This window comes from Bidens hawaiensis, unplaced genomic scaffold (genome assembly GCF_021521415.1).
Source record: "Bidens hawaiensis isolate Kalapana, Puna unplaced genomic scaffold, B.hawaiensis_p1.1 tig00026608_1, whole genome shotgun sequence".
Taxonomy (NCBI): Eukaryota; Viridiplantae; Streptophyta; class Magnoliopsida; order Asterales; family Asteraceae; genus Bidens; species Bidens hawaiensis.
In genome coordinates, this window is record NW_027494276.1 from 164066 (window position 1) to 217787 (window position 53722).

At 35.4% G+C, this 53722-nt stretch overlaps 3 protein-coding genes and 2 pseudogenes across 5 annotated transcripts; 1 reads left to right on the top strand and 4 right to left on the bottom strand.

Moving 5' to 3' along the window:
* The first annotated feature begins 2281 nt into the window (after nucleotides 1-2281).
* LOC143573670 (casein kinase 1-like protein HD16) lies at nucleotides 2282-9595 on the top strand (annotated as a pseudogene). The gene is made up of 16 exons (XR_013142474.1): nucleotides 2282-2640; nucleotides 4530-4658; nucleotides 4750-4823; nucleotides 4925-4994; nucleotides 5066-5121; nucleotides 5206-5277; nucleotides 5351-5445; nucleotides 5539-5605; nucleotides 5666-5795; nucleotides 5875-6093; nucleotides 7546-7688; nucleotides 8087-8261; nucleotides 8818-8908; nucleotides 8991-9148; nucleotides 9218-9406; nucleotides 9494-9595. The product of XR_013142474.1 is annotated as a casein kinase 1-like protein HD16 (transcript).
* Nucleotides 9596-10746: 1151 nt separating this feature from the next.
* On the bottom strand, nucleotides 10747-14236 carry LOC143573665 (GTP-binding protein BRASSINAZOLE INSENSITIVE PALE GREEN 2, chloroplastic-like). Its single transcript, XM_077058480.1, has 3 exons — nucleotides 12983-14236; nucleotides 11968-12135; nucleotides 10747-11193 (listed from the first exon to the last, which is right to left on the bottom strand). Exons 1-3 carry the CDS (start codon nucleotides 13907-13909, stop codon nucleotides 10834-10836), a joined length of 1455 nt encoding a protein of 484 aa, XP_076914595.1. The 5' UTR covers nucleotides 13910-14236; the 3' UTR covers nucleotides 10747-10833.
* A 9050-nt stretch (nucleotides 14237-23286) lies between these two features.
* On the bottom strand, nucleotides 23287-26309 carry LOC143573667 (E3 ubiquitin-protein ligase SINAT2-like; annotated as a pseudogene). Its single transcript, XR_013142473.1, has 4 exons — nucleotides 26021-26309; nucleotides 25480-25729; nucleotides 25000-25386; nucleotides 23287-23835 (listed from the first exon to the last, which is right to left on the bottom strand). The product of XR_013142473.1 is annotated as an E3 ubiquitin-protein ligase SINAT2-like (transcript).
* Nucleotides 26310-27932: 1623 nt separating this feature from the next.
* Nucleotides 27933-30529, bottom strand: LOC143573666 (uncharacterized). The gene is made up of 6 exons (XM_077058482.1): nucleotides 30345-30529; nucleotides 29406-29602; nucleotides 29172-29252; nucleotides 28867-29085; nucleotides 28699-28776; nucleotides 27933-28621 (listed from the first exon to the last, which is right to left on the bottom strand). The coding sequence occupies exons 1-6, from the start codon at nucleotides 30457-30459 to the stop codon at nucleotides 28265-28267; spliced, it is 1047 nt and encodes a 348-aa protein (XP_076914597.1). The 5' UTR covers nucleotides 30460-30529; the 3' UTR covers nucleotides 27933-28264.
* A 3443-nt stretch (nucleotides 30530-33972) lies between these two features.
* On the bottom strand, nucleotides 33973-37237 carry LOC143573668 (callose synthase 9-like; the record flags this gene model as incomplete). The annotated part of the gene is made up of 14 exons (XM_077058483.1): nucleotides 33973-34379; nucleotides 34461-34643; nucleotides 34726-34776; nucleotides 34857-34976; nucleotides 35058-35160; nucleotides 35234-35392; nucleotides 35472-35560; nucleotides 35866-35979; nucleotides 36078-36236; nucleotides 36319-36366; nucleotides 36431-36660; nucleotides 36737-36849; nucleotides 36946-37029; nucleotides 37110-37237. Coding segments are annotated over 14 exons (1818 nt in total), but the record flags the coding sequence as incomplete, so codon positions are not given.
* Between the last annotated feature and the right edge of the window lie 16485 nt (nucleotides 37238-53722).

Genomic DNA, 53722 nt, shown 5'->3' on the forward strand with positions numbered 1-53722 from the left:
ATGTTTTGATGAGACCCAAGACCCGTTTATTTTTTTTTACTATGAAATTGGTTTTTTAATTATAAATAATATTTATGAAAGTTAATAATATACTTATGGTTTTATTAGACCCAAGACCCATTTATTTTTTTACTATCAAATTGGTTTTTTAATTTAAATAATATATATATCTTTTTAAAATAAATAAGATATTATTTTTATTATATCCTATTTTATAGGATTTTTACATAATAATTTGGTGAGAATAATTTTTAATTTAATGAGATGTTATAACCCGTTTAAGGAATATCTGGGTTTGGTAAGACCCAAACCCATGAATTCGGGTCAAATGTATGAGAAGTCTCCATTTAAAAATCAAGCAAATCTGATGACTCCAAAAAAAGGTTGAGCGACCACATCGCGACACGTAGGATTTTTATGTCTTCGTTTATATATATTATAGATTAGTTAGGCTTGATTGTAACTATTTTATTTTTAATTATTATAAGAAAAAAAGATTGTTTTGAGATTTAATTATCAGGTTTTATTTATAAACTTTCTGTATCTTCTTTTTCTATTAGTTGCTATTGTATCATCACAATTTTAGCTCTCGTGCCCCCACGGTGATAGAACTCGTTTGTAGCAATCAATGCCTTTGTCGCCAAATCTTTTTATTTGCCTTTTGCCGTCGTTATGACCTTAGATCCGCCGGTGCCATTTTTCGCAAAAGATTTTGCTTATAGTTTAAGTTCTTATAAGGTTTTTTCTTATATCTTTTAAAATTGTGCGCTCTTATCTTATCGTACCAAAATATTAATTGTTTTTTCCTCTGGTATAAACACATTATTTACTCCACTTTGATTGTGGATGGAGTATTCAAAATGTATATTCTTTAAGGTAAATTGTAATTATTTTTTATCATACTTATGTAAAATGATTTAATCAGATTTCTATTATGACTATTATAATTGTATCAATGTATATAGTTGATTAAAATGTATATTCGTTAAGTTTAATTGTAATTATTTTTTATCAAAATATATTCTCCTTCCATCCTTACAATTTAAGAAAATCACACAAAAACATCATTTTATCCTATTCCCCACTCCCATAACTTTAGAAAAAACTAAAGTGAATCCCAATATTAGGGATTAGCAATCCATCTCCCAAATTCAAGATATCTAGACTTTACACGAGTAAATGTGGTTGGTAAAAGGGTCTTCCCCATCCATAAATGTCTACACCATACGTCGACTGACACACGACACGACAACTGACTAAAACGGATGAATTCATACACATTAGTAAAATACGACCAAGTAGCGTCTACAATTTTTTTACATGCATATTATAATAGTTTGATATAAGAATGTCTTAAAAGCTTAACGAAAGTGGCATCTAACAATTACTAAAAAAGAAACTGGGAAGAATTGATTTTATGCATTGGACAATAAAAAAATCTGCCATGGTACATAAAAAGGGACAAGGGAAAATATTCTTGAAGTAACCAAGATCGTTCTACCATAATGGTTAAGGTGGTTACTTCACATGACCTTTGGACTTGGCATGTCTAATTTAAAATAACATAATCAAATATTGACATCAATGTCATAAATAAGTCATCAATTATTTAACTAATATTGTAGAATGTCTCTGATAAAAAAAAATCATCATATACATGTGAACCTCAAGTAATAATCATACCAAGTCAGCGTGGTTCAAGTATGTCACTTAAAAAACAACTCGCCGCACAATCCAATTTGGAGAGCCCCGTTGTCCCGCTCTGGCCAAACTATGTTGTCTTTATCGGGCCCATGCTGACTTCTAAGTTTGGCTCGCTTGAGTGTTCCCCCGGGGAAACCATGTCGTCGGGTGCCACTTAACAGTCGTTATGCCAACTCTCTTGCGTAACATACAGTGAGACTAAAACCCGGATGAACTCGAATCCGAACTGACAACCTTATACACTACCTAGCTCAAACCTTTAATTGATAATATCTATCTAAGTAACACAAGTGATGATAAAACTTTAGGTGAGGTGAGAGATAAGTTCAAGCTTTTACCAAGACAGTTGTATTTTTGAAATTTTTAATAAATAAATTTATTGTGACACAAAATAATTAAAAAATAATAATAATATTAAATTATAAAGGGTATATGAAGTGAGTTGAGTGAGTTAGTTATAATACCATTCTCCCATAAAAAACGCAACCTTAGGTTTTCATGATACATAATAATAATTAGCAGCATTTAGCAGCAGTTGTTTCTTTCTTTTTCTTTCTTATTATTATTATTATTATTAATAATATTATTATTGTTATGAATGGGTTATAAAGAAGAATGCCGGAACTGCGCAGTGGCGTCCGCCGTCGTCCTCCGGTAGTCAACAACAATAATCGATCGGATCATTTGGTCGGTGATTACGTCAAGACGCGTGCCGCAGCAAAAAAGGAGGCTGCTGCTGCTATTGCTATTGCTCAGGTCAATCTACAACAAAATAATAATAATAATAATAATAATAATAAGACGGTGATTCTGATATCTGAGTCTTTGACGGAGAAGAAAGAAGTAGTAGTTATGGCTAGCGGTGGATTGAGTGGTAATAGGATTGAAGATTATGATGACGAAGTTGAAGGAAATACGCCTCCATTTCTTGATAGGGTTTGTTTATTATTATTATTACTAATTATTATTATTATTATTATTATTATTATTATTACTATTTATTATACAAATTGTTGATTTGCATTTAATTGGTTCAATTTTATAGCAAGACATGTGATTTTGTTCAGTTTGAAAATAAATATTGTGAAATTTGTTGATAATTAAGTTCTTCAATTTTGCAGCACAGCATGCGATTTTGTTGAATTTTAAAATAAAATTGTGAAATTTGTTGATGATATTTGAGTTTAGGATGGTTAACTTGTTCAGTTTTAAAGCAAATTATGTGGTTTTGTTGAATTTCAATATATATATATATATATATATATTGTGAAATTTATTAATATTTGAGTTTAGGATGATTAGCTTGTTCAATTTTGCAGCATAAATATTGTGAATTTTGTTGATATATGAGTTTAGGATGATTAATTTGTTATATTTTAAAGCAAAGCATGTGATTTTGTTGAATTTCAGAAAAAATAAATAAATATTGTGAAATTTTTTATTATTTTGGGTTTAGGATGATTAGCTTGTTCATTTGGAAGCAAAACATGTGATTTTGTTGAATTTAAAATACAATAAAATAAAATATTGTGAAATTTGTTAATGTTTGAGTTTAGGATAATCAACTTGTTCAATGTGGCAGCAAAACATGTGATTTTGTTGAACTTTAAAATAAATATGTGGAAATTTGTTAATATATGAGTTTAGGATGATTAGCTTTTTCAATTTTGCAGCTAAACATGTGATTTGTTGAATTTAAAAAAAAAAATATTGTGAAATTTGTTGATAAGTGCGTTTAGGATGATTAACATGTGATTTTGTTGAACTTTATAATAAAATTGTGAAATTTGTTAATATATGAGTTTAGGATGATTAGCTTGTTCAATTTTGCAGCTAAACATGTGATTTTGTTGAATTTTTTAAAAAAATATTGTGAAATTTGTTAATATTTGAGTTTAGGATAGTTAACTTATTCAATTCTGCGGCAAAACATGTGATTTTGTTGAATTTCAAAAAAATATTGGGAAATTTGTTGATATTTGAGTTTAGGATAATTCACATGTTCAGTGTTGCAGCAAAACATGTGATTTTGCTGAATTTAAAAATAAAAAATATTGTGAAATTTGTTGATAATTGAATTTAGGATAATTAACATGTTCGGTTTTGCAGCAAAACATGTGATTTTGTTGAATTTTTAAAAAAAATTAAACATTGTGAAATATGTTAATATTTGAGTTTAGGATAAGTAACTTGTTTAATTCTGCAGCAAAACATGTGATTTTGTTGATTTTAAAAATAACATTGTGAGATTTGTTGATAAGTGAGTTTAGGATAATTGCTGTACATGATTGTGGTAATGATGGATGGTATTGTGCCAGTGATCCTTGCTATTGCTGTTCATTTTTTTTGTCATTTAGCTTTATGAATTAGGGATTTCACTTGTATTTCCACCATTTACAAATATAAAAGTTGGTTCAAGTGATCTGATTGTGATGTTTGTCTCTAATTTTTTGATCTTATATTTGGCAAAACATGAAAGTTTATATGTGGTTTAAAAGATCATTGTGAAATTTTGTGAAATTAGAATTGCAATCCTTGTTTTTATGTGAAATTTGATGGTTTCTTGTCAATAATTGAGTTTAGGATGATTATTACACTGAATGCGGTAATGATAGTTAGTGATTCATGCAATTGTTTTTCATGTATATTATTATTGTCACTAAGCTTTATGAATTAGGGATTTTACTTGTATTCCCACTATTTACATACATGAAAGTTGTTTCAAGTGATCTGATTGTGATGTTTGTCGCATACGTGTTTCATGAATCAACTATATTTTTGGAGTCTCAGACTTATTTTTTGATCTTTATTTGGTTTATTTTCAGGTTCAAGTAGGCGGATCACCTATATATAAGGTTGAGGGAAAGTTAGGGAAAGGTGGATTTGGTCAGGTATTTGTAGGCCGACGTGTTAATGGTGGAACTGAACGCATATCGGGTCCTGGTGCCACTGAGGTAATGTTATTGCACCAAGCAAATAAATTTGGATTTTATGCAAATTATTATGTTACATAAAGCTTATTTTCATTTGTTGTCGTTGTGACAGGTGGCTATTAAGTTTGAGCATAGAAACAGCAAAGGTTGCAGTTATGGTCCGCCATACGAGTGGTAAGTTTACAAGTACGTGTGCTTTTTTATTTATTTACAAGTAAACACATTTAGAGAGTTAACTTCTTTTTTTATAAAATTTAAAAAGTGTCATTTTGATTTTTGTTAAACAGTACTCTGGGAGGCTGTCATGGAGTGCCTAAAGTTCACTATAAAGGAAAACAAGGAGATTATTATGTGATGGTATGAAAAACGATAATATGTTGTTTCTTGTTCATCTAGATATAACGTGACATAACATAGTATTATTACAGGTCATGGACAAGCTGGGACCTAGTTTGTGGGATGTTTGGAATAATTCTGGTCAAACGTGAGTACATAAACTTGTGACAAGTTATTTTATCATGTTATATTCATTTACGTGCTGACTTTTTTGGGTCAAAATCATTGCTAGGATGTCATCAGAAATGGTTGCGTGTATAGCAGTGGAGTCTATATCGATTTTGGAAAAAATGCATTCAAGAGGGTATGTCATTCTATTCATTCTCTTATTATTATTTTTTACATATGACTGTATTAAATATTATTATTCAAATTAGTTACGTGCACGGAGATGTAAAGCCAGAAAACTTTCTTCTTGGTCAAAAGTCAACATCTCAAGAGAAGAAGCTATTTCTTGTTGACTTGGGGCTCGGTAAGACATTAGACATCTCATGATAGCTTTTTCATTTTTTTCTTTTCATTAAATAACAATTGTTAGATAAATACATTTGTATATGCAATGCAGCTACCCAGTGGCGAGATGGTCCTAGTGGTGAACATGTTGACTATGATCAGAGGCCGGACATGTTTAGGTAATATTCAATTTTAATAGCATTGTTTAGCTATATGTATAATGTTTGTTTGATCTACAGAGGAACAGTTAGATATGCAAGTGTGCATGCGCATTTGGGTAGGACGGCAAGTAGACGAGACGATCTTGAGTCTCTTGCTTATACGCTTGTGTTTCTTCACCGTGGTAGGCTACCTTGGCAAGGTTACCAGGTATTACTTGTTCATCATGTCTACTTTAACGTTTGTGATTAAATATAACAATACTAATTATTATTGCACCATTTGTTAGGGTGATAATAAATCATTTCTGGTTTGCAAGAAGAAGATGACAACGTCTACTGAAGTATTATGCGAATACTGTCCCGCTCCATTCAGGCAGTTTCTTGATATGGTTGTGAACATGAAGTTTGATGAAGAGCCCAATTATTCAAAGTTAATATCTTTGTTTGAAGGCCTGCTAAGCCCAAATCCTGTCATCAGGCCCATTAACACAGATGGTGCTCAAAAGGTGACCCGCATTATCAATTTGCGGTTTTTATGAAACAAGTGTTTTATTTCTTTCCAGGAGTGAAACAAGTGTCTGTGCGCCAGTGGATATGTATACCAGGAGTGAAACAAGGAGTGAAACAAGTGTCCGTGCGCCAGTGGGGGATACTGATTTCTTTCCTGTAGAGGTAGGTCTTCACCAGGGGTCAGCGTTGAGCCCGTTTCTTTTTGCAGTAGTCTTGGATGAGTTTTCAAAGTCGATTCAGGGGACTCTCCCGTGGTGCATGATGTTCGCAGACGATATTGTGTTACTTGCTGAGAAAAAACAAGATCTAAACATGAGGCTTGAGGAGTGGCGAACAACCTTAGAGACAAAAGGTTTAAAGATTAGCCGATCTAAGACGGAGTACCTCCACTGTGATTTTGGTGGGATAAACGACAATGAAGACACACAGATCACAATTGAAGGGCAGGTGGTCCCGCAGGTAACGAAGTTCAAGTATTTAGGATCTTTTGTACAGAGCGATGGGGAATTAGACAGTGATGTGACCCACCGAGTTCAGGTAGGATGGTGTAGATGGAAAGCAGCCACAGGTATATTGTGCGACAAGAGTTTCCCGACTAAACTAAAGGGAAAATTCTGTAGGGTGGCAGTTAGACCTGCAATGCTATATGGAACAGATTGTTGGGCCATCAAGAAGGCACAAGTGCGGAAGATAGAGGTAGCAGAAATGAGAATGCTACGTTGGATGTGTGGGCACACAAGGCTAGACCGAATAAGAAACGTTGTGTTTCGCGAGAGATTAGGGGTGGCGAACATAGCAGACAAGATAAGAGAGTGGAGATTGAGATGGTTTGGACATGTAAAGAGAAGACAGACGACGAATCCTGTTAGATCCGTAGAAAACATTACTATAGAGGGGAGGAGGGGTAGAGGACGACCGAAATTGACTTGGGATGAGAGGATTAGGCATGATTTGATAGACCTAAACCTCTCCGAGGACATGGTTGAGGATAGGAATTCGTGGAGAAGTAGAATTAAAGTTAAGGATTTTTAGAGAGAATTGAATACCTTAGGGCTTAGACTTAACTTATTTAGGCCACATACCATAATGGTATTTCCCTTACATATATTATTATTATTATAATAATTATTATTAGCTTTTATATAGCTGTTAAACTGTGATCTTATTATTAATATTATTATAATTAGTAGTAGTTTTTATATAACTGTTAAACTTTGATTTTCTTTATTTTCCTTTATTTTGCTTCCTACACATGTACTTAGAGCCGAGGGTCTCTCTGGAAGCCACCTCTTTATTCCTTTGGATAGAGGTACGGTGTGCCTACATCCCACCCTCCCCAGACCCTACTTATAGCTTTGCTGTCGGTGGGATTTTACTGGGCATGATTGATTGATTGATTGATATGAAACAAGTGTTTACTCTTTCTGACTTCTTTTTAAAAAATTTAGATTCTATACCAAGTCGGGCAAAAACGAGGCAGATTAATTCTTGAGGAGGAAGATGACGGGCAACCTAAAAAGAAGACCCGAATGGGCATTCCCGCAACACAATGGATTTCAGTTTACAATGCCCGACAACCTATGAAACAAAGGTATATGACGTTTTTGTCAAAAATAAGGATTTGTACCATAAATCAATATTCTTTCTTATTTTATGAAGAGGTCCCTCTGAATTTGTAAAATACAAGAAAAAGTCATTAAACTAGTTTTTGTATATTAAAGTTTCTAAATGTGTCTACTTTCAGAGTAACAATTCATAATTTTGAAAAAAAATAGAAGTACACGCATTTTAGAGAAATTTAGGGACTTCATTTATACGAAAGTTAGTTTAATGACTTTCGTGTTTTTGTCAGTTTGAGGGACTTTAAATTCACTAAAAATAGATTGAGGGACTTTATCATGAAAAAAAAACATATTGGTGTTTTTAATGACCCTAAAAAAGGAAAGATAAATATGTTTAATAAAGGCTGTACATTGTGCTTTATATTAGGTACCATTACAACGTTGCTGATGAAAGACTGGCACAGCACATTCAGAGGGGAATTGCTGATGGTTTACTCATTACTTCGGTTGCATCTTGTTCTAACTCGTGGGCCTTAATAATGGATGCTGGAACCGGTTTCTCTAGCCAAGTTTTCGAGCTGTCACCTATTTTCTTACACAAGGTATCTGTAAAATCGTTCATTTTAATGTGTTCTTTTAGAATAAACGTACTTAAGGTTGTAAACGGACCGAATGGAGCATGTTCGTGTCCGCCCGTTTAATTTTAACTGAACAAACGATCGAACACGAACGGGCGGGGTTTTCTTGTTTGTGTTTGTTCGTTAAGAAAATGAATATGTTCATGTACGTTTGTTAACAGTATAAATGAACGGTTCACAAACTTAACTGAACATAGATGAACGAGCATATCTGAGCTAAAATTAGTTAAAAGTAATGTGAGAACAATGTATTGGACCTAAAAAGTTGCTGAAACTAAAATGGCCCAAAATATTTTAAATGAAGATATAAAAAGAATTTAAATGAGCGAACGTAAATGGAAATAATTGAATGAATGAGGCATGTGTTTATGTTCACTCGTTTAACTAAATACACAAACATAAGCGAACTTTCGCCGAACAGTTCATGAACATTTCACTGAACGCTTGATTCGTCTACAGGAGTACAGGCCTAAACAACACCGTTATAATTTTTTTTTGTTTTTTTTTATTATGTTAATAGGAATGGATTATGGAACAATGGGAAGAGAATTATTACATAAGTGCCATTGCGGGTTCAAGTAATGGGAAGTCTCTTGTGGTGATGTCTAAAGGTTTGTAGACGTGTTAATCATTATAATAAATTACTAATAATTTTGTTAATGTGATGGTTAAATGACGAAGTTGCTCTTGTAGGGACGCACTACAGTCAACAGTCTTACAAAGTAAGCGATTCGTTCCCGTTCAAGTGGATTAGCAAGAAATGGAGGGAAGGGTTCCATGTGACCTCCATGGGTACCGCTGGTACACGATGGGGTGTGGTCATGTCCCGCAATTCTGGTTTCAGTGACCAGGTTAGGGTTTGAATTTACATATCTATTTTTAAAATTGCGAAATTGCCCTTGAACATTTTATATATGTAGGTGGTGGAGCTTGATTTTTTGTATCCGAGTGACGGTATACATAGACGGTGGAATAATGGTTACCGTATCACATCAACTGCTGCCACGAATGACCAGTCAGCACTCATATTAAGTAAGCCACGTCGCAAGCCAACCGATGAAACGCAGGAAACGTTACGTACGTCTCAGTTTCCGAGTACACATGTCAAGGTTAGTCAACTTTGGTCCAAAAACTATATTGGCACACTTATATCTTTTTCTAGCATTAAAATTTGATTTATGGTTTGAAATATTCAGGAAAAGTGGGTGAAGAACTTGTATCTCGCTTGCATTTGTTATGGAAGAACCGTGTCTTGATAAAAGGAAGCTTGTTAGATGATTTTTTTTCATGAAATCATGGAAGACGTTGGGAATTTTACAAGTAGAATGATGTCGGTCTTGTAAAATCAGCATCATATTGGATTTTTAACCTGTATAGTTTGCTGCCTCTTTATTGTTGCACAATTTACTCCTATATGCTTGTAGAACACCAGATGAACAATAAGTTTAATTCATGAGATACTGAATCAGGTGTGCAGTGATTCAATAACGGGCCAGAAATCGAACTGGCCCGTGTGGTGCTGGTAACGCACCACTTTTGAACTTGTTGGTCCCTGGAGTCTAGCTATCCAAGTTTAATTCTCAACATGAAATAAGATGTTAATAAATTTCTGACCAAGCCATATAAAGAATCCAATTCTAGGATTTAAACATGGGATGCTAAACAAACCAAACATAAAACAATACTAGATCGCTAAACACGTGTGGCCATAAACCTAGTCATGGGAGATCATTCGAGAGCACATCATCCTCACCTGACAATCTCGATCTCTCGTCTACCCTGTTTCGGTTCATATAGTAAAGGAGCGTACATGAGGTTTATCTTGGATGAATGCCAGTAGAGGCACAAATGAAGACTTCTGCCAATACTCAAAAGGTAGACTTATTTCAAACTGGAAGCCATTCATTTAGATATAGGGATCATGAGTATAGATGGAATTGAGTTTAGTGGGTTTGGGTCAGTTTTGAGTTAAGCATACAAACACATTTAGCTAAATAGGTCCTGTTCGGATGAGCCGACATGTTCACAGGTTCACCCGTCTAAACTGTTTTCTTATCTCTTAAAATTGTTTTTTATGTTCTAAACTTGAAACTAATTGACAAATTTGTATCAAAATTTAAAATTTTAATTGACATTAGATTGATAGTTTAAACATCGTTGTTTTATAGAAATTTGTATTTTTGGTTGTACATATCTACATTCTGAAGTATTACATATAAATAAAACAAAATTTATATTTTTTGCAGGTTAAAAATGTATGTCAACCTATAAACATACATGTAATGTTCAAGTTTGTGTGCCACATTTCAGGTTGACTTCATGTCCAATTTTTGACATAAGCCCATTTAACACCCCTAGAAACAACTAACTAAACACACTTCCAAAATAATCAATTTCAAAAAGATGCTAAAAGAGAGAAGGTTAAATGCAATGGATAATGAATCATATTAATTTATAACCAGAGCATGTATGTCAATACACCACTTCTTCCCAAAAAAAAATTAAATCTTTTAACCTATAAAAAAATAAAGTTAAATCACAATGCAGCAGAAGTATTTGTGGTTTCCATTTCTACATCAGCAGCCTTTCTCTTCTTCTCACTTTGTCTTTGCTTGTTCAAAGATTTATCAGCCTTTGACACAATTTTAGAAACAGTAAAACCAGTAACTTCAAAGTTGTGTGATCGGTGCGGGATCAACGCGTTGCGAAGAGTCAAATCAATACCCTCATATGTCCAGACACCAAGCAAAGCCTCTCCTTTTAATCCAATGGCAAACCAACCGAGACCGCCAGCTGCAACGTCAACACAGCTCGAGTCCCAACAGCTTCCATGCACACGGAATTCCTTTTTTAACCATCTTCCTAGCTCCTCAACTCTTTGCCTCCCTATTGGTGGCTGAAACAAAGTGGAAAAATGGTTAAATGAGCTACTAAAGATCGGCTTGCTAAAAGTTCGAATCGAGTTCGAGCCTAAAAAACTAGCTTGTTTAATAAATGAGTCCGAACCAGAACTTAAGCTGGCTTGCGGGCGTATTATTTATATAGGTTTAATTTAATATATTAAATATATATTTTTATAATAACTAGTATACATAAAAATATGAAGAAAAATTACATAATAATATATATTATGTTATATATAAATCTATAACTTAAACACACACATATACACAAGTATATAATTATAATTATAAATGCATATAAATTAACTAATAATTAATAAATGGGCTCGAGTTTAAAAAAGTGCTCACGAGCCAAGCTTCAGCAACTAAAACTCGAAATGAGTCAAGCTCAAGCTAGCTTGAGCGCCTATTATTTATATAAGGTTTATTTAATATATTACACATATATTTTTATAAATAATAATTATTTATATAAAATTACGATACAAAACACAATAATATATTAATATAAATTATGTTATTAATAAATCTTAATAAACAAGCCGAGCCCGAGCATGAATTTAAAAAACTACTCACAAGCCAAGCTCGAGCTTTAGATATAGAGCTTGAAATGAGGCGAGCTCAAGCTTGAGCTCTCGTAAGTTAAACGGGCCTAGTCAAGCTAGGGCTTGGCTTGCTTACATCCCTAATCATATGTCACACTCAAATCAAGATTAGAAGTTATCAAGAACATAAATATGTAATAATGTGAGCTAGTGTTATCTCACCTGTAATTGAAGACCAAAATGATCTTCCACCATTGTAGATGCTTTTTCGGTTTTCCCCATATGAAGTGGGAGATTGGAGGATGCCCATACGGTCACGTATATGGAATCGACTGACGTTTCTTCTATGTCAAGTCTCATGAGACCCGCAATATGAATCGAGTGGCCTGCCTGATTGATAAGATAGGTCATATAATATAAGTTGACAAAAGTCAAAAGCTTTGACTAAATATTGATTTTCTTGAATTTTTTTAAATCTGAACAGAGAATTGCAGCCAAATAGTACAAACAAAAACATGAATATTCCACGCAAAACGGGTTGTGTTTGGTAGAGGTGTACACAAAAGCGAAATAACTGAACAGTAACTGGAATAACCGAACCAAATAAAAACTGGTATTTGGTTATATGTTAAAAAAAACAGATTTTTCGGTTCGGTTTCGGCTTTGCTATGAACCAAATATTAAAAGAACTAAACCAAATCGAAAAAATCAATCCTAAGTAATTTATTAAAAACTAATAAACAGTGTTGCCCAAAAACTTAAAAACCAAATGTGTAATAATAAGTTAATCATTAACTAAAAAAGGGCCCAGATGACTATTGTTGGCCGACTTTTTTTCAGCCTTAAATGTAAAAATCCGAACAAATCGAACCCTTTCCACAGCTAAAACCCGAAAAGATAATGGCTTCAAAAAACCCAAAAACTGTACTGAACTTTCGGTTTGAGCCCAAAATCGATCCATGCACACCCCTAATGTTTGGATGTGCTTATGTTGCTTAAAGTTGTGATAATCAGACAGTTAGTTTTTTTGGCCTACTTTATATGTAAAATTCCCCTAAAAATTCACATAATCAAAATTTGCAATTATTGCTAAACAGATTAACAAAAACACCTAAACAAATAGTCAGTCAGAATCAATTTTACTATACCCAAAATCCCAAACACTACAAAATAATTATCTGCAACTTAGAAACACAATAAAGATATAATAACTTTACTTTTAAACAGAATTACTCACTTTGATCCTATAAGTTCTCGGTCTCAACTCTTTAGTAATATGAACCAACTTCTGTTCTTCACGAGTCAACCGTGTAGTAATCTGATGCGGATGCAACAACCCCGGTGTATCAAACAGCTTGGCCTGCCCAGGAAGCACACCCTCGACCCGAACAATCCCCAACGTGGTCCCGGGAACCGGAGCCTCGGTCAACACACTCAGTTGACCACCAACACACTTCCCCATTGCATTAATCAAAGTAGACTTTCCAGCATTTTGTGCACCAATCACCCAAACCCGACCCCTCGGCCCGGCTAACGACACCATATCATCAGCAAGATTCTTTAATCCCCAATTCTTAACCGCGCTAACCAAATGAACTTTGGTCAACTTGTTGGCCCCACCTTCCCGAGCCCGCGTTCTAACCCAATGTTCAAAACCCGTCGGTGATATAGACGTCGGCAACAAATCAATCTTCGTAACAACCAACACAACTCTAGGCAAATTACCCGACCTCCCCTCTTTCCAAGCTCGGGAATTGACATCGATCGTGTTCGAAACCAATTCCGCAACTTTTCTTGGAAACGACCCGTCAAAGTCAACCGCATCCACAACCATAACCACCACTGTCCGGGTTCCTGAAGCCGAATTCAACCGCCTCCCAACCGTATGATCAAAGTCGAAATCCGGTAACAAGTTTTCAACACTCTGATCTTTAACCTTTCCATAATTCCTCAAACTATGACACCTGGCACAAACCACAGGTTTATCAACAACATTAGGGTTTTGTGGGTCATCATCAAACTCAACCAAGAAGCCTTTTTTAACCGAATCCGGGATACGGGTTTCGACCGCAATCGGGTTTCGGTCAATGGGTAGTTTGTAATTTGGATCTTTAACAGACGGCGTAATAAAAAACCCGGGTTGTTTCGAATCAGAGTCTTGCATTGTGATGCCGCACCCGGGGCAAATTCGACCGGTTTCGGGGTTAATTTCATCGTAATTACCATCTCGTGAGAGTGTTACAAGTGGGTTTGGCGTTTGATTTGAAGAAAAATGTCAGAAATTGGAGAATTTGGGGGTTAGGGTTTTAGTAGGGTTTAAAAGATTTAAAATTTTTGGTGGGTTTGTGAGGGGATTAGGATTAGATATATGTTTAGTGTGTGTATAGGTGGAGAGAGTAAGTAAAGATCTGAGCTTTGATGGAGTTAGTTTTCTTGATATCATTTTTGAATGTCTTCTTCAGATTACTACTGCTTCCATGGAGGTTTTGAGTTAATATTATGAGTTAATAGCCATTTTCGTCCATGTGGTTTGCTACTTTCGCCACTCCAGTCTAAAATTTGTATTTTTGTCAATTTAGTCCTCATAGTTTTAAATATTAGCCAATTACGTCCTATCCGTCTAACGGCATCCAGCTATGCCGTTAGTTCAAGGGTATTTTTGTCTTTCTCCTTTTTATTTTGAGTTATTGGTCATTTTCGTCCATGTGGTTTGATACTTTTGCCAATTCAGTCCAAAGTTTGAAATTTTGTCAATTTAAGTCAGTTTTTTTTCTATAACCCTAGAGAGCATTATCCATGCCCAAAACAAGTCTGCATTTACTCTGTCGACAACAGTAATCATACCTCCTCCTCTCGTATTTAGTTTCTAGACGGTTCCTAAACTCTCCCCCATGGTGGAATTCAATGGTAAAGTGGTCAAAGCAATTCTGTGAAACCGAATTGTACGGAAAAAACTAAAAATCGTTTCTTTGATGAATGCATAATATTTAGGGTTTAGAGATTAACATATCATAACGAAAATCTGGGTCGTAATCAACTATTATACATTAATCAACAAAACAATTTTTAGTTTTTTCTGTATAATTCGGTTTCAGAGAATTACCTTGACCACTTTACCATTGAATTCCACCATGGAGAAGATTTTAGGAAATGTCTAGAAACTAAATATAAGGGGGGGTATGATTACTGTTGTCATTAGAGTAAATGCATACCATTATTTGAGGTTGCTCGATGGTTTTGGGCTTGAATTATGCTCTTCAGGGTTATAAACAAAAAACATAAAAAATAAAAAAAACTGAATTAAACTGAACATTAAATTGACAAATTTTTAAACTTTGAACTGAATTGGCAAAGATATCAAACCACAGGGACTAAAATGACCATTAACTCAAAATTAAAAGGAGAAAGACAAAAATACCCTTAAACTAACGGCATAGCTGGATGCCGTTAGACGGATGGGACGTAATTGGCTAATATTTAAAACTATGAGGACTAAATTGACAAAATTAAAAATTTTGGACTGAAGTGACGAAAGTAGTAAACCACAGGGACGAAAATGGCCATTAACTCTAATATTATTATGTTAGGGTTTGAAGATTGAAGAAACAGTGTTTTCTAAACTTATTTACTTTATCTTGCACTTCTCTATTTCTAAATTTCATACTAACGACCTTTATTTTCAAGTATATCTTATAACTTCTCTATTTTTTTACCAATTAAATAAATCAAAAATACTAATAATTAAAATACTTAATTAAATTAGTTAATGTAACCATTTTAGTAAAACCCGATTTCCATATTTCTTTTTTTTCATCTTTCAATGCACCCTCTCCTTTATATTCAACATTTTAACCTAATCAACCAAATCCTCCATTCAATCGCCTAGAATATCAATCGGATAATGATTACATTAGGTTCTTCATATAAAATCGACACCGGATATCGGATTATAAATTGGGCCATCGACAGTAGAAGGAATGGTCCGTTATTCGACACCGGATATTTGATAACAACGATTGATTTCATTACATCCTGGAAACGATTTCAGTAGATCCATGACGATTGTTAATCACATCATGGTTAGTATTTTACATCCTTAGGTTAGTATCTTCACATCGATGGTTACTATTACATTTACATATTAACCTAGATTATTATTTTACATTCTTAGATTAGTATGTTTAAGGTTTAATTGATATGTTTCCTATGGTTAATGGTTAGTGTTTAATTGATTTCAAATTTCAATTACATTATATGTAAAAAAAATTTAACATATATTTTAGTTTATTAACCTAGTTTAGTATTTTACATTCTTAGGTTATTATGTTCAATTGTTATTTGTTTATGTTAATTGGCATGTTTCCTATGTTTAATATGTAATCCTATGTTTAATGTGTAATTGTTTTCAAATTTCAATTATGGTATTTGTTAAATTTTTAATGTGTATTTAATTCCAAATTTCACAGTAATTGATTTTTATTGATTCATATCATTACTATAACTTAACAACTTTTTAAGGATTTTAATTTGAATTTAAAGTCAACTTAATATGTCTAATTTTGTAAACATGAATTATAATATAATTTAATTTATTCATATTGATCATATTGATATATTTTCTATGTTTATTGTGTATTTGATTCCAAATTTCAATTATGTTATTTGTTAAATTGTTAAATGTTAAATTTTTAATGTGTAAGTCATTCCAATTTTCAATTACAGTATTTGATTTTTATTGATTCGTATCATTACCATAACCTAACAACTTTTTAAGGATTTCAAGTTGAATTTGAACTCTTAATGTGTCTATTTTGTAAACATTAATTATAATATAATTTAATTGATATCATATGAGTTATGACTTATTATTATTATTGTGTTATAAATAAATTTCGAAATACATTCTATAAATTGACAATATTTAATATTCGGTTATTACTACCAAATTAAGTAAATATCAATTATCAATTACATTTTTGAAATCCCTAATTGTATTCTCTAAATTTACTATATTTACACCTTTCCTTTTAATCTAACAATTCAAAGTTCCTAACAATATATGTTTATCTATATATACTATAATCCGAATAAAGAAAATCTCACATTTCTCACTTCGTTACTGAACATTCATATTTTTGTCATTCTGAAGGTTTTTAAATTTTCTTCAAAGTATAAATATGATTTATTGAATTTTTAATCTTTGCTTTAATCTTATTTTTTCTGACACAGCAACATGGAAGCATCAAACATTATCATGTTCAAGGATTTGGATGTTTCCAACAACGACTGTGTACTGAAGGTTCGTATACTCATACTACGGCGTTTGAATGACAACAATAAAACCGGAGAGGATTGGTCCACATAAATGATTTTACAAGATGAGATGGTATTATTCTATACAAATATAATTGTTTTTAGTCATTTTTTATTCCTCATTATATATATTTAATAATTATAATGTTTGTCGTATTAATAATGTAACAGGGTGAGAGGATGCAAGCATATGTAAGGAAAGCTTGCATACAGAAACATGATGTTTGGCTAGGTGAGAATTAAACTGATGTATAATTATATTAAAAATTGTGTTAATGTTAATACATAAAAAAAGAAATTACTAACTTATTTTTACACAGCTTATATCAATTACTTAATTATTCGAATGCTTATTAATTATATTATGTTGACTATTTTTATAAATTTCAACCATATGATTCTGAATTTAAATATATCATAATTTATTATAATTTTAGATATTAGATATATGGTAATTTATAATTAATTCAAGATATTCGGTAATTATTTCATTGATTAAATTGATGATTAATTATATTCATGTAAATAAATATATTAGTAACTTATTTTTTCACATTAATAAGTTAATTCCGTATGTTTAAATATAGTCTAGATTTAAAGATATGAACTTAATTACTTTGTATTTATAATATACTTTTACAACATTAAATTTTAGTAATTTAAATTTTGAAAATCCCTATTTTTTGTCCACGATTTAAGCTAATTGAAATTCCCTAATTTTATGTTTTTAATTAATTCCGTATATACATTTCTTCTTTATTCAAATCTCCCAAAATTCAATCATTTATTATGAACTATATATAAATACTTCACTTTCATACAACAATTCTTACACTATCACACCAAATATAGCTTAAACGATTTTTTTTGTTTCTAAGGTTTATATTTTTTGTTGTTTGCATCATTCATTTGTTTTTTAGTTTTTTGGTTAAAAGTGTTATTGTTAAGCAATTAATGTTTTGTTTATTTTTAAATTTTCACCACCAGGAAGATGAAGACAACAAACATCACCATGTTGAATCAATTGGATGTTCTTAACAGACTGTATCCTCAAGGTGCATATTCTGAAACTTTGGTGTCTTAAGGATAATTCAAAGCCCGGAGAATATTGGTCCATTGAAATGATTGTGCAAGATGAATGGTAGTGTTACACATTCATTTTTTAGTATATTTTTTATACAATTTTGTACTAATGTTAATTATAGAAAAGTAAAGAGTCTAATTTTCAAAGAAAAAAAAATAACTTTTTCAAAAATCATTTTAAGAAAGGTCAAACATGCATCATGAAAGTGAGCATTTTGAATATAACAATGTAGAGTATGTGTTGCAATTGTTACCATTTTTTATTCAAACAATTTTCTAAACAATTAATATGATTTCCTTATTTAACAAAATCAAATACTTATTTTATATTAATTATATTTAATTAGGTTTTGACGTTTTTTTTTTTAAATAGGTATTCAAGTTGTTATTCTTAATTCATATTTATTTTAAGATAAGTAGTTAGTGAGTAACATTTATTCATTTTTATTTTTCCTCTTTAAATAATTACTTTGCAAATTTTGTCATGTAAATAATGTTTGTTTGCTTTGTTTATTCTTGCAGGTTACGGTATGGGTTGTTACGTATAGACTGCGTTTTTATTTTCAATTCAGTATTGTATTCTAATATATAATGGTGAATTTTAGTAATGATTTGGTAAATCGTACATGTAGACAAATTTGAAATTCTTACTCTTTTAGTTTATTAATGTAACATCCTAAAATTTATAATGTTGAATAAAGAAAGTTACGTTTAGTGATTTCCGCGTTATTAATTAATTAATATCGAGTAAAGAACGGATCATGGATTTAGATTAATTGAGATGGGTTAAATGAGAATGGGCTTTAGGTCCATGGGCTTTAAGGGATATAAATATCCCCTAAACCAACCTAAAACCCTAAATCCTCATTTCATTTCCATCATAATCTCTACACACTCCAAAACACACACACATCACACACCGCCATATAAGGCTGGCGGCCGAGGGAGAGAAACGAGCAAGATCCGAGAGAGAGTAAACGATTAGTTGTGATTAAACAAGTTAAACGAGATCCAAACGAGCACAAAAGGTATGTTCTTGACCTTTAAAGTTTATGTTTTATTGAATGTCCTTAAGCTTAAAGATCCAAGCTTTATAGTATATACGGGATATATATGCGAACGAAATGGTTAGGGAACGTTAGTGGGTGATGTCGAACCATAACAAGGGTATTAAAATCGCCAAAATGCTTGATAAAAACCAAACCCGTAGCTGAACTGGGCAACTTCGCCTGCGAACTGGGCAACTTCGCCTGCAAACTGATAACTTCGCCTGCAAACTGGTAACTTCGCCTTCAAAGCTTAACTTCGCCTACGGCCAAGTTCGCCTAGCTGGTAACTTCGCCTAAAGCTAAGTTCGCCTAAGGTTTAACTTCGCCTAAAGCTAAGTTCGCCTAAGGTTTAACTTCGCCTAAAGCTAAGTTCGCATAAGGTTTAACTTCGCCTAAAGCTAAGTTCGCCTAAGGTTTAACTTCGCCTAAAGTCAAGTTCGATTAGAAAATAATTAAAAACCTAATGAAAAATGTGTTAAGACAGTTAATGTAAATAAAATTTTTCCAAGCTGACCTGGCAGCTCGACCCCAGCCAGGGGCTCTGCTCCTTGGATCCTGCTAGGGGCTGCCGCCCCTAGACCCCGCTGCCAGGGGAGCTGCCCCCGGACCCCCGTTCGTTGTGGGTAGTAGTTAAGACTAGAAAGATGATATGAGTAGTGATAGTTAATTGATACGTATACTTGTTATACAGTCAGTCGTGCACAACTGAAGAAAGGGATTACGATTAACGGTGAACGTAACCGTGTTCAGGTGAGTTTCTAGCCCCATTTATGTGTTATGTTTTCGGGGCTGTGTGCATACTCGATGTGTTGTTAATACATTTATCCTAAGTGATAAGTGTATGCCATATGTGATATATGTGATGGATATGAATGATTGCTTGTCGGTACGCGAACGATCTTCGGATATTGCACGTATCGACAAGAGGTATGGTTGTTAAATGAATGATGTAAAGAACGCCTAGAGTGTTCTTATGCTATAATGTAATTATTGTATATGAGGTACACGAATGGTATGTGAGTTCTACGTTCGACATAGTAAGTTAGGATGGAAAATCCCTCTAGCTTTTGTCGGACATAGACTCGGCTGGTGATGGCGTAGTTAAGGACTGCGGGCCTTATACGTAATGTAGATGATAGATGTAAACGTAGATAGGGACGGTGGGCCTTATACGTGTTACAGATAATAGACGACAACGTAGTTAAGGACTGCGGACCTTATACCCAAAGTAGATGATAGATGTAAACGTAGATAGTGACGGTGGGCCTTATACGTGTTACAGATAATAGACGACAACGTAGTTAAGGACTGCGGACCTTATACGTATTAGAGATAGGCATCAGCATAGGAAAGGACTGTGGACCTTATACGTGCTGTATTTGTATTGTGGTAGCATAGGGGAGGAATGCGGACCTCGTACGTGCTATGGTTTAGGTTGCAACATAGGGAAGGACTGTGGACCTTGTACGTGTTGTGGATGTAGGATGGTATAGGGAAGGACTGCGGACCTTGCACGTACCATAAATGGTGAACATAGGTAAGGACTGCGGACCTTTTACGTGTTCACGACCTTGAGTACAGGTATAGACGGCGGACTATGAACGTACTCTCGGTAGACTGAGGTTAGTGATTGTAGATATGTATGTATGTATGGTAGTAAGTATGTATGTAGAACAGAAGGGTAACTAGTTAGGTATGGATATGTATCTTCGGATATGTATGTATGTGTATGTATTGTATGGCGTCCGATTAACTAGAACTCACTCAGCGTAGCTGACTTTTAGTATGCACGCAGGTGAGTAGAATGAGACAACTAGCTTGAGCGGGCACATGGTGGGCGAATATGAGACTGACATTTGAAGACTCAAGATGTTTTAATGTAATTGGCGTTTATTTTGAAAGACAAGAATGTTTAATTAAGGCAAGTTTTGGATTGTTGTAACGTTTCATGAAAGTTTTTATATTCCGCGAAAGTTTTAATGAACTCTGATTTGTAAGAACTGTGTTTATGAGTAAATCCGACGCTAAAGTAAGGCTACCGGGTTCGGGGCCTTACAATTAAGTGATCATAACAAAAACATAAAAATGATGGCTTGTCAATTCTTTTATTTCGTCTGAGACATTGGTTCAATGTTTACTTTTGTTTTGCCTGGTCTATGTTTGATACGTTAATAATTTTATGAACTTGAACTGATCATGTTTATAGTTAGGCTGCATCGCACAATTCATGACATAACTTTTCTACTATGGTAAAACAATTTATTCCGACCAATTTATGTAAAATAATCCGTTACATTTCTTCAAATATATATATATATATATATATGTGTGTGTGTTTGTGTTTAATTAACGATTTTTATATTTTCGCCCGTGTAGTACACAGATTAATAACCTATATGCTATTAAACCAATAGAGTTTATTGACACATGATATCTTTTTATTGGTTCAACCATATTGCTTCCATATTTAACAACCACTTTTCTCAATGCGAATTCTTTTCACAAACATTCTTTTTCTTTGTTTTGAAAGTCAAATATACGGGTCATAATTTATTTTTGACTCATCACCAGTGTATACGGGGCCCTCTGATTTTTATTATATTCTTATTATAATCGACTTTTGGCGCCGACGAACATATTTACGCGAGCTATGTGGATTCAATTTAGTAGTTGGAAAGTACAAAAGCGTTGGAGACTTTGAGATAGTTGTTGATAAATTTAGTTCCAAGGTAAGTATTATCTATCTAATTGATAAGTCAAACTTTGTTACTTTAAAAATTAATACAAAAAAATGCCTAATATATATGCTCTTACAATATGAAACTTTTCATTTAATGGTGATACCATATATTCCTCACTTACAATAGTTTTATTACAAATTACTTTTCTATTTTTAGAGAGTTTAGTTTTATAAACTAATAACTAAATTTAATATGGGCGAGGTCGTTTTAAAAGGCTTTTTGATTTAAAAATAGTTAACTTATGTATAGTTTAAAAAGAAATATATATTTCAGAAATATTGTGTATAGCATATGTTGTGGTTTTAAATTACACGTGTTTGTTATACGATTTTTTTATTTCCACTCGTGTCGTACACGGGTTAATAACCTAGTTACATATAAAAATATATTTACTTTTTTTATAATTATTTGATGGAAAGTTTAACGGATCTGATTCTGTCATTTGTCTAAAAAATCTCGTTAAAAGCCAAAATACAATTTCGTCAGACACGATTTTGCATCCTCAACAAAGAGTTCTCGTATCCTTTGACAATGGACATGCAATGAACCAACACTTATATGAGTTGACTTTCGCGATAGATATTAACTTCATATGTAACTATCGTATTGGACTTGTCATTGGTGTGAGTGAGATTCTACTAGGTATGGTTGTTGTTGTTGTATTGGTCTTCTTGTTACACACTTGTTGCATCTAACTAATATCTTTTTATATTGTTGTTGTGAGATTCGACTAGTTTGATGTCCAATCCTATTTTAAAAACATTGATTTGATTGAGATGTGAGTGGTCGTCAGTTGAGGACGATTTAGAGTTTAATGGAGCTCAATTACAACATTTGTCTTGAAAGATTCTAAAATAAACATGATATTTATGTGTGTGATGTAGATATATTCTACTTAAATTGTACATGGTTTGTAAAAATAAATGATATTTACATGAAGATGAAATTTCTAAGGCTTATAGTGTACAACCTGAGATGAAAAAAGACACAAAAGTAGGTTTTAGGGTTCTAAGTGTTGACCAATTCAACTAGATTCTATTAAGGTTGACATATTTAACTCGTTTAATTAAATAGTTGCCCGTACCGGGTTGCATTAAATAACTGTCAACCTATTTAGTTGACCCGTACCGACTTGAAACCGATTAGAGGACCGGTGTGAATTCCTCTCTATTGTTAAATCAAACTGAAACCAGTGAAAACAAGTCAAATCAAAAAGTGATTATAAACCGGTTTCAACCCGAACCGAAATCGATCATAATTTCGTTCACCAAAACAAACTGGTTTCAACCCAAACCATTTTATGGAGTGGAACAAACTTAAAATGATTTTGGCAAATAAAAAATTGAAGACATCCTAAATATGTAAAAAAAAAGAGCATGATATATATTCTGAACAAAGTGACCTCTTGCTTAAGATCATCATACACAAAGCAAAATTGTTGTCTAAACCTAAACAGAGAGACATAACCTCTCAAGCCACCCTTCTTTCTTTCCTATTTTACAAAAACAAAAAAAGAAAAAAAAAACCAAAAACATGGTTGTGTTGGGAGGGATGGTGGCGGTGGCGACGATCATGGCTGCAGTTAAGATTGTTCTCTCCAAATCCGGCCGGCCACTTTCAGCTTCAACTCCCGTCTATCACCACCCGAAAAGAACAATGCTATATTCCTTGTTAATCAACCCGTCTAGACTATCTCTAACCGTTTTGTGACTGTCACGAATGCTTCGTGGGACCCCCTGCCATTTTAGCTTTCTACCGTTTGCACCGACCTCGAGACTGTAACTAAATTTGCTGGCATCATTTTCATCACCCATGAAACGCAAAAACGCCATGTATACGGGTGCCATTCCTAGATGAAATGCCTCAAAGTGCAAACAGAATTGGTACCCGTAACAGTTGAAAATCTACACTCCACAAAGATATAAAAAGAATGTAACTTTAATTAGAATTCTATACTATTTTAAAGAAATTACACTGAAAACCAAGGTATTGTTATAATGTGTGTTTTGAAAAGTGATTTTGCAACATTGAATAATCAAAGAGAATATTTTGACTAGATTATGTGAGATTAATAACTACAGAAAATAGTGTATAGACGTTGTTTGACAAGATTGTCAACATGTTCTAAGTGGACGATTTCTGATATACAAAAGAGTCACTAAACTACTTTTTGTATATTGAAATCCATATTCTTGTGAACTTTAAATTTAATATAACTTAACTTGTTAACTAACTCTCAAATAGATCAAAACTTGATAAAGTGATGTTCAACATTTTGTAAGAAAAAAATGTTATACCAACTTGTTTTAATCAAATGAAGAGTTAGCAAGTCATCACTATAGGAAAAAAAAAAGGTCATTTTCATCCTTGAGGTTTGGTGACTTGGTCAACCGTCAACTACGCAACATCAGTCCACTTTTCTTTTCTTTTTTTTTTCAACTGAACACTTACGTTTCAAGGATCATGCCGTTTAAGTCCGTTTCACTAACCCTTCTATCTGGCTCGTTAGGTCCGTTTTACCCTGACTTAACGAGCAAAATAGACGGGGTTAGTGAAACGGATGTAAATGGCATGGTTCTTGAAACATCAAGTGTTCATTTTATAACAAAAAAAGTGTATTGAAGTTGCGTAGTTGATTAAACCTCATGGTAAAAAATGGCACTTAACTTGAAAAGAATATGTACTCTTTAGACAAGGTTAGGAACTTTAATATATAACAAATAAAAATAGATCAAATTGAACACGAACCATTTTTGTAGAAAAAGAAAACACACTCTTGAAATAAGTTAAAACTTAAAAAAGAAATACAAATGGCACAAATAAATAATTTTATATTTACCATTTGATTATGAGGTGTGTTACCAATTATTTTAAAACCAGTATCTGTTTATTCAATATCAAAAAAAAAGGGAAAAGAAAAACTATTGCAACTTGCGGTCACAATAATCAAATAATGAAAATCCAAACGCCTCCAATAATAAGCACAATTTTATACTATTTGAAGTAGTAACATTAACAACAAAACAATTAAGGTTTTAACAACAATAAGAGCAAAAAAGGGATCTTACAGTCAACATCCATGTAGCATTTTCGATTTCATGAGGATTCGGTTTCACATAACGGTGGTTGAAAGTGGACCCATCATGCATATCAACATTATGATCCGTCTTAAGATGTGCAACAAGAAATGGAATATCACCCGTGACAAGGCATTCTGTGCCTGCATATGGACAATTATACCCCCGAAACTTGCAATTTTCCTCATGCCTTAATCTACTTTGATAAGGGAAAATATCTTGGCATCCCAAATAATGATATTTGCACGGTAACTCTATCGACTCTGCAACTTTCTCCAACGCTAAACATCGTATGTTTCCAAGCTCTTGCCGACATATCAGGCAAACATTTTGCACTTTTGATTTACAAACTACACATATAGTGTGACCATTTGGACACTTTATCAAATAATAACACACATAATAGAATATAATTATAAATTTATATTCATGTATATTAATGATTATATAATAAGTTATAAAAGAACATACCTGATGAATTGGAGGGTGCATCATGCTTAGACAAACGGGACACTCGAGTAACTCATGAACCGCACTATTCGAAGTCATCCCATGTCTTCCGCCAGCCGATACACATAATCTTAAGCAACTTCGGCCTTCAATATTTGCAGATTTAACACCATATTCACCACCCGATTCAATAACATCTTGATAAATATTACCATTAGATCCCATACTTTATGATCTTATACTTTCACCTTTTACCGTCCTTAAATCCCGCCTGCAAATCACAACCAAATTAGCAACAATCTTTCTAGTGAATCTACCAATCTCTAAACACAGTAATTAAAAAAAATATATTTTTTCACCAAATTGATTATAAACCCAGGTTAAGCTATTTAACACAAATCTAGCATATATACGCAAAAACTGCTAAAACTAATTCACAAGAAAATGATCAACAAAACCCACAAATTCACAATATTAAAACATACCCAGAACCTAAAACACTATGAATCGATCACAAAACACAACAATTACAAAATCGGAAGCAAATTAGCAAAGAACTGACCTGAAATCGCAAACCCTAGAATCCAAAATCGATCAATAATTGGGGGAAGGTATGAAATTGATGTAAGGAGTGAGTGTTGTGATGAGTGGATTGCGTGTTGAAAACGGAGTTGGTATAATTATAAAGAATAGATATAATCAATTGAATTGAATTGAATATTGATTGAAGATGATGAAGCAGAAAGTCAAAGATTTGGGTTTGGGTGATTAATAAATAATAATCAATGGAATAGTAAAGTAAATAATAATATTTGTAGTAGTAGTAAGTAGTAGATCGGAATGATATGAAAATTAAGGTTTGAATGATAATATATATGATTGTGTACAACTAATAATAATAAGAGGATTTGGGAAACCAACTTGTTGATTTGTTTTGCGTTGGCATTTTCTTATTTATCAAGTTTTTGAATTATTATTGGATCGGGTTTACGGTATTATTCAACCCGTTTCAAAGCTAGAATATGTCAATTTCAAGCTATGTCATAAAAAACTGCAAAACAAATTTAAATACTTGAAGCTGAAGATGGAGGTATAAAAGATTAAATATAGGTAAACACGCAAACATATATGTTTTGGGTCGGTTGAGAAGACATATTACTCATAATTATAACTGGATGGTCGGTCAATCAGATTCACTTATTCATGATCGTCAATTTTGATTTTGTTCGGTTATAATTATTACTTTCGATTTATTGTTATTATTTGGTTTTGTTCGGTGCAAATATGTGAGGGGTTTGTTACAATTACTAAATTCACATGAAAGATGAAAGACAAATATTTCATCCTCTCTTGTATGATCTTTTGGATTTTTTTCACGTCAATGTTGTAATGAGTATTTATGACACGAAATGTTCTTCTAGACACAAGACAAAAATGTAAATGGATAAACAAGGACCACATTAGAAAAATAAAATATATAATAATCGCAGAAAATAAATAAAAATACTACCATTTCACATGTATATATAAAAAAACATAATATATTTAGCAATTATGATTGCCAATGATGGTCAGCCCAGCTGGTAGGAGGCGGGAGGGTTTACTCGCTTGCGAGGTTCCCGCCCGCATGTTGCCCGGGTTCGAGTCTCCTCTGAGGTAAAATTAGTCCCTTTGGGTTGCAAGGTGTCCCCCTCCTCTTGGCCAGATTCGATCTCGGGGCCTTCGGGTTATTCGTGGTCTGGCTTTGCCAGACGCTCCAGCCGTTCAAAAAAAAAAATTAAAAAATTAGCAATTATGATCATCCAACTAATACCATATGCTTAAAACTAATAGCAATTCACAAAAGTTTCTTGAGGCTTGAGCAAAGACGCATGGCTCATTGTGTCTAACAAAAGTTTGCATCTATATGAGACAGTGTTCTTAATTAAGCGTCTATTACGCTTTTATATACTACAAATTTTGAATTTTAATAGATAAGTATTGCGACTCATAGTTTTTTTCTTTTTAACAACAGTGTTCCTACCAATGAACTGATTGATTAACATGTTATATTCAAAACGTCTTTTTTGTGCTACAGAAAAGTTTTAGAATATTTAAAAAATAATTACACTTGGGGTAGTTAAACTAATAATGTGTTTTACTGTTTTAGCACCCTCAATGATTAATGGTAAGACTAAGTGATTACTGATTAGGATTGCTATTTTTTTTTTAATTAAACTTTGCATCATACTCATCCCATGATGTATATAAAAAGTACACCCAATCACTTACACCATGTCACCATGGTGACCATGTTACACACTTACACATGATTCATAAATCCATTAAAAAATTTAACATATTGAATTTAATAATTTGATTATATTTATATTTGACATTTCTAAAACACAGGACCAGATATGTTAATATGGTTAACTTTAAGACACTATACAAAAAATAGTCCATAGTTATTCTAACACACAACAATTATATTCTTAACATGTGACTCTTCTTAAAACACTTCACACAAAACAGCCCATGTGCTATCTTTGATCTTAGCAATTATAACCTTAAAAGACAGCAACTAGACATATACCAATCTAATCTTGTACCTAAACAAACATCAATTTAACATTTTCCACTTATTTAAATTACAGCAATCATTCCAATCACTACATGGATTTTAACAAACTTCTCAAAACAAAAAATACATACTAGTTTTCACATGTCGAAATCGTTGCCAACAGATGTACAAAATAATCATTCACGGTTGATAACTAACCCGCTTAGTCTCTAGTACAAAAATAATATTCTATTTATCACTTACTTAACGGTGTAATCGGGTTGAAGCTCGGGTTGCCCTCCTTGTCGAAGGGCCCGGCGCAGCATTGTCAACTTCAGCAGTTGTTACCTTTTCAAGCTTCGCTTTACGAGTGGCCTGTGTTGATGGTTGACTCTTATTTTGACTGGTTAAATCTTGATCCTCATTGTTTCCAGATCTGTTTACCCTTCTACGCGCGGGTTCACTTGGCCCCTCCTCTTGAACTTGTTTTGAAGCCCTCGACCTCTTTCGCCGTAAGGGTTCCGGATGGATCTCTGTATCCTCTTCATCATCTTCGACAGCTTCGGCTTTTGTCATCACATATGGCCATTGAGTACCACAACCAGGGCAGACTTTTTCATTCTACATATATTAATATAATCAGAAATAACTACGAAATTTTATATTATTTAATTAAAAAAAGCAGTACGGAAATATACCCTAGCTTGAGAGAATTTCACGTTTAGACAGTACTTATGAATCCGAACACTACAGCTTTCATTCGGGCATAAATCTGCCTGATAATAATGTACACAAAAGACACGATTTAGTCTAACTACATAATATACTGTTTTAAAAAATTTAACGACCTTAAGTTATAAAAGAACCTTAATTCCAGCTTCATTGCAGACATCACATGGAGGAACTTCATTATTATGAAACCAACTCCTGAGATCCAAGGATGATCTCACACCAAGTCCAATATTACCATCTGATGTGGCACACAGCCATTGGTCCTGTATAAACTCCTGTATAGCTTTCTCTTTTTGAGACATCGAAAAATTCCTGAGTGCTGCAGGGATTTCGGTTGAACTACTACCCTGAAACTGTGATACATAAACTTTAATTTGATTGCTATAATTATTTTTCTTGCAGAAATGTAGAAAATTTAAATAAAAAAAAAGTATAAAACCTGGTTTTCTAGCCGAATATTTAGAGCTTCAATGTTAGAAATAGTGCCCTGAGCTGAAGTATCTTGAACTATGGCTTCAATCTGTTGCAAATCATTCATTATATTCAAACATCAATAAGATTTTAAAAACCGAGTTTCCTGATTATACTTATAAGTCACAAGTATTAAGCTTAAATACTTTTGTCTCAAACGATATTCTGACATAAGAACCTCGATAATTTAAAGGTAACTTACAATGCCCTTATAGAATGCAATTTGAGGTACAGTATATTTTGTCCCAAGCTTTGATTGTTCATCTGCAACGGTGTTGATTACTCCATAATATACAGAACCGTCATACTGATTTCTGCACGCCCGTAACTCAAACTGAACGTATGACAGCTCCATGTTTATCTCTCCTAGATACTCGTTAAATAACTGTTTATGAGAATCTAAAACAAAGCTGACAGTTATTACAGAGACCAGATGGTTAACAATTCAAAGCCACAGTCTAGTCTAAACAGCCACAAGAACTTGTATTTTGGGAAAATATGAAATTTTGTACAAAATTTGATACAAATTTGTCATTATCCGTTTACAACTGATAGTTCTTAGAATTAAAACTTTGAAAAGTGTCTAGGCTATTCTCTATTCTATAATTTCTATTATGTATAAAATGGATAACTAAAACCTAGGGGTGTGCACGATTCGGTTTAGACGGATTTGGGCTATAACATAACCAAAAACTGAAAATTTTTGGCATTTTGAACATGTTCGGTTTCGGTTTTGCCATTTGAGCTTGAGAATTTGGGCCTAAATCATTTCGTTAATTAATAACTAATTGTTTATCAATTTATCATATACATTTGGGCTAAAATATATGCGTTACATATTTATTAAATTCTTACAAATTACTTCAAAAAAAGGCAAAAATCAATAAATTCGATTCGGCTTTTATTAATGCAAAACCTAAACCGAACCGTAACTTGGGTCTTCACAAAAACATTAAAAAAAAAAACCAATTCAAATAATGACACATATTGTTAATTTCAGCTACATATAATAACATCAATCACACATATCCTTTAAGGAACAAAAAAACCATAAAGATTGAGTTTCAAGTAGACAATTTCAATCACTAAAACCAGTACAAACCCATACAGATGGTGTATTAAGAGTTTAATAAATAATAACCTAAGCTTTTGCCGGTGACGTCAGAGAAGATTGATTGAAACTCGTTCTCGTTGAGTGGGCCTCGAGATAACACGGCCTGAATCAGCGTATGGTGTCTCCATGATAACGACGGCATGTTTCCGATGAAGAAAAACAACGAAACCCTAGCTTTGTGTTTTTGGGTCAATTTGGGGGTAATTGATGATTTTTGGAGTGTTGGCGGGAAAAATAGAGTGTGTATGATTGATTATTATATGCTAAAAGAAAATAATTATTAGATTTTAGTGATGTGAGTTATAATCTTTTGATTATAATTTGTGATGATAATAATGGAAAATGGTAATACTGTTGCTATTTTGAAAAAGACGGTTTAGTTTTAACGGATAAGTAATATGTTATATGTGTTTTCTGACTAGATTTGTTATGCACACGTCATCTCCTATTTAACATCTTCAATTTTATAGTGTGTTGTTTTCCACACGATCCTTTAAGAATTAATTAAACGGTTATTTACATGTTAAGATGTCAAATCATAGCTGTTGACAGACTATTCACAGGGTAGAATGTCAAATGATGCTATCATAGTTTCATATTTTTCAAACTGTTATTTGAGAATGTGTTAAACAACGGCTGATTTGGGGGTGGCGTAGGAATTGCATTAGCATAGCCCTTAGAAATTATATAAACATCAATCAATTGTTTGTAGGGGCACGTATAAATTTTTCTTTGTTATAATAAAATCGTCCGTAAATATTAGAGACGATTCGTTTCCTGCTTCTTTTTTTCGTCATTGGTTTTACGTAATTCAAATTGATTTCTATCGGTGAACATTTTTATTTTCTTGCATAAATGGTTCTCTTTTGACACTTGAAATTCCTTGAGCGTTTACGAATCTATTTTAGCTTTATCCCATTCTATGTAATATATTATTTAGAGGGAGAAAAAAAAAACAAATAATCGAATAATAACTTTAAAAAATATATCAAACAAAAGTTGAATCACTTGAGAAACCTATGTTTTAGTTGGAACTTTTTTTTATCAATCAGTATTTTTGGATACGTTATGATTATACGTGTATGTAAAAATAACTGTATCAATATTATTTTTTTTTATTCTTTATAAGTTACTATATGTTATATGTCAGATTAGTTTGTTGATCTTATTTTCTATAAATAATACATAAGTTCTTGCTTACTCTCTTTATATAAATTAAAATTATTGTTAATATTTGATTTGATTATTTAAAATTAGTTTAAATTTATTTATGTGTAAATCGAGAGGATGCCATACTATTAACCGAATAACCGAATCATCTTGTTCAATAACCAAATTCACCAAACCTTTTATAACTAAAACTGGTCGGTTATGAAAATCTAAAAATTAAAACATCATGCTTCGGTTTTAATCCATAACCAAATTGAACCAACCCATGTTCACTTATATTGTTTTACCCAAATCTAACCAACAACGAAGTATTTAAAATACCGCCTTCGAAATTATTACGCAAAGACTAATTGTGTATTAACAAGAAAAAACTATATTGTCTTACAGAAATCCAACCAGTCAAAACCTAATCCACATCCAAATCTAGAAGAAATTACAATTCAACAATGCCTCAATAATTATGATACATATTTTCAGTCATTTTCTTTTTATTGTCGTCGAATAAACATTATGAATAAAGAAATATGTTCATCAAATATATATTCATTATTCATTTTCTTACAAGAAAAATAATGGTTTATGAAACTTAGGAAAAAAGTTCAGGAGGACACTTAAAAGAAAATATAATTGTCCACTGTCATGGGATGTATGTAAGGTACTAAAAATCGGTTTGATCAAAGCTCGAATTGAGCATAACTTAAATGTGCTCGAGCTCAACCTGAGCCTAAAAGATAAGCACGTTTAATAAATGTGTATGATTCCTTGATTCACTTTTCGAGCTTGAGTATGTAGATGTCTCAGTAACTTAATTGTTCTAGAAGTTATGTCGATATTAACATTGGCATAACTTCCCGTGAAGGGTAGTTTGTCTCAAATCTGTAGCACCCTGGACATGGAAAAGATTAGTAAAGTGACAACTGCGGAATCCAAAGATGAATGATACACAAACTTTTACTTAGGAAAAACTAGGTCAACCTCTTACACCAAAGAGAAAGTCTCAACTCTTAAAAACAACTCAAAAAGAAAGCATTCGCCTCCCCACCCTAAATTGAAGGGAGAAGATTTCAAGTTTCTTGAGCAGGCTTTCGGCAGGGTCGTCTCTAAGAATTTGAATGCCTAAGACGAGTACTAAAAAATGGCCCTTATATAAAAACAATATATTTTTTTTTTCAAAAGATGGATGATAATTGTAATACAAATAAACAAAACAAAATTATTTACTTATTGTGGCAATAACACATACAAAATAAAGTTAAACGCTAAACAGAACAAAGTTAAACGACTCGAGAGACCCTCCTAACAATTATATATATATATATATATATATATATATTCAATTTTTTTATAAAAAAAGTTATGCCCTTATTGAGATCATGCCCTAGACACCAGGCGGGTGTTGTATACTTGTATGATGTAAAAGACGGCCCTGCCTTTTGGTAGTATAAGCACACCTTGAACACGTCTCAGGTATTCATCCCTATTCACATCGTTCTCTCTAACATGACGGAGGTTGATCGGATGAGATTATTCGATGACACATTGAAGCAATGTTTATATTAAAAATCCTTAAAGTATTATATTTTAATTTTTATTTAATTGTGTATGACATGACTCATACATATCTTAATCAGTGAACCAGTCAAACTATCCCCATAGGCCATAACATTAATTAAAATCAGTCCATTAGGCATGCAAGTTGATGTTTTTATTAATTTGAATGTGAACCCTTTTGATCACCACCATCCTTCCTCTTTCCATATTCAAACCAAACCCATAACCAGTCAAATCTAGCCACCGTCTTCCACCACACTCAACCTCTATTATAAATACCTCTCCATGCATTCAACCTTCTTACAACACACACACTTCAACTTCTCTTACAAACAACTAATTACATTAATATTTAACCATCTTATTGGAAAAAAATACATCATGGCATCAGTAGAATTTTCGTTAGAAAATATGTTAATCAAAGGAGCTGTTTTCGTTGTTGTTCAAGCTCTTGTTTATTTGATATTATCGAGCTCGTCTGATTTGTTTTCGAAGTCGAAGATGGTGAGGTCGTTTAGCTTCAAGCCTGCACGATCAGTTAGCATTCGCAGGATGTTTGCTGCCATCGCGGATATGCCTTCTGGCGGTGAGGTGTCTCCGTCGTCATCCACAAGGGGGTTTCCGGTCTCGAATTCAGAAGAAGACTTTTATAAGTTTTGATTAGATTCTTGATATTGTTAGTTTGGCGTGTAAATTTGTTTTAAATGATTCTTTCATTGTTTGATATAAAATATGTTTTTTTTTGTTTCAAAGGAGGATAATTAGAATCATAAGTGATTAATATATAAATTTAGTTAACATCATTAATATTTTTAGCTAAAGATGAATTAGTTAAACATTATAAATCATTATGTTTATATTGTGACATTGCTTTTTCTAAGCTCTAGGTTCCAACATTACACATCAAGTTATTTTATAGGCCACGTTTCTAAGATAACGACACCAAAAAATAGCTCACATTCAGGTTTCATGATCCGACGAACACGACTAAATTTACAGCACACTGTTTTACATACAAACTGCTAATAAAAGATCTCTCTGAACAACTAGTATGTCAAAAGTTAAGCACGTATTCTACATGTACAAAAGCCGACATAAATGTAACTACAAACCAGAATTCGGGTTGTTTCCTGCAAGGATAAGGGAAATTTCCAAACCTCTGCTGAAAGCCTGATTGAACATTAACCGGGTTTGGAATGTTGAGATGAAAGGGAACCATGAACAGAAGGCAATGGGAATGAATATGAGCATGCCCATTCCAGCATCAAATAACCGAGCAAGCGACCTCACTGATTTCCATAATCCAGTCTTTTTCAACACGGGTTTCCAAGCCACACAGATCTGGAGCAAAATTATACCAGTTAGTCATATCTAAGCCATGACCAATTGTTTTAAAACCAAGGGGGGGCCAAGAATATATACCGAAAGTATACCCCAACCGGTGGGTATGAAAGCCAATATGGCAGCAAATATGTCGGTCATAGTAAGGGAAGTAAGTACAACAGCAACGGCTATACCAGCAATCGCTAGCATGAAAGCAACGCCTTGTATGAACCGCAAGATCAGTTGAAAGTTCACTGATACCTTCTGGCTGAATGTAAAAATCTATAAACAAAAAAAAATATTAATAAGCAGCATTATTTTAATATTTAATCTTTGCAAATTTAGGATTTAATAAATGTTATACCTTAAAGAGTAATATAAGCACCACAAGCACTGCCCATGAAAATCCATACACCTTGACAAATACAAATATACACTATTTAGCACTCTGAATATATATATTAAAATAGATACAATTAATAATTAGTACTATACCGATAAAGACATATTTGTTCCCTGCACATCCAATTTGTAAACAATGCCGTACTGGAAAATGAAAAACCGAAGGCTCAAAATAGTCTCCATAACCCTTCCTCCAAGAGTGCGGATATGAGACTGCAAATTATGTTTCGCAATACTTAGCGGAAAAAATTGAATTCTTATAAATGGAAAAACCAAATGGGACTCGCAACGTACCAGTTCTTCATCCCACCATGTTTCCCAACTTTCTTCTCCTTTGACACCAATTCCTCCTCTATAAAAGAGCCAATTTGTCCAATCCCGAAAGTCCTCAACCGTCCTAAAAATTCATAGAACGAAGATAAATATCTAAGGTTTTATGAAAAGAATTGACTTTTTTATGAAATGAAAACTTACTTTGCCACTCGAAACCAGATGGATTGAACAAATATGGAGCAAAAAGCCATGAGAGTGCCATGAACCAACTGCTAACACTAAGAAGTATGTATCCTATCATGCCATCGTTGTACCCGTAAGAAAGGTACACCACTAACAACAGAACCACTTCCAATCTGTTTCAATAAATAAAAAATATCAAACAGATTAACACAAAAATTCGCGCGCGCGCGCGTGTGTGAGAGAGAGACGGACCCTTTGACGAAATGACTGCGTGAATAAAGCCTGTAATTCTCTGCAAATCTGATGTGGCGTACAACAAATCCCCGTCCAGTTGCATGATACTGTTGTGGAATCAAGTTTTGTTAAACTTCATTACATCAATTGAATAGAGTACACACAAAAACTTTGACCCGTTTGGCTGTGAATGGGTTGATTCATGTTATGTTTAATCTCTCAAACGGGTAGAGATATAAACAAGCCAAGCCGCACCAGAGCTACTCAAAATTGGCTCGACAAAATCTCGAACTGAGCTGAGCTTAAACAAACTTGAGACCAAGCTCCAGCTGGCTTGCCTAGCCTATATTTATAAAACTTGACCCTTTATCCACCCGTATGACCCCATTTAGAAGAGAAAGTAAGATCAAACCTTGGCACCACCGTGAAGAATTGTCCGTCCAAAGTAATGAGTTCTTGTGCCCAAAGAAAATGTGAAGAAAACAGTACAGAGTTGAAATTGCATTGTGATGAAACTAACAACCGCCTGCAAACACATCATTCAAGATTTAAACAAAAAAAAAACTATAAAAAAGAAGGATATGTTTAAATATTATATAACTGATTAAAAAAGCATAGACTTACCCTTAAGAACCCTTGCTCTAAAATAAAACCCAAAACCATGGGTATAGCTGTAAACACACCAATTTGAAACAGAAACTGTGTATTCAAAGCTGTATTTAACGCTTTGTTGTCTAACACCGTAGCTCGATCTTGAATATCTTCACCAACTCCAGATAGCGCCTGATACAATTGAAAATATAACAATCTCAAAACGTTTACAAAGCCCTAATAAGAATTTTTCTAATATAATCTCAAATCTTACCAAATACAACTTTCCGTATAGAAAAAGCCACACGGTTATCACAGTTAACTGCCCACAAATCAAAAATTAGCTTTTTTATATTACAAAATATAACTATCAAAAAAGGGCATACCATGGTACTAGAATCGAATCCGACGGTTGTAAAGTAGAATGAAAGCATTCGGAAGAAGTCAAACAGTTGACCAAGTCTGTAAATGTCTCTACTTAAGACCTGCTCACCGTTTCCGCCAGCCACTTTTCCTTCAAATAAAGCAATTTGATTCAACCCGACATCTCGTCCCTTTCCAACTTGAATATATTCATGATGAGTGATATTTCCTTGCCTCAAAGTTGAATTAAATCCTGCATTTAAACACAAATTAATATTTATAACCATTAACAAAGGTCACAGATAAAAATATCTTCAAAGAAGGCATACCAGCAAAAATATCTTCACTAATGTTGATGACACGCGAGGCTTTGCTAATACCACCGCGTGTTATGTGGAACACGCGATCGAACACATCAGGATGACCATAATGCATACGAACTCTGAACATATATTAAAGTGACATCATCACATAAGAGGTTAACCAAATATTATATTTTTTAAACAAGATAATATTATTTACATAAAAAAAAACTTACTTTAATGGACTTGCAAGAACACGCTGGCCAAGAGTTACAAAACTAGTTTCTTGATTGGACATGAAAGATGCTAAGGAAGAAACACTGCACAAATGACATGAAAATGGTAAAATAAAAAAGTAACTCTTTTAATAACTGATTTAAAATATACAATATAAATAAACCTTCCGGTAAATACATGCTCCCGAACACCAAGAATGGTAGGAAGACGGATACCATGATTACCATGGAATTCTTCAAGAAGGTTTCTCATCTTTAAAGCCTCCTCAAAATAATTATCCTGATGTATATTACAAAAGTTGATAGGAAATTTTATAATTAATATTTATATATTCAGGAAGGATGACGAGAGGGAAAGGGGTGACTCAAGTGAGGTAAGGTCTGTGAAAGATGATGATAGGAAGAAGGGCCGAGGCAGTTGCAACTATAAGTCCTTCAAAGGTTGTGACCCGCCTAAGCTGACTGGGTTAGGAGACGCAATCGCTACTCTTCAGTGGATAACCGCCATGGATAAGGTTATCCGCATTAGCGAGTGCCGTCCCGATCAAGCTGTCGGTTATGCCACCCAATCGTTTGAAGATGAGGCTATGTATTGGTGGGAGAGTGTGGAGCAGAGGAAGACCCGTGAAGAGATCAAAGAAATGAAGTGGGACGACCTGAAGGAGTTAGTAATGAAGAAGTTTTGTGCTGACGCCGAGGTTGAAAGGGCGGGGATGAAGTTCCTAAATTTGAAAGCTGGGACAATGACGCATCGTGAGTACACCACCGAGTTCAATCGAATGTCTAGGTTGGTGACCGATATGATCAACACTGAGGCTAAAAGGATCAAGTGTTATGTGAGGGGATTACCACAGAGAGTTCGCATGTTAGTCAGAACAAGTAAACCTACTACTTTCGATTCTGCTGTCGAACTCGCAGAAATGGTCTACGCAGACTTGGTTGCGGATGATGTGGTGGTGGGAGATGAGAAGAAAGAGAGGAAAGGGGTCGCTCCTGCTAAACGACCCGGTACCCAGATGTGGAACCCTAAGAACAAGCAGCCGAGAGTTTGGGAGAACAGGTCGTGCAAGACTTGTGGCAAGGCGCACAGTGGTGAGTGTAGGTGGGGAAGGGGTTCGGATACATGTCATAAGTGTGGAAAGATACATGCCGGAGAATGTAAATTTGGGTCGAATGTTTGCTACAAGTGTGGGAAGGCAGGTCATTATGCTCATGAGTGCAGTTCTAAGCCTGCATGCTACAAGTGTGGTAAGACGGGTCATTTTGCTAGGGAGTGTACCGAGAGTGAAGCTGGAGGTAGTAGAAGGAAGGATGCCGATCAAGCTAGGCCAAGAACTAGAGCCTACATGTTGACCCAAGAACAAGCCAAGCAGATTCCGGATGTTGTCACAGGTACGTTTCTAGTGAACGGTGTTTCCGCTTCTGTATTATTTGATTCGGGCGCAAACAAAAGTTTCGTAGCCACACCATTTAGTAAATTAGCTAAAATGAAATGTTGCCGAGTGTCTGAAACTTTTGTAGTAGAAACCGCCAGTGACACTTCGGTTAAAATAACAAAAATGGTTAAGAACTGTAAGATAGAATTGGAAGGACATGAGTTCCCGATTACCTTGTACGTTATGACCTTGGGAGGGTTCGATGTGGTTTTGGGTATGGATTGGTTGTCTGAGTTTGAGGCTCAGATAGTATGTAAGAGTAAGATTATAAGGTTAAAGTCATTGGATGGTAGCGCGGTAACGGTCTATGGTGATAAGGAAAGTTCTGGGCTTAATGTCATTTCGATGATGAAAGCCGAGGGTTTGCTAAGGCGAGGGTGTTGTGCCTACCTGGCGTATGTCGTCAACGCTACGGCCGAGACGAAAGAAATGAAAGATGTTCCTATTGTGCGCGACTACCCAGAAGTATTCCCTGAGGATCTTCCGGGGTTGTCACCAGAGCGAGAGATAGAATTTCAGATAGATTTAATACCAGGAGTCCAACCTGTCGCAAAAGCGCCTTACCGTCTAGCACCGTCCGAGATGAAAGAATTGATGTCACAACTGCAAGAACTCCTCGACAAAGGTTTCATAAGACCGAGTATTTCCCCGTGGGGCGCACCAGTATTGTTCGTGAAAAAGAAGGATGGGAGTATGAGGATGTGCATAGACTATCGTGAGTTGAATAAGCTTACGGTAAAGAATAGATATCCGTTGCCAAGGATTGATGATCTGTTTGACCAACTGCAAGGTTCAAGTTGGTTCTCACGAATAGATCTCAGATCAGGCTACCATCAGCTGAAGGTGAAAGAGGCAGACATCCCTAAGACAGCGTTCCGAACGCGGTATGGACACTACGAGTTCCTCGTAATGTCATTCGGTCTAACCAATGCTCCTGCAGCATTTATGGACATGATGAATAGGGTGTGTCGACCGATGTTGGATAAGTCGGTTATCGTCTTCATCGATGATATATTGGTTTATTCAAAGAGCGAGTCTGAACATGCTGAGCATCTGAGAGAGGTACTTGAGACTCTGAAGAAAGAGAAGTTGTATGCCAAGTTTTCGAAGTGCGCGTTCTGGTTAAGAGAAGTGCAATTTTTAGGTCACGTGATTAATCCTGAAGGGATTACCGTGGACCCAGCTAAGATTGAAGCGATAACGAATTGGAAGACTCCGCAGAATCCGACTGATATACGAAGTTTCCTAGGGTTAGCTGGCTACTATAGGAGATTCATCGAAGGTTTCTCCAAGATAGCCGCACCGCTGACCGGTATGACCCGAAAGTCGATAGTATTCAGTTGGGGAAAGTTTCAGGAAGAAGCCTTTGAAGAATTGAAGAAGAGGCTCACGCAAGCTCCAATCCTTACTTTGCCCGATGGCGACGAGGATTTCGTTGTTTGTGCTGATGCCTCGCATCAAGGGTTAGGTTGCGTGTTGATGCAATGGGGGAAGGTGATAGCTTACGCGTCTAGACAGTTGAAGGTCCATGAAAGTACTTATCCGACGCATGATCTGGAGTTAGCAGCTGTAGTGCATGCTCTTAAGATATGGAGGCATTATCTGTACGGTACTAAGTGTACTATCTATACCGATCATAAGAGTTTAAAGTACTTCTTCGAACAGAAAGAACTGAACATGAGGCAGAGAAGATGGTTAGAATTGATAAAGGATTACGACTGTGAGATTAGGTATTACCCCGGTAAAGCTAACGTGGTCGCTGATGCGTTAAGTCGTAAGAATGAGGAAGTCCTTGCAACAGTGAAGTCATATAAGTTGATCATGAACTCAAGTCTTTTTGAAGAAATCATCAAAGTGCAGTCAGAAGTGTTAGTAGACGAAGGGTTAGTAAAGAAAGAAATGATTTATGGCCAGCAAGATGAGTTGATGGAAAACACTCATGGAGTTAAAACTAGATTTGACCGTATGTGGATTCCACGCCATGGTGATCTTAGAAGTCGAATCTTAGATGAAGCTCATAAGTCAAGGTACTCAATCCATCCTGGAGCTACAAAGATGTACCAAGACTTGAAAAGAGATTACTGGTGGCCAGGAATGAAGAATGATGTAGTGGATTATGTTAGTAAGTGCTTAACTTGCTTACAAGTCAAGGCCGAGCACCAAAAGCCTTATGGGAAGATGCAACCGCTAGAGATACCTGAGTGGAAATGGGAACACATCACCATGGATTTCATAACTAAGCTACCTCGTACAGCTAAGCAACATGATACCATCTGGGTGATTGTGGACCGTTTGACCAAGAGTGCTCACTTTCTGCCCATACGAGAGGCCATCTCGTCAGAAATGTTAGCAAGCTTGTTCATCAAGGAAGTTGTAACCAAGCATGGAGTACCGTTATCGATCGTGTCCGATAGAGATACACGGTTTACTTCGAGGTTCTGGAAGAAATTCCATGAAGCTATGGGGACGAGGTTGAACATCGGTACGGCGTATCATCCTCAAACTGATGGACAGTCCGAAAGGACGATCCAAACCCTTGAGGATATGCTACGTACTTGTGTTTTAGATTATGGTGGAAGTTGGGATGATCATCTGCATCTGGCAGAGTTCTCCTATAACAACAGTTACCATTCATGTATTGGTATGCCACCGTTTGAGATGCTTTACGGTAGACGATGTAGAACCCCGGTGTGTTGGGGCGAGATTGGTCAGAAAGAAATGGGAAGCCTAGAAGTAGTTCAAAGTACTTCTTCGAACAGAAAGAACTGAACATGAGGCAGAGAAGATGGTTAGAATTGATAAAGGATTACGACTGTGAGATTAGGTATTACCCCGGTAAAGCTAACGTGGTCGCTGATGCGTTAAGTCGTAAGAATGAGGAAGTCCTTGCAACAGTGAAGTCATATAAGTTGATCATGAACTCAAGTCTTTTTGAAGAAATCATCAAAGTGCAGTCAGAAGTGTTAGTAGACGAAGGGTTAGTAAAGAAAGAAATGATTTATGGCCAGCAAGATGAGTTGATGGAAAACACTCATGGAGTTAAAACTAGATTTGACCGTATGTGGATTCCACGCCATGGTGATCTTAGAAGTCGAATCTTAGATGAAGCTCATAAGTCAAGGTACTCAATCCATCCTGGAGCTACAAAGATGTACCAAGACTTGAAAAGAGATTACTGGTGGCCAGGAATGAAGAATGATGTAGTGGATTATGTTAGTAAGTGCTTAACTTGCTTACAAGTCAAGGCCGAGCACCAAAAGCCTTATGGGAAGATGCAACCGCTAGAGATACCTGAGTGGAAATGGGAACACATCACCATGGATTTCATAACTAAGCTACCTCGTACAGCTAAGCAACATGATACCATCTGGGTGATTGTGGACCGTTTGACCAAGAGTGCTCACTTTCTGCCCATACGAGAGGCCATCTCGTCAGAAATGTTAGCAAGCTTGTTCATCAAGGAAGTTGTAACCAAGCATGGAGTACCGTTATCGATCGTGTCCGATAGAGATACACGGTTTACTTCGAGGTTCTGGAAGAAATTCCATGAAGCTATGGGGACGAGGTTGAACATCGGTACGGCGTATCATCCTCAAACTGATGGACAGTCCGAAAGGACGATCCAAACCCTTGAGGATATGCTACGTACTTGTGTTTTAGATTATGGTGGAAGTTGGGATGATCATCTGCATCTGGCAGAGTTCTCCTATAACAACAGTTACCATTCATGTATTGGTATGCCACCGTTTGAGATGCTTTACGGTAGACGATGTAGAACCCCGGTGTGTTGGGGCGAGATTGGTCAGAAAGAAATGGGAAGCCTAGAAGTAGTTCAAAGTACTTCTTCGAACAGAAAGAACTGAACATGAGGCAGAGAAGATGGTTAGAATTGATAAAGGATTACGACTGTGAGATTAGGTATTACCCCGGTAAAGCTAACGTGGTCGCTGATGCGTTAAGTCGTAAGAATGAGGAAGTCCTTGCAACAGTGAAGTCATATAAGTTGATCATGAACTCAAGTCTTTTTGAAGAAATCATCAAAGTGCAGTCAGAAGTGTTAGTAGACGAAGGGTTAGTAAAGAAAGAAATGATTTATGGCCAGCAAGATGAGTTGATGGAAAACACTCATGGAGTTAAAACTAGATTTGACCGTATGTGGATTCCACGCCATGGTGATCTTAGAAGTCGAATCTTAGATGAAGCTCATAAGTCAAGGTACTCAATCCATCCTGGAGCTACAAAGATGTACCAAGACTTGAAAAGAGATTACTGGTGGCCAGGAATGAAGAATGATGTAGTGGATTATGTTAGTAAGTGCTTAACTTGCTTACAAGTCAAGGCCGAGCACCAAAAGCCTTATGGGAAGATGCAACCGCTAGAGATACCTGAGTGGAAATGGGAACACATCACCATGGATTTCATAACTAAGCTACCTCGTACAGCTAAGCAACATGATACCATCTGGGTGATTGTGGACCGTTTGACCAAGAGTGCTCACTTTCTGCCCATACGAGAGGCCATCTCGTCAGAAATGTTAGCAAGCTTGTTCATCAAGGAAGTTGTAACCAAGCATGGAGTACCGTTATCGATCGTGTCCGATAGAGATACACGGTTTACTTCGAGGTTCTGGAAGAAATTCCATGAAGCTATGGGGACGAGGTTGAACATCGGTACGACGTATCATCCTCAAACTGATGGACAGTCCGAAAGGACGATCCAAACCCTTGAGGATATGCTACGTACTTGTGTTTTAGATTATGGTGGAAGTTGGGATGATCATCTGCATCTGGCAGAGTTCTCCTATAACAACAGTTACCATTCATGTATTGGTATGCCACCGTTTGAGATGCTTTACGGTAGACGATGTAGAACCCCGGTGTGTTGGGGCGAGATTGGTCAGAAAGAAATGGGAAGCCTAGAAGTAGTTCAAAGTACTTCTTCGAACAGAAAGAACTGAACATGAGGCAGAGAAGATGGTTAGAATTGATAAAGGATTACGACTGTGAGATTAGGTATTACCCCGGTAAAGCTAACGTGGTCGCTGATGCGTTAAGTCGTAAGAATGAGGAAGTCCTTGCAACAGTGAAGTCATATAAGTTGATCATGAACTCAAGTCTTTTTGAAGAAATCATCAAAGTGCAGTCAGAAGTGTTAGTAGACGAAGGGTTAGTAAAGAAAGAAATGATTTATGGCCAGCAAGATGAGTTGATGGAAAACACTCATGGAGTTAAAACTAGATTTGACCGTATGTGGATTCCACGCCATGGTGATCTTAGAAGTCGAATCTTAGATGAAGCTCATAAGTCAAGGTACTCAATCCATCCTGGAGCTACAAAGATGTACCAAGACTTGAAAAGAGATTACTGGTGGCCAGGAATGAAGAATGATGTAGTGGATTATGTTAGTAAGTGCTTAACTTGCTTACAAGTCAAGGCCGAGCACCAAAAGCCTTATGGGAAGATGCAACCGCTAGAGATACCTGAGTGGAAATGGGAACACATCACCATGGATTTCATAACTAAGCTACCTCGTACAGCTAAGCAACATGATACCATCTGGGTGATTGTGGACCGTTTGACCAAGAGTGCTCACTTTCTGCCCATACGAGAGGCCATCTCGTCAGAAATGTTAGCAAGCTTGTTCATCAAGGAAGTTGTAACCAAGCATGGAGTACCGTTATCGATCGTGTCCGATAGAGATACACGGTTTACTTCGAGGTTCTGGAAGAAATTCCATGAAGCTATGGGGACGAGGTTGAACATCGGTACGGCGTATCATCCTCAAACTGATGGACAGTCCGAAAGGACGATCCAAACCCTTGAGGATATGCTACGTACTTGTGTTTTAGATTATGGTGGAAGTTGGGATGATCATCTGCATCTGGCAGAGTTCTCCTATAACAACAGTTACCATTCATGTATTGGTATGCCACCGTTTGAGATGCTTTACGGTAGACGATGTAGAACCCCGGTGTGTTGGGGCGAGATTGGTTAGAAAGAAATGGGAAGCCTAGAAGTAGTTCAAAGTACTTCTTCGAACAGAAAGAACTGAACATGAGGCAGAGAAGATGGTTAGAATTGATAAAGGATTACGACTGTGAGATTAGGTATTACCCTGGTAAAGCTAACGTGGTCGCTGATGCGTTAAGTCGTAAGAATGAGGAAGTCCTTGCAACAGTGAAGTCATATAAGTTGATCATGAACTCAAGTCTTTTTGAAGAAATCATCAAAGTGCAGTCAGAAGTGTTAGTAGACGAAGGGTTAGTAAAGAAAGAAATGATTTATGGCCAGCAAGATGAGTTGATGGAAAACACTCATGGAGTTAAAACTAGATTTGACCGTATGTGGATTCCACGCCATGGTGATCTTAGAAGTCGAATCTTAGATGAAGCTCATAAGTCAAGGTACTCAATCCATCCTGGAGCTACAAAGATGTACCAAGACTTGAAAAGAGATTACTGGTGGCCAGGAATGAAGAATGATGTAGTGGATTATGTTAGTAAGTGCTTAACTTGCTTACAAGTCAAGGCCGAGCACCAAAAGCCTTATGGGAAGATGCAACCGCTAGAGATACCTGAGTGGAAATGGGAACACATCACCATGGATTTCATAACTAAGCTACCTCGTACAGCTAAGCAACATGATACCATCTGGGTGATTGTGGACCGTTTGACCAAGAGTGCTCACTTTCTGCCCATACGAGAGGCCATCTCGTCAGAAATGTTAGCAAGCTTGTTCATCAAGGAAGTTGTAACCAAGCATGGAGTACCGTTATCGATCGTGTCCGATAGAGATACACGGTTTACTTCGAGGTTCTGGAAGAAATTCCATGAAGCTATGGGGACGAGGTTGAACATCGGTACGGCGTATCATCCTCAAACTGATGGACAGTCCGAAAGGACGATCCAAACCCTTGAGGATATGCTACGTACTTGTGTTTTAGATTATGGTGGAAGTTGGGATGATCATCTGCATCTGGCAGAGTTCTCCTATAACAACAGTTACCATTCATGTATTGGTATGCCACCGTTTGAGATGCTTTACGGTAGACGATGTAGAACCCCGGTGTGTTGGGGCGAGATTGGTCAGAAAGAAATGGGAAGCCTAGAAGTAGTTCAAAGTACTTCTTCGAACAGAAAGAACTGAACATGAGGCAGAGAAGATGGTTAGAATTGATAAAGGATTACGACTGTGAGATTAGGTATTACCCCGGTAAAGCTAACGTGGTCGCTGATGCGTTAAGTCGTAAGAATGAGGAAGTCCTTGCAACAGTGAAGTCATATAAGTTGATCATGAACTCAAGTCTTTTTGAAGAAATCATCAAAGTGCAGTCAGAAGTGTTAGTAGACGAAGGGTTAGTAAAGAAAGAAATGATTTATGGCCAGCAAGATGAGTTGATGGAAAACACTCATGGAGTTAAAACTAGATTTGACCGTATGTGGATTCCACGCCATGGTGATCTTAGAAGTCGAATCTTAGATGAAGCTCATAAGTCAAGGTACTCAATCCATCCTGGAGCTACAAAGATGTACCAAGACTTGAAAAGAGATTACTGGTGGCCAGGAATGAAGAATGATGTAGTGGATTATGTTAGTAAGTGCTTAACTTGCTTACAAGTCAAGGCCGAGCACCAAAAGCCTTATGGGAAGATGCAACCGCTAGAGATACCTGAGTGGAAATGGGAACACATCACCATGGATTTCATAACTAAGCTACCTCGTACAGCTAAGCAACATGATACCATCTGGGTGATTGTGGACCGTTTGACCAAGAGTGCTCACTTTCTGCCCATACGAGAGGCCATCTCGTCAGAAATGTTAGCAAGCTTGTTCATCAAGGAAGTTGTAACCAAGCATGGAGTACCGTTATCAATCGTGTCCGATAGAGATACACGGTTTACTTCGAGGTTCTGGAAGAAATTCCATGAAGCTATGGGGACGAGGTTGAACATCGGTACGGCGTATCATCCTCAAACTGATGGACAGTCCAAAAGGACGATCCAAACCCTTGAGGATATGCTACGTACTTGTGTTTTAGATTTTGGTGGAAGTTGGGATGATCATCTGCATCTGGCAGAGTTCTCCTATAACAACAGTTACCATTCAAGTATTGGTATGCCACCGTTTGAGATGCTTTACGGTAGACGATGTAGAACCCCGGTGTGTTGGGGCGAGATTGGTCAGAAAGAAATGGGAAGCCTAGAAGTAGTTCAAGAAACGTCTTCAAAGCTCGATCAGATCAAAGCAAGATTGAAAGCCGCGCAAGACAGACAAAAGTCTTATGCAGATAAGCGGCGACGACCAATTGAGTTTAACGTGGGTGACTATGTGATGCTCAAGGTCTCGCCTTGGAAAGGAATTATCCGTTTTAGGAAAAGAGGAAAGTTGAGTCCGAGGTACATTGGACCGTTCAAGATTGTAGGTCGTGTGGGTGAAGTAGCTTATAAACTGGATTTACCCGATGAGTTAGAAGGAATTCATTCAACCTTCCATGTTTCTCATCTGAGGAAGTGTCTAGCTGATGACACGTCTCACATGCCATTAATGGACATTGAGGTTGATGAACAATTGAACTACATCGAGCAACCGATAGAGATCGTTGATCGCAAGGAGAAGCAGCTTCGTCACAAGATTATACCTTTGGTAAAAGTAATATGGAAACACCGCAAGGGATCAGATGCTACTTGGGAAGCCGAGGATGAGATGCGCAAGTTTTACCCTAGTTTGTTTATGTAATAGTTAGGTTTCGGGGACGAAACCTCTTTAAGGGGGGAAGACTTGTAACATCCTAAAATTTTAATGATGAATAAAGGAAGTTATGTTTAGTGATTTCGCGTAATTGATTAATGTCGGGGAAGGAGCGAGTCTTGGACTTGGATTAATTGAGATGGGTTAAATGAGAATGGGATTTCAGGGATATAAATACCCCCAAAATCCCAAAATATCTTCATTTTCCCCCACTCTTTTAAACACACACATACACACACACCAAGCACACCCAAAACCGCCGCCGGCCGGGCCGAGAAAGAAGGAAGGATCGAGCGAGGTCCGGGTAAGAGAGAAAGATTAGTGGTGATACCAAGATAAACGAGATCCAAACAAGCTCAAAAGGTATGATTCTTGATCTTGGAAGTTTAAAGATCCGAGCTTTTAGTGTATAAACGACCGAAAATGGTCGGGAAGTGTAGTGGGTGGTATTGAACCTTAACAAGGGTGTTAAAATCGCCCGAAATGTTGATCAGAAACCGAAACAGCGGACATCTAGGCAACTTCGCCTTCATCTGGGCAACTTCGCCTTCATCTGGGCAACTTCGCCTTCAAGCGATGAACTTCGCCTGCAAGCTAAGTTCGCCTGATGAACTTCGTCTGCAAGCTAAGTTCGCCTGATGACAAGTTCGCCTGAGGTTTAAGTTCGCCTGATGATAAGTTCGCCTGAGGTTTAACTTCGCCTAAAGCTAAGTTCGCCTGAGGTTTAACTTCGCCTAAAGCTAAGTTCGCCAAAGGTTTAACTTCGCCTAAAGCCAAGTTCGTTTAGAAAATAAATTTAAAATCTAATGAAAATGTGTTAAGACAGTTAATGGAAATAAAATTTTTCCAAGCTGACCTGGCAGCTCGACCCCAGCCAGGGGCTCTGCCCCTTGGACCCTGCTAGGGGCTGCCGCCCCTAGACCCCGCTGCCAGGGGCGCTGCCCCCGGACCCCCGTTCGTTGTGGGTAGTAATTAAGACTAGAAAGATGTTATAAGTAGTGATAGTTAAATTGATATGTATACTTGTTATACAGTCAGCCGTGCACAACTGAAGAAAGGGATTACGATCAACGGAGAACGTAACCGTGTTCAGGTGAGTTTCTAGCCCCTATTTATGTGTTACGTTTTCGGGGCTGTGTGCATACTCAATATGTTTGTTAATACACTTATCCTAAGAGATAAGTGTATGCCTTATGTGGATAATGTGAAATGTATGAATGATTGCTTGATGGTACGTGAACGATCTTCGGATATTGCACGTACTGTCAGGTTGTAACGCTATGTATAAGGTAAGTATGTTATGTATGTTTATGTGTATGAACATGATAGAGATAATAGAAGAAAGAAATGATAATGTATGGTTGTATGGTTACGAAAAAGGGTACCGAGCCCTAATAATACTCGAGGTATGATGTATGGTTGTATGGTAACGAAGAGGGAATCGAACCCTACTAATATTCGAGAACTAGGGAACCGAACCCTACTAATATTCGAGGAAGAAGGGTACCGAGCCCTAATAATACTCGAGGAAAGAGGGTACCGAGCCCTAATAATACTCGAGGAAAGAGGGTACCGAGCCCTAATAATACTCGAGGAAAGAGGGTACCGAGCCCTAATAATACTCGAGGAAAGAGGGTACCGAGCCCTAATAATACTCGAGGAATGTAGGGCGTAATGCTCTTTATAACATAAGATAAGAAAGTATGAATGTAAGAAAGTATGAAAGTATGAAAGTATAAAAGTATGAATGAAAGAATATAATGTTATGTGAATGGTATGATTATGTGATTATCTAGAACTCACTCAGCGTAGCTGACTTTTAGTATGCATGCAGGTGAGTAGGATGAGGCAGCTCGCTTGAGGAGACACATGGCACTGAACAAGAATCCGGCATCTGAAGACCTATGATGTGTTAATTTTAATGCTTTAATGTGAAAGACAATAAATGTTTTGAGACAAGTTATGAATTATGTAAAGTTTTATGAAAGTTTTATTTTCCGCGTAAATGTTTTAATTAACTCTGATATTTAGAACTGTGTTTATGAGTAAATCCAACACGAAAGTAGGGTTACCGGTAACGGGGCCTTACAAATGTTCAATTGTAATCCCCGAGACTAAATAGAAAGAAACTTACAATTTTATCAACAATCTCTTGGACATTTTTATCGAAACCTCGTGTTTTTAACTTTCTTGCTTCTTTCCACAAGACTGTCCTATCAATCTCCTCTTCCTTCTTTCCAGTTTGTTGCATCTAGATAATCAAGAATAACAAAATTTAATTAACGTAAACAGGTACAAGTAAGCTATTCTATTAAATTAGTTCATACAATATCAAAAGTAAGTCCGGCATATCCCTTTCTGCTCAAACGATGATTGTATTTATGATGTGCACGGACACTTTTAGCTTTCTTACTTTTATCTTGCATTAGACACATTAAACATTAAACGAACATTAAATTAAAAATTAGTAACTATATAACAAAAACAAAAGTGACATTTGTTGTATAAGTGGCAAGAGTAAATTCAGAATACAAGAGTAAAAAATTCTATGTTGGAGCTTAATTATCGAGTAGTTATTTGCTCATATGACGTTAATTCCCGAGCAGCTTATTCACGAACACTTAGAGGCTGAATGTTGCTGCTGTTCACGAACAGAAATGGGTCAGAACAATTGCTGATTCACACAGTTAGACACATTTCTGCAGGGGCATATTCGGTATTTTGGGGCAATGTGGTCATTTTTCAGCAGACACTGCAGGGGTTTGCTTAATGCATAAAACGGTAAAAACTCAGGAGTTTCCGAACAGGCTGCAGCTGATGGAAATGTTATTTCACAAACAAATAAGAGCAGGGGCATTTTAGTACTTAGCTGCCTGACACAAAGGTCTCGAGTAATTATTTGCTGCTGACCCGAATTAAGTCAAAACTAAACTATGACCAGAATAATTGTTGCCACAATTACAAAACTGCCCTTTGATTTGAAACGATATGTTTCCAGCTAAATTTAACCAGATGCTAAATTACTCTATATGTAGTCTTGACCCGTTTAATGCACAAAATGCATTTTAACTTTATAAGGTCAAACTGTCACAAATTCTTAAACCATTTTGCTGTTTGAAATGCCCAAATAGTCAATGCACTAATCTGTTACATTTTAGTGATATGGAATACACGTGGCACGCCATGTCACCTTGGTTGCCTATGTGGCAGATTAACCTATTTGATATGAGAAATTCAATATCAATTTTAACTTTTTAACACTAACAAACACATCCAAAGTAACGAGGATTACTAACAGAATATATAGTCTGCATTTGAGCTAACAATTATTAAATTCAAGTTTGACGAACCTGCCACTTTTTGGAAAGTCTTTGTGCTACGAAGAGTTTCCAATCTTCTTTTTTCAAAAACTTATACGTAGCAGGGGGATCGACTAATGCCTTTGGGTTATTTTTATGCGGCTCGATGAAAATCTTGTATAGATTATGTTTAAAGTTTCTCCACTTCGTCCCAATTGATTGGATACTTTGCTTTCGACTATTCGGGTCAACTTCAAAATATTTCTGAAACATAAATAATATAATTTTCAACAAAAAGAAAAGAAGTTAGGATTCATTAGATGTTAGACTTACCAAAACAAATTTCCATGCATCTTCCTTGGTTTCTTTGGGTACGTCCAGCCAACACTCATAAGTAATTGGAATCATAGTTCTTGCAGTCATTCCCTCAAAAGTAGCGAGTTTTGTTGCTCCTTCTCCAATTGGGACACCTTTTTTATTGTAAGTAATTATGATTTTCCCTCTATTAGCTTTTCTTTTTATTGTCGGACCGCTATCTGATTCGGTTTGCTCATCGCAGTCCGAGTTTGGATTATTACTTTGAGCAAACTCTAAAAAGGCCTCTACTCCTTCGTCATATGCATTTGACAATCGCTTAGACGTAATCCGTGATTTGTCCATGACCATTTGTTATTACTAATTTAAAAATATAACATTAAACGATCTACAAAAGCATATTGCTATATATTAAGCTCTTAAAAGAAGCATCATAATTCTTCCAAAACACTATATTAATAATAATGCGGTTTACCGTGACAAACCTAGCATTAGTGGTGTCTAGTACTAAAACATGACATAGAAAACAATAAACATATCAAAAAGTGTAGTAGACATAATAATTGAGTCTGTAAATATAACCTAAACTTATAATCATCTGTCAGTTGTGGATATAAGCACACATATACCTTCAAATGAGCGAATAAATATGCTTTGAAGATAAACGTAAACCTAATTTAAGATCCAGAAAAACTTACACAGCGAAAGAATCAGAGCTTCAAACTCGCAATCGAAGATCAATATAGTGATTTAGGGTTCTGTGTGTTTTGGGAGTGTATCCAGTTTTCATAATAATTATATAAATTGTAAGATGACATTAAACATGACACACAAAATTAAAGTGTCTCCCGTGTTTCTTTTCTATACTTTTATGACAAAGATTACATTTTTTATGACAAGCGATTTTGCACATGTCAATTATTCGCCGTGTGTCATAATTTGCGTGCCATTGTTTATGATTGAGTTTGAAAAATGTTTATTGGCTTATTAGTGTTTCAAAAAGACAATAAGTTAAAATATGTTTAGCAATCATAAAAATATTTTTTATTTTAGCTTTTTGAAAGAGTTAAAAAACAGTTTTTCAAAAGTCTCAAATCGTTTCTTTTTAAAATGGCTTTTTGAAAAAACCAATAAATCAATAAGCATTTTTCAAACTCAATCCAAACATAAATGTTCATTTTCTAAATAGCAAAATGTTGAGACAGAGGGGGGCTAACGCCATATTACAACAAGAACAAAAGTAGGATTATTTTTTTAAATAATAAAGATGGGGTTTTATGTTAAGTGTTCCCCAGTTCTACTTAATAGAGAAAAAGAAAGGAAATTGATGAAAAGATTGAGATGTTTGTGTTCTCAAGTTTCATTTAAAGAAGGAAGGAAAGGAATAGAGAATATTTGTGTTCCAAAGTTTCATTAAAAGAAAGAAAAAGAAATAGTAAGGAAATAAAAAATAAAATGGTGCGATTTGGTTTCTTTCCAAATTGGAAAGAATAAGAAGGAAAGAAAGTTGGGGAGAAAGAAAAAAAAAAGGAGAGAAAAGAAAGGAAAGGAAAAGCATACACTTTCTTTTCTTTTTTCTCCTTAAGTAAACTCGGGAACACAACGTTGAAGTCCACCCGTTTTAGAGGAAGTCTTTTGTGGAGGTAAATATTCCATAGCCTAATAAATACGCTTAGGTCATGAGGCATACTCTAACTCATCTTAACTCCACATAAGCACAAGATCACTTATTCTTCTCTCTTTCACTCTATCTCACCCAAAGGAAATTGTTTAACCCTTTTAACGTTACCTCACTCATATTAATTGTTAATTTAATATATTATTCTTTGCCTTTTAACCTGTTAAAAGCATAATCCATGGCCCCTTTTTTTAACAAAGTTAACACAAGTGAGAGTGGTTTAATACATCTTTTAAGTGTCATGTCATTTTAACCTATGTTGGGGTCAGAGTATACCCCATGGTCTTAGTCTTTTCACTATGGAGGGGATTTAAAGCCACGCCACATCATCAGCACGTGAGAAACGGGGCTTCGAAACCCTTCTCCAAAACGCTCCGCTGTAATTTAAAGCCCCTTGAGCGCCCCAATATATCTCTACTATATATAAATCATGAGTTAGGAACCTCTTAATTTTTAAGAGGTACCAAACTCATTTCTTTAGGTACTACCTTTATAACATGTAATAAAAAAGTTAAGAGGACATCAAGGTTTTTTTATCCGTTCCCTTTAACGATACATTCAATTTGTTGAATTATAATTAAAGTTTTTACCTTTCAACTATACCCAACTTTTGCAAATATTAATAACTACATTTCTAACCCCCCCCCCCCCCCCCTAAGTTTTCCCACATGTTCCTTTATTTTGTTTTTCTACTTTTTAAGCATGCCATTATAACGTGCTTATTTTTTATTTATATTTAAACATAAATATTACTAAATAACGAGACATGGACTATAAGATGCAAGCCATTGTTACGTCAATGCACAATTATTTTATTAAGTGTGTATATATTTTGTTCCCCCCCCCCCCCCTAACTAAACAGTTTAATTTAATGGTGGTTTCCGGTGGTTTCGTTTTTTCCTCCAACGTGGTTGTAAACCTCCGAACACCACTGGTGATCAATGTACCTATAAAAAAGGGAAATTTCCCAAAATAGTAATTTTTTACCATGGTTTTTCACAAATAGCCCAAAGACCAAACAAAATGCTCAAACTAGCCAAAAAATTCCGTCAGATCCGACTACAACCATTTTTGATCCGATTGAATTTTTGGGCCTTTAAAATCGCGTCATGTGTCAACGTTTTAATAGATCTGACTGAATTTCTTAAAATTCTGTCGGATCCGACTGAATTTTAGTGGGTCTGACTGGATTCTTCATCTTCTACCTCTCAAACCCTAAACCTCCATCTTCATTTTTCTTATTTCTACACATAATCAAGCAAATCAATAGTGCAAATCACTTAGTTTTTTGAGAAGAACACAA

Bases quoted from the DNA above. Each gene is read 5' to 3' on its own strand.
- LOC143573665 (XM_077058480.1), bottom strand. From the start codon at position 13,909: ATGCAAGACTCTGATTCGAAACAACCCGGGTTTTTTATTACGCCGTCT. The intron at 12,136-12,982 runs GTGAGTAATTCT...CTTATCAATCAG, and splicing joins CGAGAACTTATAGGATCAAA to GCAGGCCACTCGATTCATAT. The intron at 11,194-11,967 runs GTGAGATAACAC...ACTTTGTTTCAG, and splicing joins ATTTTGGTCTTCAATTACAG to CCACCAATAGGGAGGCAAAG.
- LOC143573666 (XM_077058482.1), bottom strand. From the start codon at position 30,459: ATGCCGTCGTTATCATGGAGACACCATACGCTGATTCAGGCCGTGTTA. The intron at 29,603-30,344 runs GTTATTATTTAT...GCTTTGTTTTAG, and splicing joins CGTCACCGGCAAAAGCTTAG to ATTCTCATAAACAGTTATTT. The intron at 29,253-29,405 runs GTAAGTTACCTT...GATTTGCAACAG, and splicing joins TTGCATTCTATAAGGGCATT to ATTGAAGCCATAGTTCAAGA.